The sequence below is a fragment of the Triturus cristatus genome, chromosome 11 (assembly GCF_964204655.1).
Source record: "Triturus cristatus chromosome 11, aTriCri1.1, whole genome shotgun sequence".
NCBI classification, from domain to species: Eukaryota; Metazoa; Chordata; class Amphibia; order Caudata; family Salamandridae; genus Triturus; species Triturus cristatus.
Window position 1 is genome coordinate 89905341 of NC_140594.1, and position 72089 is coordinate 89977429.

The following is a 72089-nucleotide window of genomic DNA, read 5'->3' on the forward strand; positions in this document are numbered from 1 at the left end:
CCAAGTAGTAGCAGTGGTGAGTTCAAAAAGCGCGTCCCGCGCTGCGTGGGGCCTGGGAGTTATTTATACAGCCCGGGCGCTGCCTGATGACATCAGCGGCAGGCGCCCGGAGCTGAGGGTGCTGGGAAGTGTAGTTCTGCTGCCTCCCGGCGATGTCCCAGATCGAGTGGGATTCGTTATGGCCCCGCTGATGAAGCCGTTCCCCTCACGGCGAGCCTGGTTCCAAGTAGTAGCAGTGGTGAGTTCAAAAAGCGCGTCCCGCGCTGCGTGGGGCCTGGGAGTTATTTATACAGCCCGGGCGCTGCCTGATGACATCAGCGGCAGGCGCCCGGAGCTGAGGGTGCTGGGAAGTGTAGTTCTGCTGCCTCCCGGCGATGTCCCAGATCGAGTGGGATTCGTTATGGCCCCGCTGATGAAGCCGTTCCCCTCACGGCGAGCCTGGTTCCAAGTAGTAGCAGTGGTGAGTTCAAAAAGCGCGTCCCGCGCTGCGTGGGGCCTGGGAGTTATTTATACAGCCCGGGCGCTGCCTGATGACATCAGCGGCAGGCGCCCGGAGCTGAGGGTGCTGGGAAGTGTAGTTCTGCTGCCTCCCGGCGATGTCCCAGATCGAGTGGGATTCGTTATGGCCCCGCTGATGAAGCCGTTCCCCTCACGGCGAGCCTGGTTCCAAGTAGTAGCAGTGGTGAGTTCAAAAAGCGCGTCATCGTTTCTCATTCCTCCCAGGTGCTCCGCAGGAGGATTTCATCTGTTTCGAAACAGGCAACATCCCTGGTTGCAACAATACTAGTTACCGAGGCTCTCGTGGGGGCAGGTGAGTCCACGGTGCACAGGATTCTCTACCACACAGCTCGTGCCCAGTCTGCAGCTGGACTTACTAGCAGAATGCTAAAAATGTCTCGTTTACAGAGTGAACACAATTCCACTTCCTACGCTTTTTCTTTTTTTGCAGGGAACTGTGTTGCCTGGAAAAACTGTGTTTAGAGAAAGAGTCTAAATACAAGGTAGTGGAACTGACTAATGTTCGAAAAAAATACAATTTAAAGAGGAGCAGAAAGTGAATGGAAACTAAATTCTTATTCAGAGAATTCGAAGAAAACGTGATCAAATTTGCTGACAGGGGGCACTGTTGAAAAGAGAAAAAAACTATGAGAAAGTTTAAAAAACAAAAACAAACAACAACAAAAAACGAGGGTGTGAGAAAATTTTTTGTATGACGTTACAACGCATGCCATTACAACACATACCGTTACAATGCATACCTTTACCCCGACTTGCTGTCAGGGGTGCGCTGTAAGTTGGAATAGTGGAATAGAACAGTAGGGAAAGAGTTGGAGTTAAATCCAACACCTTCTACCCCCTGCAACAAGCCTTTGACGTTGTAACGACATGCGTTGTATGGCATGCGTTGTAACGCTTCCGTGGTAAAGGCTGTGTCCCAAAAAAAATAGTAAAACATGTGGAGCTCCAGCCCCATCAACCACAAAAACAAAAGTTATAGTAAAACAACTTGTGGAAGAATGGAAACAAGGGTGACATGACAGCAAGAAGAGGCATTATAAGCCCATACTTCTTAGAGGTCTGCCATAGCTATGGGCGTGTTGTATCTTGAAGAAAAAACCCTATTGACCTTCTATGTGCATACCTAAAATAAAAACTGTGAGTCTAAGCTGAACGAACAAAACTTAAAACAATACAACATACAGAGGAGTTGGTAAAGATCTTTCACGAGAAACATAAAAACAAAAACAATTGATAAGCACAGAACACATCTGAAATCAGTACTTATTATCAACTCCAAAATGAAGATCTTTGCCAAACATCTTGAGTGAGCAGAAAAGAGGGTTTCACACACAGGGTATAATAGTCCACTCATGACCTGTAAAACATGCAAGACTTAAATTAAGGAACAAAAGCAATTATGTTAAAGAATGAAAGTACCAAAAAATATGTCAGTTTCATAAATCATGAGGGGGCGAGAACGAAACAAAGAATGTGGATTTTCTTGAAAAGACTATTGAAAGAGAGGTTGAGGGTCATTTAGGGCCTCCTCACGACTGCCCTTTTAAGGTTGAGCCTGGGCAGCGCATGCACTGCTCCGCGAGGCATGTTGTATTCAGTGCATGGAGGTGAAGCCCCGCCCATGTTTTTCATTGGTTTGTGTCATTCTCCATGGTAAATGCTGGCTTCTGATTCGTTAAAAGGCTTGGTAGTAATTCCTTAGTACCGCCTTGTCATCATTTGTAACCTCTCATTGCGACATCCCCTGTTACATGTGTTGTTGCTTGGTAGGCTTTAATTACAGCCTCAGAGCACTCTTTTGTTAAATGCTTTTGTCCTGCCTGCAAACAGGCAGGATGGGCTCTCTTGTAAAGCTTCATTTATTTTTCAATAGCACGGCACGCCATAGTGGCGGCCGCGGCTTTGGTTTATTTGTGGCACCGAACGCGACTGCATGCTTTTTTTTCCTATTATTTAACTTTTGTTTGTAAAAGTGCCCCATGCGGTGCCTTCACTTTAAAGGCGGACGTGCCCCTTTCCTTAGGCGCTGCTCGTCTAAAGAAAGAGGCGTGGCCACCATTAAAGTGAAAGCACTGCATGGGGCGCTTTTGCAAAGAACCATTTGCACTGCTTTAGGCCTTGCATTTTCAAGAGTTTCTAGTAAATGTGAGGCCTATTGTATTGCAAATGCTTGTGTTTTTTTTCTGTTTCCAAGTTCCAATGCCAAAGGAGCGACATCGGCAATGCGTAGGGAGTCCGGCGCTATTGTCCCAAAAATAGTTCAGAGTTTCAAAGGCACTAGTCTCCGGACTTCACAGCGCAAACCGTGGAGAGGAATGCAGGGGAGTTCCAGGTGCAGTGTCTGCGTCCCGCTGGTAACTTGAGACCCTTCTGTAGAAAATCAACAGCCCCCTCTCGAATCACGAATATAACAAGTTCAAATACTCTAGTTAAAACAAGCATTAGCATAACCTAGCCTGTGGGACCTTATGTGTTTAGCCAGAACTTTTGACTATGTTGTAGAGTATTGTGGCTGCTGGGCATTATGTTGAAAAGTTATAATAAAAAGTGTTAAGCATTTTTGTTACCTTTATACAAATGAAGACAACATAATATACAACCGAAAAACCTGATTAAAAAATGATTTTAACATAAAAAATTTCTTCTAGTTTTTTTGTACTTGCACTGCTGGCAACTTCTTCCTGCCTGTTCTCCTGCTTGTTTGTGATAAGTTTTTTTGTTATGGGGGACGGGACATAAATAACGGGGGAGTGGAGATTGGAAAACAGTAATTTAATTAGAACACGAGCAGCAGACGGGCACTAGGGGAGAATCAACAGATGCCAGATTCCAAGGGCAGACTGACGTGATGCTTAGGTGGTGCACTGATGCAAAATGGAGTGGTGAATGATGTTTGGTGCTCAGATGGAGACACTATATGGTGTGGATTGGAGGTACGTTGTGTATTGTGGAGTTCTGGAGTTGAAATATGTTGTTTGGTGTGTAATTATGCAGTGTGTATTGGAAATGTGTGGAGTTGGATTGTGTGGCCTGGAACTGTGGTGTTGAGTGAAATTATGCTTAGTGAAATTGTGTCATGGTGTGCGGTGCATTTATGTTGAAGGTGGTATATGGTATAGAGTGAATGTATGTGGAGTGTATTTATGTTGCATTGAGTAGAGTGCAATTATGTGGCGGGTAATTTTGTGGCACTGAGTGGTATTATGTGGAGTGTATTTATGTTACATTGAGTAGAGTGTAATTATGTGGCGTGTAACTATGTCGCACTGAGTGGTATTTTTTGGGAGTGTATTTATGTCGCATTGAGTAGAGTGTAATTATGTGGCATCTAATAATGTGCCACAGTGGTATTTTGTGGAGTGTATTTATGTTGCATTGAGTATAGTGTAATTATGTGGCATCTAATAATGTGCCACAGTGGTATTATGTGGAGTGTATTTATGTAGCATTGAATAGAGTGCAATTATGTGACGTGTAGTTATGTGGTACTGAGTGGTATTATGTTGTCTATTTATGTTGCATCGCGTAGAGTGTAAATATGTGGCTTGTAATTGTGTGGTACTGAGGGGTATGTGGGGTGTATTTGTAGCATTGAGTAGAGTGTAATTATGTGGCGTGTAACTATTTCACACTGAGTGGTATTATGTGGAGTGTATTTATGTTCCACTGAGGATTATGTTGACCCTAGGAAGACCCCAGGTTGGATGGGGCATAGCCCAGTTTTGATTCTATAGATGTTATACATTTTAAAGTCTGGGGTGTTGGTGGAAGTCGGGTGTTTTGGAATGTTGCAGTGTATCAGCTCGTGTTCGGCAAGGAAATTCACGTTCTTAAAGTGTACTTTAAGGACTCAAGTTATGAAAGTGTTTTGCGAGATGCATGTGCATTTATGAGGAAACCACAGATCATTGTGTGTGACACCAGGGAGCTAAATACCCATCGGCTACTTTCTAAAAGTCTGTTTCAATCTATCTATTCATATTACTTTATACTAAGGATGCCAGGATATGTGGCACACTGTGAATAAAATTGACTGCCATCCTCACTAGCCTTGAAATATGATCCAATCCAAGAACCGGCAGCTATTACTGAACGTATCCAGGGTGGTCCCAGTGAAATATGGTGAATTTGTCCCAGTGAAGTTTTGACTCCAGGACACATTGAGAAGCACCCACCAATCTGCTTTCAGTTCGGAGCAGCAACCGGAAGTAAAAGGGATTTATAATTTTAACTTCCAGCTGGGCCGAATACAAAGGCCTCAGTTTTAGGGATATCAGCCCTCCTTCTGAAGGAGACTCATCCTGGTCGGGAGGTATCTGAAGACTAACAGCTAAATGCCAATGCGATGGAGGAAAACTTTACAAGTATTTAAGAGAAACTATTATTTGGAGGCAGGTTCTTGACTTTGTTGGACTCCTGCATGTAAGAGATGCATGCACGAGAAGATTGTCATTTGTAGCGTCTGTTGGGTTAACACCAATTTAAAAGCTTTTTCTCTCCATTTAATTTCCTTTATATCGCTACTCATCCCAATGTAGGGTGTCGCAGCGTTTTACGCCTCGCAAACGAGAGACAATAAACCACTTCTTTAGTAAGTCAGTGTACAGAGAATGTTACACAAGACAATGGGGTATATCATCAAGGCCATGCAATAATTATCGTTCAGCGCTTTTAGCATTAGGATAATTATTGCCGGCGAACTCTGAATTTTATCGCGGAGATAGCGTGCTATCTGCAACGCTTATCTCCAAAGCGATAAAATTCAGAGCCCAAGCTGCCAAATGTGAGATTATCACTGGAAATCGAGTGATAATCGCACAACTTTTGGTGAAAGCTTGCTGATTGGGCCTCACATACTTAGCCATGATATCCACCTTCCATAGGATATCATGGCTAAGTCAGTTTCAAAGCAGGCGTAAGGAAAGTAGCGATAACAGAGGTTATCGCTACTTTTCCGATCACTATGCTGCTTTGCGTGAGGCTTGATAATAGGAGAAATGTCGCGTAGCGACATTTCTACCATTATTCTGGGCAGGAACGCCCACTTTGCATCTCATTAGAGATGCAAAGCTGGGTGTTCAAAAAACGGGCGCTAATTCAAGGTTTCACGCGCCAGCGTGACCTTACTGATTAGGCATCAAAAATTATCGCAAAAGCGGCGATAATTGTTTATCGCCTCGTTGCTGATATGCCCCAATGAGAGTTACAAGGTTTAGGAGCAACATCATACAGATATGAATGCTTGGGTGTCGATTCCGATCCTGTAAAAACTGGGTACGAACCGTCGGACGGAGCATATTCTCCGTCCGACTCGTAACCGGGAAAAAAAGATTACAAACATGGAAGTACGATTCGCACGGACACACCATTTCCGTACGATTCGTACAAAACACCGACCGGCGAAAATATACATACAAATGTGATCCGGGGAAAGCGCGGACATGACGTTGGGACGCATTCAGGCTGCGTTTCACGAACCAGGAAGTACGAACCGCACCGACGTCTCCCCGCACGGATAAAATTCTCCGACTGCCAAAAAGTGCCGGGAAATCAGGACAACGCGCGCAAGGAGCACCTGTACGCGACGGACAGCCATGGACCCAAACCTACGTGTCATCCCAGCCCTCATAGCAGTCCACCTGCTCTACAGGAACCGACGCAGACGCCGCAGAAGGTCAGAACAACACCCAGGGGCAAGGGGGGGGGCAGGAGCAGGACACAAAACCCCCACCCAAGTCACAAATCATACATGCCCTGGACATACCTGACCTTCAGGGCCTGGTCACTTCGAGGGGGTGGGGGCGTGTCCAGCAACCGAAGTGGATGTACACGCGAACCGGCAACACAACAAGTCCGGTACGTACCGTACCCACACCTTAAGAGCGTGGGTACGAGTCGTACCATGCCCACCCCTACGTCACCACAATAATGGCGGTACGGCCCGTACCCACGTTCCAAAGGCCTGGGTACGGGCTGTACCCCCACCCGTGTATGTACGGACCGTACCCCCACCCGTGTATGCAATGAGCGTACCCAGACCCGCGTATGTTCAGAGCGTACCCCCACCCGTGTATGTACGGACCCTACCCACACCCACGTACGTATGGAGCGTACCTCCACCCCAACAGTGTATGTATGGAGCGTACCCCCACCCCCAACAGTGTATGTACAGACCGTACCCCCACCCCACTAGTGTATGTACGGACCGTACCCCCACCCGTGTATGCATGGAGCGTACCCAGACCCGCGTCTGTTCGGAGCGTACCCCCACCCATGTATGTACAGACCCTACCCACACCTGCGTACGTATGGAGCATACCCCCACCCCAACAGTGTATGTATGGAGCGTACCCCCACCCCAACAGTGTATGTACGGACCGTATCCCCACCCCACCAGTGTATGTACGGACCGTACCCCCACCCGTGTATGCATGGAGCGTACCCAGACCCGCGTATGTTCGGAGCGTACCCCTACCCGTGTATGTACGGACCCTACCCACACCTGCGTACGTATGGAGCATACCCCCACCCCAACAGTGTATGTATGGAGTGTACCCCCACCCCAACAGTGTATGTACGGACCGTACCCCCAGCCCACCAGTGTATGTACGGACCGTACCCCCACCTGTGTTTGCATGGAGCGTACCTAGACAGGCGTATGTTTGGAGCGTAACCCCACCCATGTATGTACGGACCCTACCCACACCCGCGTACGTATGGAGCGTACCCCCACCCCAACAGTGTATGTACGGACCATACCCCCACTCCACCAGTGTATGTACAGACCGTACCCCCACCCGTGTATCCATGGAGCGTACCCAGACACGAGTATGTTCGGAGTGTACCCCCACCCATGTATGTATGGACCCTACCCACACCCGCGTACGTATGGAGCGTTCCCCCACCCCAACAGTGTATGTATGGAGCGTACCCCCACCCCAACAGTGTATGTATGGACCGTACCCCCACCCGTGTATGTATGGAGCGTACATGGCCAGACACAGGAGGGGTGTGTGCAGAGTCCTCCCAGCAGTGCCCAGACACAGGAGGGGTGGGTGCCTATCATTCCCAGCAGTGCCCAGACGCAGGAGGGGTGTGTGCAGAGTCCTCCCAGCAGTGCCAGTCCTCCCAGCAGTGCCCAGACACAGGAGGGGTGGGTGCCTATCATTCCCAGCAGTGCCCAGACGCAGGAGGGGTGTGTGCAGAGTCCTCCCAGCAGTGCCCAGACGCAGGAGGGGTGTGTGCAGAGTCCTCCCAGCAGTGCCCAGACACAGGAGGGGTGGGTGCAGAGTCCTCCCAGCAGTGCCCAGACACTGGAGGGGTGTGTGCAGAGTCCTCCCAGCAGTGCCCAGACACAGGAGGGGTGGGTGCCTATCATTCCCAGCAGTGCCCAGACGCAGGAGGGGATTGTGCAGAGTCCTCACAGCAGTGCTCAGACGCAGGAGGGGTGTGTGCAGAGTCCTCCCAGCAGTGCCCAGACACAGGAGGGGTGGGTGCCTATCATTCCCAGCAGTGCCCAGACGCAGGAGGGGTGTGTGCAGAGTCCACCCAGCAGTGCCAAGACACAGGAGGGGTGGGTGCAGAGTCCTCCCAGCAGTGCCCAGACACAGGAGGGGTGGGTGCCTATCATTCCCAGCAGTGCCCAGACGCAGGAGGGGTGTGTGCAGAGTCCTCCCAGCAGTGCCCAGACACAGGAGGGGTGTGTGCAGAGTCCTCCCAGCAGTGCCCAGACACAGGAGGAGTGGGTGCAGAGTCCTCCCAGCAGTGCCCAGACACAGGAGGGGTGTGTGCAGAGTCCTCCCAGCAGTGCCCAGACGCAGGAGGGGTGTGTGCAGAGTCCTCCCAGCAGTGCCCAGACACAGGAGGGGTGTGTGCCTATCATTCCCAGCAGTGCCCAGACACAGGAGGGGTGTGTGCAGAGTCCTCCCAGCAGTGCCCAGACACAGGAGGGGTGTGTGCAGAGTCCTCCCAGCAGTGCCCAGACACAGGAGGGGTTGGTGCCTATCATTCCCAGCAGTGCCCAGACGCAGGAGGGGTGTGTGCAGAGTCCACCCAGCAGTGCCCAGACACAGGAGGGGTGGGTGCAGAGTCCTCCCAGCAGTGCCCAGACACAGGAGGGCTGGGTGCCTATCATTCCCAGCAGTGCCCAGACGCAGGAGGGGTGTATGCAGAGTCCTCCCAGCAGTGCCCAGACACAGGAGGGGTGTGTGCAGAGTCCTCCCAGCAGTGCCCAGACGCAGGAGGGGTGTGTGCAGAGTCCTCCCAGCAGTGCCCAGACACAGGAGGGGTGGGTGCCTATCATTCCCAGCAGTGCCCAGACGCAGGAGGGGTGTGTGCAGAGTCCTCCCAGCAGTGCCCAGACACAGGAGGGGGGGGCGCAGAGTCCTCCCAGCAGTGTCCAGACACAGGAGGGGTGGGTGCCTATCATTCCCAGCAGTGCCCACACATAGATGGGGTGGGTGCAGAGTCCCCCCAGCAGTGCCTATGGAACGCAAAGGGTGGAGTACCCACAGATCCAATGCCCACAAATGTCAGTCAGGTGCCGAAAGACCCAGCAGTACATGTACCACATGTGTGCGAGGCTGTGAGTACACACATGCATAGCGCCTAAAAGAGAACATGTCCACATGAAGTCATGTCAACTGTCTACATACACAAGTACAGTGACCACCAAGGATGCCATGAATGATACAGGTGGAGACATCGCTCAGCATGCATGTGCAAAGTTGAAGGAGTCCATCACACACCCAGCTAATGTAGACACAGCTCAGCACCACATATTGGAAACACCCTTCAGGGAAGATGGCAGGTTACACAGAGGAGGAACACACCTTGGGACGATGTCACCATGCAGTAACTGCTTACATGAACAAAGTAATTTAGCCACCAGCTTGTGATGGCACACAGATACCAGGGTCCACCCTATGACCAGCACAAGACTACATTTCCCACACACCCAACACATTATCACCACCCCAATTCATGGAGCAGGTCCACCAACAGCAATACCAGAAAAACAGTGGTGTTATATTGAAAAAAGAATATTGCTTTATTCAGCAGGATGTAAGTGATAATCATTATAAATGTCAATATATACAAGGCCCATAGGGAAGTCCATGACTCAAATCCGGATGGGGGACACAGTGGGACATGTGTCCCCTAGCTTGCCTGCACAGTCAGACTCCTTTGTCTTGCACGGGGGGGGGCATCATGTGGGGGGGGGGAAGGACCAGGCACCGCAGGGACAGGAGGGGCAAGGGTAGGCATTGTGGGTGCAGGGACGGAGGACTCCACCACAGGGGGTGGGGCAGCGCCAAAGGTGGTGGTCAGAAAGGCGCTGCACATGTCAGCAAGGTCCTCCAGCATCTCCCCTGCACCCGAAGGAACCACAGGCCCCAAGATAGTGGGGGGGTCAGAGGGATGGGTCGAAGCGCTACAGGGGGAGGGGGTGGACAGGGTGGTGGACTCAACTCCCCTGCCGGTGTCCTGCCTCCACCGTTTGCGGGGTGGTGCCACACTGGGGCTGATGGACAGACTTGGCAGGACTGACCCAGTGTCCGACTCTTGGCCAGGAGAGCTGAGGGGAGTGGATTCGGAGAGAGTGGATTTTGCGGAATGCGGACTCCCACTCTGGCTGCGTGACTTACGTTTGCCCCCCGACCCAGTGGGTGTGCCTACTTCACCCTGTGTGTGCGTGCCAGGAGGTGTGCACTTGCCCTTCCCTGCTGGTGTGGTGCCTGTGTCTGTTGTGGTGCGTGCATGCTGACGTCTGGGTGTACGTGGGACAGGCATGGGAGTGGGAAGTGTGGATGGGGCAGAGGTAGGGTGTTGGACGAAGCGCTGCAGGAGACCCACTGCTGCAGTCAGTGTTGAGTCAATGGACCTCAGCAAGTTGCGATGGTCAGCCTGCAATGCTGAAATGCCCACCATGTATGCCTCCATGTTGTTGAGCACTCGGCTGTGTCCATGGAGGACATTAAGCATCGCAGCCTGACCAACCTGCAACTGCCGCAGGATGTCCACAGACTCGGCATTGGCGGAAGCAGTGGAGACAAGGGCAGGGGGTGCGGTGCCTGGCAGGAAGGAGACACGTGGTGACCTAGCACGCCGGGAAGGGACATGAGCAAGTGGGAGGCGGGTGACTGCAATGGAGGGGGCGGGGAGAGATGTTGTGCTGCTGCCAGCTGTTGGAGCAACCTCCGCCCCCTCGGAGAGCTCAGCTTCGGACCCGTCAGCTTCATATTCTGTGGTGGCACTGGACAGGTCCTCCGGCTCACTCCCCTCCGCCTCAGTTCCACTAGATGTGCCAGCCAAGATGTCACTGCTGGCACTGGTGCTCGGTCCCTCCGCACGGTCCGTGCCCGTGTGTGTCTCCATCCGTGTCCCCCGACGATGCTGTGGGCAAGGTGAAGAGACAGGAATTAATCAGACACCTGTATACATATGTCACATGAGTCAAATCTACATGGGCTACAGTGCATAGCCTGAAAATAAAGATGAGTAACATCTACAATACAAGGTACATATGTAGGCCCTGCAACACACAGTTGGTTGACCCACCATGCCACTGAGAAACTATGGAGAGCATGACACAATTGCAAATTACATGATATGGATTTGGACAGAGGAGCCAGGCCCTGGGGACAATCCAGCACTGCATCTGCACCACACAGCGTTGCGGTAAATAGGGATGCGCAGGGAACATCTCCATGAACTTGAGGCACATGCTGCAAAGGTAATACTGAAAAACATGCCCAACATGAATGGGTCACTGCACCTTGAGTGTATGTCCTGCCAAACATCAAACACTGGCCAGACCTAGCAAGGAGATTTCAGGTTTTAACATGTAGGCCTTGCCCGCACCAACCAACCCCTACATGAGACAATTTGTTGAGACACAGGAAGCACTTACATCTCTTAGTCTTGGAGAAATACACATGGGCTGCAAGAAATCCAAATTGTACACAAAATACCCCAGGTGCGCCTGTACAGAGATATCATTTACAAATGGCCATCATCAGATAATTGTAACCAGACACACAGGCACTGGCCACCGTGAGTATGAACAAGGAAAATTAGGTCAGGCTGTACAGTGGACACTTGTAGAACACTTTACGTAAATATACATGGTGCCAGGGGACAATGGCACAGAGCACAACCTATGCTGTAGACACTGAGAGTGACCACATTTTGTGATGATACACATGATACCTAGGAAAAGATGCCCCAGGGGACAGTAGTGGCCACACTACTCCATGGTAATGAATGGTAATGACTGCAACACAGGCCACCATCCCTGCACTCTGCGTTTCGCACACTCATGCACATCATGTCACAGGCCACAACATAGGACATGCTTGCTGTAAGGCATTACACTTTAGAGACATACTCCTATGTCTGGACTCAGCATCAGTGCCAACTGACAAGGAACCCACAAGGACTGAACTGGACAGGGCACAGGCAAGGTCCCAAAATCTGTTACACACCACGCCCAAACATGATGCTGCAAGCATTAGTCACCGGGATAAACTGGCAGCCTAGATAACCTTGTGAAAGAGTGACTACACACATACCAGGGAACACATGGCAAGGAGGGGAAGGGAGGAAGGACAGCACCGCTATACTGTGGGTAACAGGATCTGCATTGCACATTTAAACCCTGGCAGTGTATCCATGCAACTGCGCACTTACAAATGCTGGTGACACACAACAAACACACATGTACCTACCCCCTTCCTGCTGCTGCTTCTCCTGTAAGCGCCTGTCCATGACAGGAAAGACCACCGCCAGCACACGCTTGTGGATGTGGGTCAGACGGCGGCGCCCATGGTTCTTAAGGGTCTCAGGTGAGTCCCCCAGCAGGACCCGTGCCATCCTCCGTGTCCAGCACCGGATATCCTGCCAGCGTTTTCTCACCTGGGCCAGGCGCCGCTTGCGACCCTCCGTCCTCCTCACGGCACTGACGGCGTCCCTCCAGATCTGCTCCTTGGCAGAGGCGCCTACCTGTGAGGATGAAAAAGTGAGACTACATCAATACACCTGCCACATGTCACAGAGACACACATTAGAACAATTTTGCTGGTTTCAACAAGGCATAGTATGCAGCCAAAGCATTGTACCTTTGTCATAGGGACATTTCCCTCTGTGTAAGGGCAAATGCACTACGTGCCATTGAAAGTACACAGGTGGCATGAGGGGTACGACACAATAAATGATCCAGACTCACACTGTGCATCAGAAGCTACACCAGGATCATGTGCAGCACCTCAAAGCAGTCACATGCCACAGGCCACTGACGCAACCTCAGCAGAGTACACAGACACACACAGGCACAGGACATTCACCTGCCATTGCCAACTGTAGATACAAACCTCACTCTGCACATGTGCCACTAGACTATGTGGGGTAACAGGTGTGGGGATGGCGCATCACCGCAGACACACATCACTGTTCCCTGCTCACATCAGATGGGCAGGGTATACCCATCCCTCATGCAGCTGGGGTGCTGCACTCCACATATGCACCCACCCACATGACAGGGGACTTACACACACACCGATGTCCAGGGTACATCATGTGGACGCTCTCAGCACAGGTACACTAAACAAACACAAATCTGTGGGTACAGTCACCTGTCACACTGGGGTGACCACAGAATCACATGAGGACTGTAGAAACAACATTCCCAGGAGGATTAGACAGGCAGAATGTGGCATGCACCATGCAGGGATTGTCACAGCGAACACAATGCAAGTGAGGACAGCAGACATGCACCACAGCATGCTCTGGATGGGAGACATCAGGCATTCCCCCCCCGGGACCCACTCTACAGTACAATGCATGTGTGTCACACCTGGACACAATGCCAGAACACAGTCACAAAAAAGGGGCACAGTCTGTGCTAGTGGACTCATCACTCACCTGAAACCCTGGTCGCCCATACAGCATGGGGTACTGTGGGAGGATCACATCCAGCAATGCCAGATTCTCCTCCAGGGTTAAAGGCTGGGCCCTCTCCACAGACCTTGACATGGTGCCAGTGAATCACGAGCAGCAGCAGTGTTGTCGAATCCAAAGATGTGCAGGCAAGTGCTCTCTCATGGGACCTGGCTGCCTTATATCTGCCTTGCTGGCCTGTTTCTTGCACAGGAGTACAGAGTGATTGGTCACTCACATTTGCATCCTATGTTTCCTCCAATCCCTTTAAACCTACCCCAGTCAGGGGGATAGCATTTTATTACAATTGAGAATGATGTAACGTCAACAAACACTTAGCAACAAAGTAGATTCATTCAAACCGACTTTTGCAGGCCACCTGATATAAAAAAATCAAACTTTAAACTAGGTCTCCATGGCAACCAGCATGCATCTCTGGCATTATACTTGTCCCTCATGTGTCCCCTATGTAATTTGGATATTCACACACAGGTACGGTGCGTTCCGGTGCCCTAGGCCACCCCAAATGCATAGCAATGGACCGTACACGCGCGTGTATGGGGCGTATCACTATGGGTACGCCTACGCGTGCAAACCCATAGTAATACAGGCCGTACACGCGTGTGTACGGTGTGTATCACTATGGGTACGCCAACGCGTGCAAACCCATAGTGAAACGGCCCGTACAAGCGCGTGTACAGGGCGTATCACTATGGGTACGCCTACGCGTGCAAACCCATAGTGATACGGGCCGTACACGTGTGTGTACGGTGCGTATCACTATGGGTTTGCACGCGTAGGTGTACCCATAGTGATACGCACCGTACACACGCGTGTACGGCCCGTATCACTATGGGTTTGCACGCGTAGGCGTACCCATAGTGATACGGGCCGTACACGTGTGTGTACACTCCCTATCACTATGGGTTTGCTTGCGTATGCGTACCCATAGTGATACGGACCGTACACACGCGTGTACGCTCCCTATCACTATGGGTTTGCTCGCGTATGCGTACCCATAGTGATACGCCCCGTACACGCGCGTGTACGGGCCGTTTCTCTATGGGTAGGCCTACGGCAGCACTCCTATTGTGATGGGGAATGTACACACGCCCTCAGAGCGCATGTACGGTGCATTCCACACCTGACAGTGGTGACAGGCAGCACACAGAAAGGAATAGAGCTGACATACTTTTCCAAGGCTGGACATCAAGGCATTGTCTGTGCAGTACTACATGTGTGGGGCACAGGTGTGTCAGGCTGTAATGTGGCACATTACTCCTGAGTTGTGAAGGCAATAGATGTATGATGAGATGTGTACAGATGTCATGTGTGATGGTGGACTATGTGCCAGACATCCCCTTCACTCCTTTGACATGTGTGCATGTAGTACAGAACACTTGTGAAAAGCGTCACTGCCATGGCACAGTCAACAACACACGCAACTGTCCCCTGATGCCAGCTACAGGGGTTTTCACACCTGACATGTGACTAGCCACGTTGCACGGTGTGACTATGTCATGTATGTGTCGTGTGTTCCCATTAGCTTGCTGTAGGTGTTTGGTCAAATGCATCTGCAGTTGCTGCAACCAACATGTGTCTGTGTGTAGATGGCCATGGCACAGTGTTACGCATACCACGCCACATGTGGAATCCGACGTAAGGTGTGTGTGTATGCATCGACACGGAGTTTCAAAACAAGGACATATCTGCATACTCTCAATGTATGTGGGATCATTATTGAAATGTAATCCTTCATGGCAAGGTGTGTGGTCTGTCCTTTTTCCATTACATGTGACCTGTGCCTCTACTGTTCTGCAACCTGTCTGTACAATAAATATCCTTCCTCTGCACATATTTGGTTGACTGTAACTCCTGTAATGCGTCTGCCTGCTCACTTACACTGGCCCACAGCTAGTTTCATGGCATGGCATTATGAGGTTGAGAATAAACGTTTGGAGCTGTCTCTTAATAGGAGTGTCACATGGCTGCCATACGTGTCCAGGGCATATTGCACAGACATGACTCTGTATGTAGCATATGTGTGTTGCCTGTTGACCATGTGCTCAGTACATTGACATTGGGTGTGTACTGTACTCACTCTTCGTTGTCCCTTCTAATTCACTGCAGGGCTCCGCCTCTCCCTCGAGCAATTCCGGACTTGGCTGACATGCGGGAAAATGACTGTATACGCCGCTACCGCTTCCCCCAACGTTTGATTGTGGAGTTGACGACACAGCTGGCAGCACACCTCCAACCGCTACACAGGTATCCTGGTGCACTGACACCAAAGGTGAAGGTGATGGCAGCCCTACATTTCTTGGCCACGGGTACCTTTCAACATACCATTGCCCATGTGGGTGGGATGTCCCAAACTATGTTAAGCCGTGTTCTGCATGATTTTGTAGAGGTCATGTTGGAGCACCTTGATGAGTTCATAAAATTCCCAACTCCTGAGCAGTTGACAGCTGTCAAGCGTGAGTTCTATGCCCTGGGAGGGATGCCCCATGTTATTGGGTCCATAGATGGAACACATGTGGCTTTGGTACCTCCACAGGCACAGGAGGTAGCCTTCCGTAACCGCAAGCATTACCACTCCATTAATGCCCTTGCGGTGTGTCTTGCCAACATGGTGATTTCACATGTCTGTGCTCGTTTTCCAGGATCTGCACACGATGCGTACATCATGAGGCGTAGCAGGGTGCCTGAAATGATACAGCAGCTGTGCAACGAACGAGCATGCATTGTTGGTGGGTATACTCTGGCAGTCCTGTATTTAACGTGATCTTCCTGTCTTACTGCTTCTCCTGACCCACTCTTGTCCATGATGTTTCCATGTAGGGGACGCTGGCTATCCCAATATGCCATGGCTGAACACGCCTCTCCGCAACCCCAGCACGGCTGCCGATCACCGCTACAACAACGCCCATGGGCGGACCCGGCGAGTGATAGAGAGGACGTTTGGCCTCCTGAAGAGCCGCTTCCGTTGCCTCCACAAGACCGGTGGCGCACTCCCATATGCACCGGTGAAGGTCTGCAAGATATTCCTTGTGTGCTGCATGCTGCACAACATGGCAGTGGAGAAAGCTGTGCCACTCATCCTGTATCCAGATGAGCAGGACCATCCACCCATGGAGGATGAAGGGCTTGGGCACGAGGCGAGTGATGTGGAGGAGGATGCGGCGGTGGAGGACATGCGGAGTCGGCTCATACGCGACTTATTTGCTTAGTGGTGAGTTCCAGTGTCTGAGTGTGCACGCATTGGGCTGTGTGTGGCATGTGTTGTCTTCCAAGTGAGTCTGAGGTGTGTTTGGATGTGTCACTCGAGTGATGGTGCAATAGAAGAAATGTTTTTCCAGAGTCATCATTGTCACCTAGCATGTTGACAACCTAATACGTGTCGAGTACATGCACATGCATGCGGAAGTACTTCTTTTGGCTGACTTCTGGTGTGTCTCCCATCCACAGGTACTTGCGCATGCTGTCTGCTGGTGGCATTGTTGTGCTCCTGCTATTCCTCATGATCACAGCAACATGTGCTGAATCAGCGTTACATGCACGGACAAGTTTGAAAATCTCCTTCGGGTAAGGGATGCAGCACGGCTTTTTGGGAGTGGTATTTGTTATGAATGTGTGTGCACTGCTCCTGTTCATGTTTGGTTACTTTGCATACATGTGGGATCACCATGGGGCACATGACCTGGAGCAGAATTCACCTGAATTGATGGTCAGACTTGGTGACAGTCATCTGTAATGGGATTGTGATGGAGCCATCAATGTGTGTGACACTGGCCTTGGAAACATACGGGTTGCACCGGGTTGACATGGTGTGTGAATTCCCCATTAGGGGCTCAATGGTGTATAGCAGGCTCTCCGTGAGCAGCAGGGGGTGTTTAGCTGTAACCCGTCCCTTGTGTGCCAGTGCCATGGATTTCCGGCATCTGTGGTGCTAAGGGGTGGGCCAGTGTTGGTCCCACGTGTTCATCCACATGACCTGTGTATGTGTTGACAGAGTTGCATTAGCATTCCGACACACATGACTAATAAAGGTGTCCCTCTGCCTCCAAGGTGCCTCATCTCTGCCACTGGTGGTCTGTTGCCACTGTGCATGCGGCATGTCTGGCATTGTTCTCAGAGATGGTGCATATGAGTCTATGTGTAGAGTAGCAAGATGCAAGCTGTTTGTCAGGGATTAGATTCTGTAATGTGCATGATGTCCATGGCTGTGTAGGTTTTGTGGCCTGTCAGTCTCCACGACAGCCACTGTGCCGCATGTCAATCCATTGTGTGTGTGTGTGCCATGTTGAACCAGACATTCCTTCCTTGACATGCACCTTTTGCATGGTTCCTTCCTGAGATCCTTGTCATTGTGTGCTACTTGTGGCATTGTTTCCTTGACATGGCGCATGCTGCTGCAGACCCTGCTGCAAGGGCACCCAGTGTCCACGCAAACGAGCTGGAGTTCATCATGGATTGCTTGCTGACATGTGCTATGCTGATCAGCAGCATCTGTGCCTCATGCGGCAGCACACTCTGCATTATGCACAAGATCCCCAGTGCCATCCACCTCAAGGCAAGAGGGAGACCATCCCCCAGGTCAACTATGACATCCGTGTCTACTCCTACCCTGCACTCTACGGACATGTGCGTTAGAAATCCCATGATACTTGTCCACATCCAGGGTGCATCTGCACAGCTCTGCTACTACATCCGGCGACCAGGCCACATCAACGTCCAACAGAGATGGGGGGAGTGGATCACTGCCAGCTGCAGGATGACCTTCTCAATCCACGCACACCCTCAGGATGCAGCACACACCCACAACACAACCTTGTGGCACTGTGATCCAACACCCAATTGTGCCATCTCCGTGCATCCAACCTTGGCTGGCCCACCATTCGCCACATCCACCTGACTCAAGCATGCAGGACATGTTTCTGCCACGTGTCTACACATACCTGGGACTCCCACCCCAGGACACTCCACATGATCCCTGACCTCTGCGCATGACTGTTGCTCTTCTGAATAGGTCTGTGGGCACAGTTGTGCGGGCACCCCCTCAGCTGGTTGGGCCCATCACGGGTGAGTATAGTGCTCCATGTCTGTCTTGGATGGTACGTTGTGACCCATGTGTGTCCTGTGCCAGACTCAGACCCCAGGGTATGGTGGTTTGGAGTTGATTCAGAATTCAGGCATGGTTTGACTTTACAACACACACATGTAGTGGAATAATGCAAAATGACGGCATCATCTTGTGATTGTGATGAATTTTATTAGTGCTGGGGTACGTGTTTGGGGGGGGTGACAAGAGGTGCTTGGCGGGAGTGTAGAATCCAAAGTTCACAGGGGGAGTTGGTGTCCTTGCCATTGACAGTCATCAGAGTCTGTGCCACAGTCTTTGTCAACATTGATCAGACAGTGACCAGCAAGGCCATGTGGCAGAGAATGTCCTTTGCTGCTGTGCTGCTGTTGGGACATAGGGCCAGGTGCCAGGCCAGGTGACCTGGGAGATGGTGATGTTCTGCTGACTCTCACGGTCTTTTGCGTGGACGTCCCACCTTCCTGCGGGGACCCTCAGACGCCTGGCTTGACGGTGCAAGGGACGCTCCGTCAGATGATTCCTCCTCCTCCTCCCTCCCTGGGGCTGGTGCTGCTCTACGCCTGCAGGCACAGAGAGGGTTTGCCAGGCTTTGGGCGATCTGACGGAGGGATTGGCTCATGTCCCTCTGCACCGCCAAGTGCTCTGCATGTCTTGCCTCCATCCTGGCATGATGTTCAACCTGCAGGGCCATCATCTCATTGAGGGTCTCCACTGCCTGGGCGATGCCTCTGGAGTCACGCCGGTATGCGTCCAGGATGGTTCTGACGTGTGCCATAGCCGGGTCCTGAGCCAACTGGGCAGGTTCGGGCCTCCGCCGCCCTCCACTCCCACCACCCCTGCCCACTTGCGCCTGGCCTGCCGTTGTGGGCACATCGAGTCTCCGGGACCCCTGAGGGATGGCATTTGCGGTGTCGCCTGCCTCCTCCTGGGTGCCCGGAGAACCTTGTCCCTCCTGGACAGACTGGCTGCATTGCTGTGTGCGGTGCGGGCAGGGCTCCTGGGTGTCTCCTGGGATGTGGCAGGAATGGGGGTGGTGGTTGGCACAGTTGTACCTGACGCAGGTGCTGCAGGTGGTTGGACACCAGAGGGGCCAGGTTGGTCTGGGTCATCCACGGAGTGGTGAGAGTCGTCGCTGGCGTTGGGGTCCTCTTCACGCAGAGCCTGGTCCTGTGAGTCTTCCCCCCCAGTGTTGGGGGGAGATCAACGACGTTGACCTGTGTGTGAGAGAGACAGTGTTAATTGTGTTACATGCGACATCCATGTTTCATTGTTTTTTGATTTGGCACAGTTCCTCTGGGTGGTTAGATTTGGCTAGCATTCCTCACACAGTGCACTTGTGCATGGGTATGTCTCTTGGCCACAGCTTTCGACACTTTACCTATGTGTGACACAATCTTAGTTGATGCATATTTTGGGACTGCAGTCAGCAGTGTAGTGAGCGGGCGTAGCAAGCCATGCTGAGCCGCATTACGTGTTGCACTGTACATGGCCAAATGGTGTTTTTTCCATGCTATTTGAGAATGCAGGTAGGTAACTTAACAATTTGTGACAGGGTTCTGACAAACACAGTGGGTAGGTATACTGGGTGTAAGGTTCTATTTGTGCCTGCAGCACGGATGTACTCGTGCACAGATTGACACATGGCCTAGTGTTTATCAAAGGTTGAAGGGGGGGTTAAGGCACTGCCAAACCTTGTCTACATGCACACAGTCCACCTGCTGACGAGCGGACATGGCCACACCACCCAAGGGTGATTTGGTCTCCCTCTGTCTCCCTTACTCCCTCCCTCTGTCAGCCTCCTCCCTCTGTCCCTCTCCCTTTATTCCCTCCCTCTGTCAGCCTCCTCCCTCTGTCCCTCTCCCTTTCTCCCTCCCTCTGTCAGCCTCCTCCCTTTGTCTGTCTCCCTTTACTCCCTCCCTCTGTCAGCCTCCTCCCTCTGTCCGTCTCCCTTCCTCCCTCCCTCTGTCAGCCTCCTCCCTCAGTCCATCTACCTTTCTCCCTCCCTCTGTCAGCCTCCTCCCTCTATCCCTCTCCCTTTCTCCCTCCCTCTGTCACCCTCCTCCCTCCCTCTGTCTGTCTCCCTGTGTCCACCTCTGTCTCTGTCCCTCTCTCTGCCCCTCTTCCTCCCTCTGTGTGTCACCCTCTGTCACCTCAGCCCAGCTTCCTGGGCACACACAGTTTGCAGGTCTTGAAAAGGCCATTGGCTTGTTCATGTGGGTTTGTTTCTTCTCTGCGGGCACCCATTGGGCGGAGTGTGTGAGTCTGTGCTGCTGCTGTGGCGGTGTGTGCTGACACTCTTTCAGTGTGCTGCGTCTTCATTGGCTGCTGTTATGTGCAAATTGTGCCTTCATACCCATGTCGTCCTGCAACGCGGCCACCATTAGCAGGCAAAACAGTACTGTGTGGGGACACACTGTTGGTATGGCTGTGCCCTACGCCATATGGGCTGAGGGCATTGTTGTGTGCTTCAGAGTTGCTCTATGTTAGTTTTGAGGCCCACCCTCCCGGCATCGGGGACATCCTGTCTTGGGTTTGTGTTTTGTGTGGCCTGTGACTTGGCCTGGCCTTGCTTGGGGCATGGGGCATGGAGGCGCTAGTGGCATGTGTGTGTTTTTGGAGTGTGGTTGTGTCCGGTGCTGGCTTTGTGGGGGTTGCGTGCATGATTGTTATTTGGGTTGTATATGGCGTTCCCCCCATGTGAGGTGAGTTGTTTGTGTACTCACCAGGCTCTTGGACTCCTTCTAGTCCGTCTACTGCCAACGGCTCCAGCGTGGTCATCACCTTCTCCTCCCAGGGATGGTAGTGTACCGGTCTGCGGGATGGCCCTCCTCCAGTGAAGTTGGCCTGGTTGTGTTCGTCCGTCATTTTGCAGCGGACCGTCCTACGCAGATCGTACCACCTGGCTTGGCACTCATGCCTGGTCCTTCTGGTGGACCCAACAGCATTCACGGAATTGACTATCCTCTCCCACATGGCAGTTTTTTCTGATATGCTGGTCCGTCTGACCAATGTTCCAAAGAGCTGTGGCTCGACTCTGATGATTTCGTCGACAAGGGACTCCAGCTCGTCCTTTGTGAACTTTGGATTCTTGTTGGTGGGCATGGTGTGGGGTGTGGATGGTTGTGGGGGTGTGGGTGTGGATGGTTGTGGGTGTGCAGGTGTGTGTGTGTGAATGTGATGAGGGTGTGTTTGTGATGGTGGTTGTGTGAAGGAGTGCAAGTGTAAGGTGTATTGATGGTTGAAGTATGGTGCAGTGCGTTGTCTCTGGGGTCTGGCAGCAGTGGATCTGTTGCAAAGGATCATGGTTTGTGGGTGTTGGGCATTTTTAGCGGTCCTTTTGTGGGTGTGGCTGTGTTTGAACTTTGGGTGGGTGTGTTATAAGGAGTGGTAGTGGTTTGGGCCTCTGTTTATCTGTTTGTCAGTTGCAGGTCAGTGTATCGGATGTATTTGGCCTTGTTGGATATGTTTTGTGGTGTTGCGGGCCTCGGACTGACTGTCCTTGTGTTTTTTTGGTTAGTCATGGTTTAGTAGGAGTGTTTTTAGCGTCTGTACGGTGCATACATACACTGGAGGGTGGGGGTATGGTCCGTACATACACGGTGGGGTGGGGGTACGGTCCGTACATACACAGGTGAGGGTGTGGTCCGTACATACACTGGTGGGGTGGGGGTATGGTCCGTACATACACTGGTGGTGTGGGGGTACGGTCCGTACATACACGGGTGGGGGTACGGTCCGTACATACACTGGTGGGGTGGTGGTACGGTCCGTACATACACTGGTGGGGTGGGGGTACGGTCCGTACATACACTGGTGGGGTGGGGGTACGTTCCGTACATACACGAGTGGGGGTACGGTCCGTACATTGAGGTTCCGTGGGAATCGTAATGACACTTTTTGGGTGTGTTCGAATATGGACGAGTTTGGTATCTACGAACCGCAAATGACGGGTTTAGTGGGTGTACGCGTTTTCGCTACGCTACTATGTACGGTTCGTCTCATTCCTGGGTATGTCCATCTAAGCCCTCGGGTTCCATTTTAGATACGGCATCCATTTTGTACCTTGCCCTCAAGTAGCCAGCGAACGGACCTTGCCCGCTTTGTGACCCTGGTATTCCCAAGCTTTCGTGGAGGACACGTGTTCCTTTGAAGGTGTCTTTATGATAAGGGGGATGACACGGCAAAGGCAGATGGCCCCGCTCGAGGCTCAGCTTGCCGTGCCAGTCTATTGTTTCAGTCATGCATGCATTAGGCACGAGGTCTTTGATCCTGCAATCAAGTTTCCGATATTGCCCTTTACACTCTTTTCCAATCTGTTGTGCATCCTTGTTTTTCCTTTACATCTGTTTCTGTCCCTTCTCCTAATTCGTTTACAGTCGGAATGGAATGTGCTTAATGTGGGGATGATGTGCTTTTACAGTTGGGAACCGGCAATGTTGCTGTAATTATGTTCCGGGCTTCTGAAACATGAATGCGACCCTTTTGAAGTTTACTGTGGGAACTGAGTTGTAATCTTTTGTTCGTCATGTTGTGCAATGACCAGAATGTGTATAAAAGGAGCGATCCACTTTCGCAATTCGAAGCAGTCTCTCAGAACCTACACGTTGTGTACTTCTTGCGATTTCTGTATCCCTGCAGTAAATAAACGCTGATCTTTGACGCCGCCGGAAGTGTCCCGTGTCTCTGTGTTTTGTACGCCGGAACAGGTAACTCACGAAGGTTTCAGGTGTTGTTCCCTGGCACCGCTGGGCCTTAGAATAGCCCAGTCCTTCAGTTGGCGCCCAATGTGGGGCGACATCAGCGGTACCGGTCCAAAGCCCGACGATCGTGAGGAACTTCGTGTGAAATCTCCGAGGGAAGGTGCACCCCGCTTCATCGATCCAGTTGTCGAAATAAGTGGCCCGAAGACTTTTCCCGTGAAGATTCCTGCCTCCTGACGGCTGCGACGGACTGATGCCCTGACTGTCGACCTGTTTTGGCGCCTGGCGTAGTCCTTGGTACGGCGAGACGATAGACGGGCCTTCCTGGTGACGCCATTGCTCTTTCAGTTAAGTATTTGTGGGTCGCTAACTCTGGTTGTTTGCATGGTTCCATAGCATTTGTGGTTCTTAGTTGTTGGTTCTTAGTTGTTGGGTTTTATTTGACGATTGCAATTGCCAAAAACCGAGGGTCTTGCATTTTTTTGCGAGGACATCGTAATTCGATAGCCCTTGAAGTTTGTAAACTCGGTTAGTGTGCACGATGCCTGGCCGTAGTACTTTGTTTGGTTTCCTTAAATGTTGCAGCACAGATTCCCGACTGGAGGATTCATGCCCGATACCTCCAGTTGGAACTCCAATTTATGAGCTCTATAGTCGCCACGGCGTAGGTCCTATTGTATATAATGAATATTGGATTTGTTACACTAAAAATGATGGTGTTCTTAGTTGGCCATCACATGGTAGCTTCGAAACTGCAATATTAGATAATCTTGAAGCTAAAATTGTTTAAAAAGAAGGCTCGGCCGGCCATGTTTGATTCCTTTCGATTATGGCGCAAAGAGGCCAAGCAGAAAGAAATCAAACAGATTAAGAAAAATAAGAGAGAAGGTGTCATTACGGTGATGCGAAATGCAGAACAGTATCAGCGAGACAAAGACGAGAAGGAGCAGGAAGTTAGTGCTAGACTTCATCATATGGCGGTGGATAAATGTTATCCGGTTTTACCATCTAGTCCAGATAAGACGGGAGAAGAAGTGGTAGAAGATCCCATATTGTCCTATCTATTGAAATCACCACCTCCCTATGCTCCAGATACCGTGGGTCCTGTGATTCCTCTTGTTCCTCAACCTGCTGTTCTGGCGGCTGCTGGTCAGCCTGTCGTTCCTCCTGTTCTTCCGAATCCCCTTGTGCCGCAAATTGTTCATCCTCCTTTACCCGCTCTTTTTCCTACTGCTCCTTTGCCAGTATCTCATCAGCCTAATCTTACTACTACTCCTGTTATCCCGACTACTGCTACTGTTTCTACGTTTACTCCTACTGTTGTTGCTCCTGTGCCTCCTTCTTCTTCCCCTTCTGTTCGTAGTCGTATATTTAATGCTGTCGCTACTCTCTATTCTCCGTTTTTTGGACCAGTACTCGGGTCAGATCTTTCTGATGGTTTTTTTTAAGTTTTCAAAAACCTTTATTCAGCAGATAGTGTCGATAAACGGCTTAGTGCCTACAACCTCGTCGAGCCGGCAGCGTAGTACGTTAGTCAGAAGAGTGTAGATGTACACAGCGGTACGCCAACAACCCAAAAGGGCCGGCCGCGTCATAGTATAAATGTGTTACATTTCCAAGTTGTGTGCGAGGTCATTATAATGGAACATTATCACAGCGTACATTGTGCAGCAGAGGAGGGAAGAGCAAAGAAAAAACAAATGGGTAGACCGTCACCAACATCGCAAACATTAGGGACCAATCCAAGAAGTGAAGCAACAGTTGCTCAAAAAAAACGAGGCATCAAGGACGTACACGTCGAGTGGGACCACTCCGCTCTCCATCCGTCCGTCCACCCCACTCTCCTTCCCATTCATACAGGAATCGCTTTGCAAGGGGGGGGGGGAAGGGGGGAAAGCCGCTAGGTAGCACCGCAGCGGAGCCCATATGTGCGCGGGACGGGACGCTGTTGGCAACAGTTCAGAATAAGTGCTAATCTGTTCTTGACAGTAGGCAAGGTCACGAATCCAATCCTTGAACTTCGGGGCTCTACCCCTACCCCATCGACAAGCAACCCGCCTTTTAGCAATGAGGAAGGCAAGCGCGACAAACTTGCGGTACCCCGCGCGTATGGGCTCTACATACCCCAGCAGAGCAAGGAGGGGGGAGGGCTCCACTACGGAGTCGACCATTTTGGAAAGTGCTTCACATACTTGACACCAGAAACGGTGTACTGCTGCGCATTCCCATGCAAGGTGCAAAAAATCCGCCCCGGGGGCCTGGCATCTGTCACATCGGTCATTATCCCGAAGCTGAAAGCGGCAAAGTCGTGCCGGGGTACAGTACAGTCTGTGGACATATTTGTAATGTATTATCCTGAACCGACTGCTAGCGGAGATGCGTTCCGTCTGCAACAGACAGAATTCCCACTGTTTGTCCATGAGCGGGGCAGGTAGCTCTCGGTCCCATTTAACACGCGCTGCCAGTGGAGGAGCCGGCATGGAGGAGTGCACCGAACGGTATATTTTAGAAACGAGTTTGGTCGGGACGTCGTCGCGCAGGATGCGGTTCAACGGTTCCATGGGCGAAGGTTCCTGTGGAAAGTCAGGCACAAGCGCCCTCATCCCTTGTCGGAGCCGGAGGTATAGGAAGACGTCGAGTGGAGAGGGCTGTATGCCTGCATACAAATCGTCCATCGATCGAAAGGTGCCATTATGGAACAGCTCCCCCCATGTTGAGACATGAATGTTGTGCAGTAACTTGTGGAAACCCGCTTCCTGCAGTAAAGGCATACTGGGGTGATATGCCAGGGGCAAGAGTGGCGCATATAGAAAATCCAGGCCCACCTTAGCAGTCAAGTGCGTCCACGCGGACACCGTACTGAGCAAAGCTGAGGGTGTTTTATCTCTACCTGTCACCGGGATAAACAATGCGCCCTCTATGGGGACCGGGTGTGCCAGCCAATGTTCAGCCGCAAGTTGGGGCATATATCTGGGCTGTCTTATCCAGAAGAAAGCGAAATGCGCCTGAGCTGCATAATAGTACAGTTCAAAGTCGGGGATGCCAAAACCTCCCTGATTGTACGGCTTTATTAGAGTCTCCCATCTCAGCCGAGGCGCCTTGCCACCCCACACGAGTCTAATAAGCTCAGTGCGCAATTGCCGGAAAAAAAAGGCGCCCGGATGAAAGGGAATATTCAGGAATAGATAGAGCAATTGTGGCAGTATCACCATTTTGACCAAGGACTAGGCCTGGGCGGTAAATTCCGTTCCGCTCGCGGAATTTGCGTAATTTGCGTAATTTCGCGTTCCGCGGAGAACGTGAAATTGCTCAAAAGTCTGCTTTCCGCGATTTCGCGAAATTTTTGCTTGTTCGCGTTCTCAAAATGCGTGTTCGCGAGATATTTCTCCCCGAGCACGCAAACAGCAATTGTGAACAGGAAAAAAGCATCGCGAACAAGCAATTCCGCGTGTTCGCGGAATTTCTGCGTGTTCGCGGAGATTTTTTACCATTTCGCGGAGATTTGCGTAACGCAATTACGCAAATTCCGCCCACCCCTACCAAGGACGATCTGCCCGCCATAGAAAGAGGAAGGGAGTTCCAGCGCGTCACTTGCTCCGCAATGCGCATAATCGCCGTACCGTAATTAGCCCGCATGAGTTCCTCCCTGCTTTTTTCAACGCGTATGCCCAGGTATTTAAAGTCACCCTCACACCAGGTGAGGGGGAAATCCATTTCGAAACGCTCGGTAGAAGGCGTTAAAGGGAACAGACAAGACTTGCCCCAATTGATCTTGACCCCAGAAATCTCACCAAAACGGATAAACTCCCTGAGGATCGTATTGAGATTGGCCACAGGGTCCCGTATATAGAGGGTGATATCGTCCGCATACATAGACACCAATATCTGTCTCTGAAAGCATCGTAACCCCTTGTCTTTATGGTGTTGCCGCAATCTCGCTGCCAGGGGCTCCACAGCAAGAGCAAACAGCAGAGGCGATAGTGGGCACCCCTGCCTGGTGCCTCTGGATATGGAAAAAGGAGCAGACAGCCGACCATTCACCAACACCTTGGCTTTAGGGCCAGTATATAGTAGTTTAATCCAGGAAATGAATATACTGGGGAACCCCATTCGCTCTAGCACTTGGAACGTATAATCCCATTCCAGGGAGTCGAAGTCCTTGGTGGCATCAAGGAAAACCGCGGCCATAGGAAGGTCATCATGCACCGAGTTCAGGATGGAAAAGAACGTGCGCAGGTTATGGGACGTCGCCCGCCCGGGCACGAAACCAGCTTGGTCAGGCAAGATCAAGTTGGGGAGCAAGAGGTTAATGCGAGTTGCTATGAGCTTAGCTAATATTTTCACGTCACAATTTAGCAGAGAGAGAGGCCGGTAAGAATCAACGTCATCAGCCGCTTTACCTGGTTTAAGCAGAGACGTGATGAGGGCCATACGCATGGATGGGGGCAGGGAGCCGACCTCCAGAGCATCTTCATAAACTTCTCTCAGGACAGGCGCCATAAAGTCGATAAAGGTCTTATAAAATTCAATGGGTATCCCGTCAAGCCCTGCAGTCTTACCCGACCGCATGTGCATGATAGCCTCTCGCACCTCGTCCAGTTGGAAAGGGGTGCTAAGAAACTCCTGTTGTGTAGGGCTGAGCCAGCCAAGCGAGACATCCCCTAAGTATTCCTGCAAGTGGAGAGCTCCGGCTCGGGCAGACGAGTAAAGCAGGTGGTAGTGCGCGACGAACCTATTAAGGATCTGTGTGGTGTCTCTGTACAGCACGCCATCCTCCCCCAAGAGCTCTACGATGGTATTAGAAGGGCGCATCAGGCGCACTGTCGCCGCCAAAGCCTTACCCGGCCTCTCACCTTCGCCATAGCGGCGAGCAACCCAGTGCTTGCCTCTGAATTTCACATCTCTAGCGGCTTCATCCGTGTACTCAGTAATCTTTTCGCGGATGCTCGCAAGCGTGGCATCATCAGGATTGGCAGCCAGCGATGTCTCAAGCGTCCTCAAGTCCGCCTCCAAGAGGCGAAGACGCGCCAGCAAGCTCTTCAGTACACCCGACCCTTTGGCTATGCACATGCCCCGTAGCGTTACCTTAAATGCATCCCAGATGGTCGCGACATCTGCCACCGAATCTTTATTGCGACGGAAAAAGTCAAGACATTCTTCGCCCAGTTCTTCCTGAAACAGTTCGTCCAACAGCATCGTGGGCTGTAGGCGCCAGGCCGTCCTCGGAGGGCCAAGGTCAGGAGCCCGCAGAGTGACTCTGACCGGCGCGTGGTCAGAGAAGGTGTGGGGGAGGTGAGCCGCCCGGTCGAGCGCCGCCAGAAAACGCGGGGCCAAGAGGATATAGTCGAGCCGCGCCCACGATTTCGCCTGAGCCGTGGTGTGCGTACCCTCCTGTGCAGTAGCGTGGAGGTGCCGCCATGCATCAATCAAGTGGTGTTCTGCAAGTATCTCCAGCAGCGCTCTGCGGGATTTGGTGAAGTGATGGGGAGCAGGGTGGGATCTATCCATCTGCGGATCAAGAGTGGTGTTGAAATCCCCCCCCCCATATGAGGTGCTGCGGGCCGGCACCTATTATAGACGCCTCAAGGTCTGTGAAAAATTGCGGGTCATCTACATTGGGGCCATAACAGCAGACTAGGGTCACCGCCAGCTGGCCAAGCCTACCCCACATCAGACTGTACCTGCCCTGGGTGTCACTCTTACAGCCAGCCAGAACGAAGGGGGTACCTTTTTTCACTAATATCGCTACGCCTCGTGAGTAGGAGGAGTAGGAGGAAAACGCCACGTACTTAGCCCATCGGCAAGCGAAAGTCCGAGCAGTGTGGGTGCTAAAGTGAGTCTCCTGTAGGAACGCTATGTGGACGGTATGGCGGTCTAGGTAGGAGAGGATCTGTCTACGTTTCCTCGGGTCCCCCAAGCCTCTAACGTTCCAAGTCAGTATGTTCAAGTCAGTGTCCCCCATTGGAAGTTGTGTGAGAAGAAGGAACAAGGCGCAGTGGCCAAGGAGCCAGTGCCCGGACCTCTACCCAATGATCACATGTCAATTTCACACACCTCACAACGCCGCCAGCAGCGTAGTATGCCTCATGCCGCACAAATGTACCTAAATGCAGGCCTCGGAGGTAACAGCACCACCATTCCGTGAATAGCAACATCCTGACATTATCTGCGCACCAAAACGTACCAACATAACAATAAAGAACTACACCCCCAACCCTCCCAACCCGCAGCCCAACCTTGGATCTGTAACCTGTCACAGTTATGGTCTCAGCTATCAAGATGTACGTAGATAGCACATAATATAAGAATCGGGAAGAAGTGAGAAAAAGAGACGAGCCGCTATATATCCAAGCAGGACCCTGTAACCCCCTCCCCCACCCACTGAAGCAGCCCCAACTTGCCAGAAAGTACATCCCACCCCCCTCCCAAAATTGCCACCACACAGCTCAACAGGAGCAACATAGTCAGATTATCCATAGGGGAACACCCTTCGGGGGACATCCAGAGGACACGCGTAGCCACCCTTTGCGCCAAGCTCCCCAGCACGGACAGAGGAACGAGGGAGGGTGGTGCCTGGAATATCTTACCAACTGACAGCCATCAGCCATCCAGTACAGCATAGTGCCGCCTTGAAGGTAACATCCAAGCGGGCATGTGTGAAGGAATTCCAGAAAAGCGTCCTAAAGCCCTTCCCTGGGCCCCGCTGCAAGCCCCAGAAGGCAGAGGGAAAGACAGTCACTGTTCGTCATCTTGCTCAGTACTATCCTCTCCGCGCTGCCCATTACGTGCATGTTTCAAGGATCTCAGAAAATCGTCCACCTGCTGCGGGCTTGTAAAGAAATGTTGCTTCGCCTGATGGGTGATTCTTAGCTTCGCTGGGTACAGCAACGCATAGTCAATTTGAAGGGCCCTAAGTTTCTTCTTCACATCGATGAACTTGCGCCGCTGTTCCTGAACGACAGGAGTGAAGTCCGGATAGAGGGTGAAGTTGACACCATCACAGGTGAGTTGCTGATTTTGGCGCGCAGCCCGCAACGCCGCGTCACGGTCCCTATAATTCAGCAGTCTCGCAATGATGGGCCGAGGTGGAGCCCCAGGTTTGGGACGCGGCCCAAGCGAACGATGCGCTCTCTCGACTATGAATTGCTTGGAGAGTGCCTCAGAACCCACAGAGGCCAGGAGAATTTTCTCCACATAATCTTCCATGCGCCCCGTGTTGGTGGACTCCGGAACCCCCACCACGCGAATGTTATTACATCGGCCGCGAGCCTCCAACTCCTCGTTTTTAGCTGCGATTACTCTCAACACATTATCCATTCTTGAGAGTTGCGAGGTGTGTGAAGCGACGACATCATCATTGTCGGAGATCCGTCTTTCAGCCTCGGTGATACGTTCTTCGTGAACGTCCAGTTTCTGCGCAAAGGCATCCATTCGGGAAGAGATGCGATCTACTTTGTCGACTACAGTGGCGAAGCCCTGTCTCATCTCCTGCATCAGCTGCTGCATGCCCAGCGGCGAGCCCGGCCCAGCGGCAGTCGCAGGGGGGTCGGCCGGGCCCCCAGAGTCAGGCGTGCCCCGCAGTCCCTTCTTGGCCGCCGGGGCCTCGAATGAGAGCTTAGGTTGTTTGCTGTCCTGTTTCCCCATTACTGGTCCTCCGGGCAGGGGCGATGTAGAGCCAAAGGAGGGGGGACGTGGAGCACACCGGTCAGTCACGGTCCGCCAGCAAACACCTCTCGATAGGCAGCCGACTGTTGCAGCTACAGGGCCCAGCCAGATCATCTAAGGCAAGGACCGGCAGGGAGATAGCACCTCAAGTCCACCGAAACGGACAGCAGCTGTCCTCAACGCCCAGAGAGCAGCCACCGCCGCAGTCCGCAGTCACCGCGTCGCTGTACATGCAAGGGACAGACACAGGTATTAGGACGCCCCACACGGTAGGAACCTCACGGTTGTGTCGCCCAGGGCTCGCCAGTCAGCCGCCTCACGTACTTGACTGTATCACAGCCCAGATGAAGGTCCAGGGCGGCAGATGGCCTCAATAGTACTCCACAGGGACCAGAGCCCCACCAACAGCCCCCACGCCGGTACTCACAGGTCAGCAAGCGATCGCCATCCACACCAGGGTGACACCCAGATCCGCCGAAGCCGCCACCTCGCGCCTCATTGTCCCAGGACTCCACGCACGGAAATGTGCAGAGGACCTGGGAGAGGCCCGCAAAGCCGGGATCCGAATCTTCCTCCGGGCCGTCCGAGGCGAGGGGGGGGGAGGCCAGACGGGGTCACCACTGGTCGATGGGGGGGAGTGCTCCAGCCGTCTGCAGCGCTTGGCCGGAGCTCCGGATCCCGCAGGACCCAGGATCAAGGGGGGGGGCCCCGCCACAGGACGCCTACCCCGGCGTCACAGCAATCCCCAGGCAGGAGGGTCGATCCGCTCTCCGAGGGCAGAGGGGGGCGTGCACTTCACCGCGGGGCCCACCTTCCTCGTGGCGCGCCGCGGCCAAGGGTAGACCAGCCGCCCAGCCGCGGCCGCGCTCAGCTAGCGCACGGGTCGCGGTCTCGCTTCAGCTGCCTCTATCTTCGCCGCGATCGGCTCCACGGCCACCAGACTCAGACCGGAGCTGCAGGGGGCTAGCAGGAGTACAGCCCAGCGGTTATTGTCGGTCCATCAGTCGGGAACAACAGGATAAATGTAGGATTCCTGATCCAGGCTGCAGGAGCCTCACAGGAGTGCGGCCATTCTGCTCGCACGCCCTCTAGCGCCCCCCAGATCTTTCTGATGTTGCTCAGAGGCGCAGTCAAATTCCTGATGGTAGGGAACGTGAGTCGTTAGTGAAAATGGCGCGTAAGTGGATTAGGCATCCTGCGAAGTACGCTTCGCGTAAAGTTTTTGAGACATTTTCTCAGTTTAATGAGCCCACGCAAAGATTCGTGTTCGAGGAAATGTGTAAATTCTTGAGAGAAGAATGGGATAATGAGGAGGTAGATAATGTACCGCCCGAGATCACTGAGCTTCAGAATCAATTTTCGACTGGTATGATTGTGGGTGGTAATGTCCGACGTGCTTTAGAGCGTCTGTTATCCTTTCGATCTACAGTGCAACCTCGAGCATTGTTTAAGGACGCCACTGGGGAGTGGATGGCACAACCAGGTCAGTATCCTATGCGGGAAGTTCCCCCAGTATGGATGCCAGGTGATCCTGCTGCTAATCCTATTATTCCACCACACTTTCAGAGAGTTTGGATACACCTCCCGTGGAAGCGATCGGAAGTTTTGCAGGTAAAGCAAACCTTGCCTGACCCCCTGTGGAAATGTGGATTTTCCTGATCAGTTATGTCCCCTATCTTGGACCCCAACGGTTCTATATGCATGTTACAAGTACATGTATGTTCCCTCCAGTTCCAGTTTCGAAGACGCAAACATATGTGTGTCTACCGTCGACATGTTCTCTGTCAGATCCGCCATCAATGGGCTGGATATTCGATTCCTAAGCATGAAAGGCCACCGACTTTATATGGCTAAGTTACTCCATTTTTACAGTTCAGGCAAGTAGGCCCGATTCTGTCCTCAAAGCCTTTCCCTGCTCTCTGTCTCTGACAGCTTCAGCTTGAGCTCGCATCTGTATCCATGAACTTTGTCCTACTCCCTGTGCAGCTAACGGTGCCTGCCTCGGCCAGTTTTCGCCTGCCTGCCAAGAAGCTGTATTTCACCTTCGAATTATCTATTTTGCTCTTCAGCCGATGCATTCCTGTCTAGTGATTTAGGTAAACATTTCCTTTAGCTCACAAGCAAAGGACTCAGCCTTTCCGTCCTCCTGCAAGTGATTCATAGCCCTGCTGCCATGGAAAGCTTTCTGCCTCTCGCTTCTCATATAGACACTTAGGCGTTTGTGCACGCACACAGTCAGTATAGACTAGATTCTGTCCGAGAGTCCTTCCTTGTGGATAACATAGTTCTTTAAACATAGGATGTTAGATATGATTTGGGATTAGGTTGACTTGACCCCTCAGACTTCTCGTCTCCACATGTAGAGCTAAATGTCAAGTCCCTTCACCCCCTAGTTGCACGTCAATTACACGTCATGCTGCTGCGCGCGCATCTATGCCAAGTATTATCTTATAGATCCACCTATGTCTGATAATCCTAACCAATCATGTTTCTTTTATTCCTTATTACGCCTAGTTTCGATTACGTACCTGTCATGTCACTTTTCTTATCAAATGTTACGCCTTCTACATTCGTTTCATTGTAATGTACTTATTATAAAAATGCATGTCTGTCAATAAAGTATTGTACTTCACTTCCTGAACCCTCGCGGTGACGGAACCTGAAGGCCGCGACTCGAGTCGGCCATTTTGAATGGAATAAAGCCCATTTAGAAACTCTTATACCACGGATTCTGCCTCTTGTTATTTTGAGCTATTTTACTTTATTTTAAGATCCCGTATGAAATTCAGTCCGGTAAAGAAGATTTTATTTACCACATAATGGCGCCCGAACAGGGACACTTTCTCATCTCACGCGCCGGCGGTGCGTTGCAGGCCCGGTCTCCTGCCACAGCTGGACGGACCATAAACGCGTACCAGCAGGATTTCCTGTAAGCTCCCTCCGGTCAAGCGGGGGCGACTGAGGCTGCGATCAACCCAGACGAGGCGGTGAGAAGTGCGAAGTGTCCCGACCAGAGCCTAGCTGAGAGAGCAAGATCCGAGGTATACAGAGGCCCACCAGGTTTCTCGAAATCCCGATGTCCAGAGGGTCCGCTGTCCGCAGTCATCGAGTCCTGTCCATTCTCTGAGGCCTTTCGTTTCAAGGAGCTACTCGGTGAGTACCATCGCCGGGGAGGCGTGTTGACGCGCACATAGGTTGTGCCGGTCAAGACGGATTTGGGTACACAAATCCGGTCTGCACTGTTTAGCAGTGTATATGTACTGTTTAGCAGTATATCAAGTATTCCGAAGTATTCAGTTATTGTCAAGAATTCAGCGTGGTGATTAGTTAGGCAGACTGTCATCATTGTCGGTCGTTGTTAAAATGTTTAATGTTTAATGTTTAAAGTGTTCAAATATTGTGGTATGAATGAGTGTTCATTGTTCACTGTTCATTATTGTGTTTTTCGTATTAAGTGAGTTCAAGAGTAAGTATCAGATCAGTTGTCAATATGCCGCTCTTCTCGAAGTTAAGACAGATTACTACCAGAAAAGGGGTGCTTGAAGAAGCAGTTCCTATTCCTCCTAGGGACACTCCAGGGCATTTTATGTACCATAAGCATGGCTTAGATGCCATATTGTTTCTTGATCTATGGGTAGATTATACCAAGGGATTGCCGGAAAGTCAAAGGTGGCCCGTAGCGGGAACCTGGGATGCAGAATGCATCATGAAAGTGGAGGAAGAGTTATGGAAAAGAAAGGTCAGACAATCACAGAAAGACGCTGTTGAGTTATGGCGTAAGGAATCTCATAGACGAACAGAAAAAGCACGTAGGCAAGAAGAGAGGAGTAAAGAAAGTTCAAATAAAGTTCAAGAAAATCTATTAATTAAGGAAGGTATCCGAGTGAAATCAGAACAAGTAAATAGACAAAGAAATGCTCTTATGAATGGTATGTATCCCCTTCTAGCCGAAGGACTACCTAAGGCTGCTCCAGAGATGCCAAAAGACTTGCCACCCCATTATTTCCAATTAAGGTACATCCAAAAGGGCATCCCAGAACCGCAGAAGATGTTTTTCTTTCCTCATATCTAGACGACGCAGCTCCCGAGTATGCTAACGCCACACCACATAGACCGTCTGGCGGAGGGGTTCAACGTCAGGATCAGGTATCTGTCCCCGTGCAACAGCAAGTCCCGATACAAGCTTCGGCAAGCACATCTGTTTCCGCATCTGTCTCCGCAGTCGATCCTACAGGGGTATCGACACCCATAGTTGCTGTGTCACGTTCAACGAATCCATTCACACCCGACGCCCCAGATGGGGCCACGGGAGGTGCTAGCAGTACCTTTACACCACCCAGAATAAATAAACTTGTTTTTCAAGAGTCAGCGCATTCACGTACACCTAAATTCGTAAGTGAACGTACGCTTAAGGAACTCCTTGTAAATTGTAGATATGACCCAGTGGTTGGTAAAGAGGACGAAATGGTCCTGGCATCATTACGTATCAGGCGAGCCGCAGAGTATTTAGCAAGGTTACCAGGAATGACTACGCATCTAGATAACATATATCATTTTGTTCAAACAGGACGAGATCCAGGATGTATTAACAGAGCTATGGAATTCCAGAAAGTAGAGATACAGGGGGAACTGTTACGTTTCCTCATAAACTGTGTGATCAGAAATCAAGACCGCCCGGGGGTAGACCCGAATGCAATGCTTATTCTTACAAGATGGAGTCAGAATATATCAGAAGGGAGACACGATAAGCAAAATTGTATAATAGCCATGTGCCGAAAAATCCGTAAAGAAATAGAGCGTATTCATGAAGAAAGATTGGGAACAGACGAGTTTGAGCAAGATGAAGTGTCCGAATCAGGGAATTCCGCAAGACAGTCAGAGACCATAGCCTATGTAGGCAGAGGAGGATCCTGTGATAATGCTAGATGTTTTTCTGATCCCATACACTCAGTATGCCCAAATAATAGCAGAACGTATCCGACGCCTGTAATGAATCTGAAGTCTCCAGAACATTTGTTTCAAGCCGCAGATAAAATACTACGAGAACGAAGAGGTTACCACCTCCTCGATTCCATGGATGAGCAAGAATTAGCCAGATCAGCCGTTCACTGGATTGACAGTCCTGAAAAATACGGTGATGAGACCGTAGCACACACGTTTTTTTAATCTCAGTACAGATGAACAACGTTTAGCTGGAATATATATGATTCAGCAACTCCTCATATTATATAAGAGCCAACATGCTGACCCTGGTCCTTTACCTGATATATTAACGGAACTACTCACGAACAGATGGAGAGGTTCTAGTAACAAGCTAATTAAAGAGATATTAGTGTCACGTAAGCAGTATGTCCTTTTTGTAAGTCCGGATCCTCTCTCGCTGCCCCGCAGAGAAAGAGCGCCGTACTATATGGATAGACAAAATCCCCTACGAGAAGTGCACCCAATAAAAGGCGAAGACAATGAGTTTCACCGTGTATTTGTTTACACACCCATATCAAAAATGGAATTATTAGAAATGAAAAAAGTAGTACCTAGTCATGACAAAGACCCAGCGGGTTTCCACCGAGAAATTAAAGACATGTTACTGATGGGAGAGTACACCTTTCCTGATATTATGACGATATTAAAGGTGCTTTTGCCTGCTGGCATTTATGAAAAACTGAAAGAAAAAGAGTGGGAAGTGGGTGACCAAAAGATAGACTGGACAGCATTAGCAGAGGAAGAAAGGGGCCGAACTGCAGGTTCAGGGCTCGGGGATAAAGTTAAACTATTACCAGGTTTACTAGTACAGGTACTGCCACGTTTATTAACTACAAAAAAGGAAGATTGGGGTGCAATCACAGCCTGCAAACAAAAGCAAGATGAAGACACAAGCGATTATTATGCTCGATTTGAAAAATGTTTTGGTATAAATAGTGGTATAAAAGCAAGTAGTGACTCATATCCACATTTATTTGTGACAAAATTAGTGGAAAATGCATTGCCTCCAGTAAAGAATAGAATATTGAAATTCGAGAGTACCTGGCAAAGTAACACTCCGTCGCAAATGCTACAAATGTTACAGTATCATCACAATAGAATTAGGGATGAACAAGAACACGAGCATAGACGCATGAAGGATACAAAAATGAAAATGCTAGTTTCTCAGACAGTACCAGCAGATGGTCACAAAAAGGGTGTGACACATTCTGGTGATTCTGCAGTTCCTGTAAAAGGAACCTGCAATTACTGTAAACAACTGGGCCATTATGTACACGATTGTCCAGTCCTGAAACGTAATATAGCTACAGGTATTGCAAAGGAGAGACCACGATTAGTTAGACAAGATCAGAATGAACAAGGAACTATGCAGCATGGACAGTCCATGCCAGTTCAGCAACAGTCCATGCCAGCCTCACAGCAACCCATACAGTTTGTGCCAGCTGCACCACCGTTGCCTGCTACTGCCACACAAACCACGACACGACAAATGTATCAGACTGCACAGTATGAATACCCTGAGTATCAGCGTTACGCATGAACCAGCCTAGAGAGGGAAGTTGACTTACCGCTTATCGAGATTCCTGTAGATCAAGAAGGACCTTATGTACATAGTGAATTATTAGGTCAGGATAGAAAATTCTTACTCGATACAGGGGCAAGTCGAACAACTATAAAACGTAGTGAAGTTCCAGGGGCACCCCTCTCAGGCTCTCAAAATGTTTCCCTTGGTTTTTCAGGAAAACCTATTGTTAATGAAGTATCACAGCCTCTACCACTTACGATAGGACCTTTGACACGAACTACAGATTTATTGCTTACTAAATCATGCCCAGAAAATCTGTTAGGAATTAAAACTCTGAAAGCACTAGGAGCCATAATATGTTGTTCTCCGGAAGGAGTAAGGTTGTTTTTACGTGATTTTAAAGGTCACTATGTGTCTAGAGACATGGATCCCCGACTACAGACTTTACCAGTACATCTATGGGCACAAGGCCCTGCGGATGTTGGCTGCATGAACATTACACCCTATCGAGTCACACTGAAAGCAGGAGTGGTACTACCACGAATGCGACAATACAAGTTACCGCATGATGCTGTAGTGGCTTTGCTGAAAATCATTGATGAGCTGATTGCCCAGGGAGTAGTTGTAGAAACAGACTCCAATGTATGTAATTCACCGATAATTCCGATTCTTAAACGAACTGATCCTACTGCCCCACCAGTGTACCGATTGGTTATTGATTTGCGTGAACTAAACAAGTGCATTGTACCACAATTCCCTGTGGTCCCTGATATATCATCATTGTTGACAGCAATTGATTCCGAAGCAACATTCTTTACTGTAATTGATCTCAAGAATGCCTTTTTCAGCGTCCCAATAGATCCGGAAAGCCAATATTTGTTCGGATTCAGTTTAAATGGGCGCAGCTTTAAATTCTCACGCGCTCCCCAAGGATTCACAGAAAGCCCCAGCATCTACAGCCAAGCACTGAAACGAGAACTTGACAGTATCCACATGCCAGTCAATACAGCACTGCTTCAATATGTCGATGATCTGCTGATCACCGCGAGAAGCGAGCCAGAATGTGAAAAAGCTTCTCTGACAGTTTTACATTTTCTAGCCGACAAGGGGCACAAGGTGTCTCCTTCTAAGCTGCAATTCTGTGTCCAGCGAGTTATTTATCTTGGTCACTCGCTGTCCAAGGAGGGAAGGCAGCTTACACCAGATCGCATCCAGTTAATTGCTAACATGTCAATACCCCAGACACAAAAGGAGGTGCGGGCTTTCATAGGCCTCACTTCATATTGTAGGCAGTGGATCCCTCAGTACGCATTTCTAGCAAAACCACTCATTCAGTTAACCACACAGGAGGCAGCCACATCGACTGTTCTCCCTTGGACTCAGGAGCATACACAAGCTTTTGAAAACCTAAAGGAAGCTTTATGTCAAGCACCTGTTTTAGCAACACCATGTTATAGCAAACATTTTACACTCTTTGTTACAGAACGCGAAGGTACTGCCTTGTCAGTACTCACTCAGGATCAAGCAGGATCACGCAAGCCATGTGCTTATTTTTCCAGTACATTAGATCCCGTAGCTCAGGCTTTGCCTGCATGCCTGAAATCAGTGGCAGCGACAGCTTTAGCAATCAGACAAAGCGATGCCATAGTATTAGGACACCCATTGACAGTACAAGTACCACATGCAGTAGAGGTTCTTGTGAACCGAACACAAACACAACACTTGACCATAGCAAGACTTACCGGTTATGAACTGACATTGTTTCAACCACACATAGAGATCCGACGGTGTAATACATTGAATCCTGCTACACTATTACCTGTAATTGGAACAGACCCACTAGCTCATGATTGTGTTGAAATCATTGAAATAAAGACGAAACCTAGACAAGACTTGACAGACGTTCCATTGTTAGATCCAGACCTGACGTTGTATGTAGACGGATCGTGCATGAGAACAAGTACAGGAGATTTAGTGGCCGCGTATGCAGTCACAACAGACACTGAAGTTATTGAGACAAATTGTATAGATACTTTGTCAGCCCAAGCAGCAGAACTTATTGCTCTAACACAAGCCTGTATTCAAGCCACAAATAAGAAAGTTAATATATACACTGACTCACGTTATGCATTCGGAGTTGTACACGACTTCGGCGTGCTGTGGCGAGAGAGAGGTTATTTAACTTCCCATGGTGCCCACATTCAGCACGGACCCCTCATTCATGCTTTGTTAGATGCAATACATCTACCCACTGCTATATCGATTATGAAATGTAAAGCACACACGAAGGTTACTGATACCATTTCTCAAGGCAATGATTTAGCTGACAGAACAGCTAAACAGACTGCTCAGAATCGCACATTAGACATGACAAAGCCAATAGTTCAGACACCAACACAGTGTATGACAATTAAGGATCCCGCACTTGACGTAATTGACATACAGACACATGCCACAGCAGAAGAAATAAAGAAGTGGACTGAACTAGGAGGGATCCAGACAGATCAAGGATGGATGACGAAGGAGAAATCTGTATGGTTTCTCCCTGATTCCATGGTTCAAGCCATTATAGCTACAGTTCACAGTCCAGCACATTTAGGAGAGAAGGCTATGCTAGACAGCATTCAGCACATTTGGTTCAACAAACATTTACGAGCAGCAGCTAAACAAAAAGTTCGTACCTGTATGATATGTTGTCAGTTTAATCCAGGAAAGAGTGTTCCCGTAGAGCAGGGTGGATTTCAGCCTCCTGACCATCCTTTTGAAGTCCTCCAGATGGATTATATTCAGATGGAACGTTGTCGAGGATTCAAATATGTTCTCGTAGTTGTCTGCGCTCTCTCCCGTTGGACAGAGGCGTATCCCGTATCAGATTACACTGCCCCGACTACTGCCAAGCAGCTAGTTCGAGAATTCTTCCCACGGTACGGTTTACCACGTGTTGTATATTCAGATAACGGCCAGCCTTTCGCATCCGAATTAATGAAACATGTCTCACTTTTGTTGGGATATCAGTGGAAATTCCACTGTGTCCGACACCCCGAGGCAGCAGGTCTCGTGGAACGACATAATCAACTTTTAAAAATCAGACTGTCTAAAATATGTCAGGAAAAAGGTGTGGACTGGATAGTAGCCTTACCAGTTGCGCTATTTTACATGAGGATGGTAGCACACTCTCGAACAGGGCTATCCCCTTATGAGGTGATCTTTGGTAGACCACCGAATATGTGGGGGACGCCTATACCCCGTAAAATAACTGATGTTGACTGTAATATGCTGACAGATTACCTGGCTTCCTTGATGTCTGCACTACAATCTTGTCGTTCACAGGTAGTCGCAGCTTTTCCCGACAACACCGAGGTGAAACCTCATGACGTAATTCCCGGCGATTATGTTCTCGTCAGGAATTTCGATCGGAAAACCCAACTGGAGCCAAGGTGGAGGCTTCCTAAGTTGGTCCTGCTGACGACCAGAACAGCTGTGAAGATCGAAGGGAGAAAGGGCTGGGTGCATTCCAGCCATATAAAGAAATTTCATGGACTTCCTCCTGACACAAACAGTACTCCCCGTGTGTCTTCCCCCATTGACTCAAAGCTACCTTTGGCTGAAGCCAGTAGCACCGAACTCTATAAGCAGAAACTCAGGTCCAGATCCAAACTGTCGGACGATTTGATTGTTTAAGTCCTCTCCAAGGTGAAGCGGTTGAATCTGTCCCGACATGTATCCCTTAGGTCTGAATGATGTAGAGTCCAGAATCATAATGAAACGACATGCTTATTGTAAATTACTGCGTAGCCACTGTATTGTGACTTTATTAATTTTGTTTTTCTTGAGTTTTTTAATAGTTACTGCAAGTATATTGTTGCATATGTATTATCCTGTTTCTAAACGTGCTTTCAATATAACTGATGAACATTCTTTTAGTGAATTACCCCCACATGAGTTGTCCTATAGACTTGCGCTGCGCACCAACACCTTCATTAGTATGTTACATCATTCCCATCAGACTAGTAATGCCACCAATTGTTGGGTGTGTGGCCGACTCCCTCCCTATCAGAATAACAAAGGAGTTCTGCCTTTCTTTCCACATCCGTTCACACACAATGGCTCCTGTGGAGCATGGTTTAGTTTATTAAATTCCATAGACCCAGACACAGCAGTTTATCAACAACATTGGATATGGGGAAATCTGAATCTAGTTTTATTCAAAGTCTGTCACCCTAATAAGGAGGGTCACCCCAGTAGAACAGGAACTGATTTAGAAAATGAAGTGTATAAATTAGGTAATTTTACGCCTAATCTTATGATTTTGAATGTCAAATCCGAAGTTGAACTAATTCTGCCCACTATGTCAGTATTTCCAGCTAAGGGTGAATTATGTGTAAGAAAAGTTGGTTCCATACACATGGGCCATAGCCAATGCGTTACTACAGTAGAATATAGTGATCAAGGTAAATCTTCATTTAGAGCTTCTCGCCATTCTTACTTTATATGTGGTCAGACTGCATATATGCGTCTGCCTCTAGATTGGGATGGTACCTGTTACATAGCATTCCTTTTGCCACCTGTTTTCCTAGCTCCCCCTGATTATTATCGAAATGTTCATTTAGTACACAATAGAGAGCGAAGAGATCTCCCAGTTGTCGATTATACTGAGACGGCATGGGACAAGTATGTAGATTTCAATAAAGGTATCTTTCCCTATATAGGTACAATATCAAATAGTAAGCTGATACGCAGACTCACCAAGACTCTTGAAGCTGTAGTAAACGAGACTATAGCCGCCCTAGGCAATCTGACAGAGGAACAATCAGTGATGAGAATTGTTGTTCTCCAGAATCGTCTTGTCCTTGACGTCATCCTGGCCGATAGGGGCGGAGCTTGCAGGGTCATCGGATCCAGCTGCTGCATATTCATACCAGAAAATTCGCCATCTGTATATAAAGCTATAACACGCCTTCATAAGATTGTAAGCCAGATACACGAGAATCCAGGCACTTGGACGTGGTCCGGGTGGTTTTGGAGTGTGATATCGGCCTGGGGATGGAGAGTTCTATCCTTCCTAGGTATTGGCCTTCTTATGCTCTTCAGTTGTTGTTTATGCCTGCAATGTGGACCAGCGATTTGTGGTCTGTGTGCCACATCATGCATTCCATATCACAGTTCTCGTTCAAAACACCGGAAGAAGAAGGAAGAAGAAATGATGCTCCATGAGCAAATCGATGGAATGATGAAGATTGATATCTCTTAAAGGGCAAGTAGGGGACAAGGAGGGAATGTGGAAATGTGGATTTTCCTGATCAGTTATGTCCCCTATCTTGGACCCCAACGGTTCTATATGCATGTTACAAGTACATGTATGTTCCCTCCAGTTCCAGTTTCGAAGACGCAAACATATGTGTGTCTACCGTCGACATGTTCTCTGTCAGATCCGCCATCAATGGGCTGGATATTCGATTCCTAAGCATGAAAGGCCACCGACTTTATATGGCTAAGTTACTCCATTTTTACAGTTCAGGCAAGTAGGCCCGATTCTGTCCTCAAAGCCTTTCCCTGCTCTCTGTCTCTGACAGCTTCAGCTTGAGCTCGCATCTGTATCCATGAACTTTGTCCTACTCCCTGTGCAGCTAACGGTGCCTGCCTCGGCCAGTTTTCGCCTGCCTGCCAAGAAGCTGTATTTCACCTTCGAATTATCTATTTTGCTCTTCAGCCGATGCATTCCTGTCTAGTGATTTAGGTAAACATTTCCTTTAGCTCACAAGCAAAGGACTCAGCCTTTCCGTCCTCCTGCAAGTGATTCATAGCCCTGCTGCCATGGAAAGCTTTCTGCCTCTCGCTTCTCATATAGACACTTAGGCGTTTGTGCACGCACACAGTCAGTATAGACTAGATTCTGTCCGAGAGTCCTTCCTTGTGGATAACATAGTTCTTTAAACATAGGATGTTAGATATGATTTGGGATTAGGTTGACTTGACCCCTCAGACTTCTCGTCTCCACATGTAGAGCTAAATGTCAAGTCCCTTCACCCCCTAGTTGCACGTCAATTACACGTCATGCTGCTGCGCGCGCATCTATGCCAAGTATTATCTTATAGATCCACCTATGTCTGATAATCCTAACCAATCATGTTTCTTTTATTCCTTATTACGCCTAGTTTCGATTACGTACCTGTCATGTCACTTTTCTTATCAAATGTTACGCCTTCTACATTCGTTTCATTGTAATGTACTTATTATAAAAATGCATGTCTGTCAATAAAGTATTGTACTTCACTTCCTGAACCCTCGCGGTGACGGAACCTGAAGGCCGCGACTCGAGTCGGCCATTTTGAATGGAATAAAGCCCATTTAGAAACTCTTATACCACGGATTCTGCCTCTTGTTATTTTGAGCTATTTTACTTTATTTTAAGATCCCGTATGAAATTCAGTCCGGTAAAGAAGATTTTATTTACCACACCCCGCAAAAATCCTGCAGGTTATTATAAGGAGTTGTCCCAATTAGTGGATGCTACTGTCATGAACCTTGCCGATATCGATATGTTGTTTGGTAATGTAGTACCTCAACCGATTTGGGCGAAAATCCGTCAAGAGAATCGCGCAGCTGAGTTAGGCGGTGATTGGGCTGCTCTTGCGGCGGCTGACGGACGGCAAGTTGGTGAGGCTAAACCCGAACAGCTCATTGAGAATCTGCCCCAGAGGATAATTACACTTATGAAGACACTTATGCCAGCCATACGCGTTAATTGGGACAAATTGTCTGCGTGCAAACAAAAGAAGGACGAGAGTGTCTCCGATTTCTTTACGAGATTTGAGGAGGCATTTATTGATCATAGTGGTCAGGATATGAGCTCTGAGGGAGGTCAGCGGTTGTTTGTTGATAAATTTGTATCAAATTTGTTGCCTGAACTAAGCAACAAGTTGAAGAATTCTGAAAGTTCGTGGGCCGTTTCTACCACTGCTCAGATATTAGCCACGGCCCAATACTACGAAAATAGAGAGAAAGAAGAAAGCGAACGCGCAGATAAGAAAACGAAGGATCTTAAAACAAAGGTCTTATTGCAGCAAGCGTATCCTCCGCGCTCGAATCAAAATGACTCGCAACAGCCAAATCGATTACAATCGCAGTTTTCTAGATCGCAGTCGCGTACTGACTCCTCTACACCTCGCTTTGTGTTGGGGTATATTCAATGCGCTCATTGTAGGGGTGAGGGCCATTTGAAGTTTAATTGTCCAGTTTTGCGTGACCGGAACAATGGTGTTTCGGCTCGAGGAGGTCGTAGTGGTCCTCAACAAGCGTCACGTGGTAGAGGTCGCGGTGTTACTCAGAATCAGAACGAGCGTCTTGCCACCCCATCAGATTCGCAAAATTGCTTTGATCAGCGCGATCCATCGTCTGGTAGATCTGCACAGTATCATGTGGATGACAATTATGTCGAGCATGATGTTGATGCGGACGGTACTTACTAGGACAGCCATAGACAAAGAAAGGGAGTAGTATCAGTTCCGGTTGATCAGAGAGGGCCTTATGTCGCAGTTGCTACATTGGGCGTAGTTGAGCCTTTTCTGTTGGACACTGGTGCAGCGAAAAGTTCCATCATGCATTCGAAACTCCCTGGCGCGCCTTTGTCTGGCTTAACGAATGTTTCCGTTGGATTCTCTGGCGCCCCCGTTAGCAATCCAGTTTCTAGCCCTTTGCCCCTTACAATTGGGTCTCATGAGTTAAAAGCTCCTTTTATTTTGACTACTGGTTGTGGTGAGAATCTTTTGGGCTTGGATCTGTTGAAGCGGTTATATGCGACTTTGTACTGCTCTCCTGCGGGAGTGGAGCTTACATTGGGTCAGAGAGTGATCTCTCCTATGTATTTGTCGACTGATAAGCTCCCACCGGAATTGAGTTCTCTTCCTGATTCTTTGTGGGCGACAGGTCCCAATGACGTGGGCCTGCTGGATATACCACCTTATGTTGTTCAATTGAAATCAAACGTGCGACTGCCATGCATTCCCCAGTATCGTATCTCTCTTGATGGAGAACGAGCGCTATTAGCGATCATTTACGATTTGATCGATAAAGATGTCATCGAGGAAACACGGGGTAACGTGTGTAATAGTCCTGTGTTATCTATTTTGAAACGAACTGATCTATCCAAGCCTCCTGTGTATCGTTTTGTTATTGATTTAAGGGAGGTGAATAAAATTGTTGTTCCACAGTTTCCCGTGGTGCCTGACATTACAGCTTTGCTGACTCTGATTGCAGCTTCTGCCTCATGGTTCTCGGTAATCGATCTGAAGAATGCGTTCTTTAGCATTCCGATTGCTGAGGAAAGTAGAGATTTATTCGGTTTCTCATTAGGTGGTCGTAGCTTCAGGTTCAAACGCGCACCTCAGGGCTACTGTGAGAGTCCATCGATCTACAGCCAAGCTCTTAAGAGTCAACTTGATGCGTTTGTGTTGCCGGCTGGTGCGGCTTTGATTCAGTACGTTGATGATCTGTTGGTAGCTGCTAACACTGAACAGATTTGCAAAACTGCTACAGTATCACTGTTACAGCATCTATGTGACTTACATCACAAAGTGTCATCTTCTAAACTACAATATTGTTGTCAAGAAGTAACCTATCTAGGTCACTTATTGTCAAAGGCGGGAAGAAGGTTGACCCCTGAAAGAATTGCAGCAATTGCTCGAATGACTGTGCCAACAACTCAGAGAGATGTGCGTGCCTTTCTAGGTATCACGTCATACTGCAGGCAGTGGATTCCGAACTTTTCACTGTTAGCGAAGCCATTGATAGCTCTCACGTGCAAAGATGTTTCGACTCCTTTGCCATGGACGGAAGAATGTCAGAAAAGTTTTTCTGAACTACGTGATGCGTTGTGTTCGGCTCCTGTGTTAGGTACTCCTGATTACAGTAAGCCATTTACACTATACGTTCACGAGAGAGAAGGTTGTGCGTTGAGTGTTTTGACGCAACAATTCGGTGGTAAGCAGCGTCCATGTGCGTATTTTTCCTCGACTTTAGACCCGGTAGCTAGAGCGTTGCCAAGTTGCTTGAGGGCGACAGCGGCAGCTGCGGTGTCTATTCGACAATCCGCAGGTCTGGTCATGGATAATATGCTCATAGTGATGGTTCCCCATGCAGTTGACACTCTCCTGAATCGGACAAAAACTCAACATCTGACGAGTGCAAGGTTGTCCGGGTATGAGTTGACACTTTTGGCAAGTCATATACAGATTAAGCGTTGTAATGTACTGAATCCGGCGACATTGTTGCCGACTAATATGGAATCAGATGATGTACCACCACATGATTGTTATTTACGAATTGAGGAAGAAACGAAGAGTCGTGTGGACCTGAAAAACACTCCATTGACAGACCCCGATGGCACTTTGTATGTTGATGGTTCATGTTTTAAGTTGCCGAATGGTGATGTGACGACTGCGTATGCTGTGGTCACGTTGAGCACGGTTGTGGAAACTGCGAGATTGAGTCAGAATTCAGCGCAAGCGGCAGAATTGATTGCGTTAACAAGAGGGTGTGTTTTGTCTAAGGGAAAGCGAGTGAATGTGTTCACCGATAGTCAGTATGCATTCGGTGTTGCACATAGTTTTGGTCGATTGTGGAGAGAAAGAGGATTTATGACATCGCATGGTACGAAGATCCAACACGGGCAGCTTGTGAATGATCTTTTGGATGCACTTACATTGCCTAAACAGGTAGCGATCGTTAAATGTAGTGCGCATCGAAAGGTTACGGATGACGTTGGTCGTGGTAATGCATTTGCGGACGAGATTGCCAAGGAAACGGCTAAGAATCTTGCAACCCGAATGTATGTTACGAGTTCAGTGATGTGGCCGACGGAGACTGGTATGTGTGAAGACACTGTTGAGAGTGTGAAAGCAATTCAGAATGAGGCCACTGAGACTGAAAGGACCAAGTGGAAAGAAAGTACGGGAAAGTTGGACATGCATGGATGTTGGGTTGACTTGTCGGAACGTCAGAGGTGGATGTTACCGGATGTGTATGTATTAGCCGTCGTGACTATGGCTCATGGGTTGTCACACATTAGTGCGAAAGGTATATGCAAGTTATTGTCCCCTGTATGGAAGAACGATGGTATTGCTAAATGTGCTGAGAGGGTGGTTAAGAATTGTATGGTGTGTTTGATGCATAATCCTGGCAAGGGCACCCCCACTCCACCTGGTCATTTTGCTCCTCCTGCCTGTCTCTTTGAGGTTATCCAGCTGGACTTCATTCATATGGAGAGATGCAATAATCTGAAGTATGTTTTAGTTGTGGTTTGTGCGTTCTCCAGATGGATCGAGGCCTATCCTCTTAAGGATAATACTGCCCTGTCCACAGCGAAAGTCCTACTGAAGGAATACTTTTCTCGGTATGGAATGCCACGGATTGTGTGGTCAGATAACGGAAGCGAGTTTGTGGGAAGTATGATGCAGAGTGTGTGTAAGGGCCTTGGAATTCGACAAAAATTCCATAGTGCCAATCATCCTCTGGCAGCGGGTCTGGTTGAAGGGTACAATGGTACTCTGAAGCTGAAACTTGCGAAGATACAAGCTACGACTGGTTTGTCATGGCTTGATGCCTTGCCTCTGGCTCTCCTATCAACCAGAGCGACTGTACACTCTCGAGTAGGGCTCAGCGCATATGAGATTGTGTTCGGCCGCCCTGCGAACATTTGGGGAGTCCCGAGGCCTAAGGCCTTTGATAGTCTTGAGTATCCAATGCTAATTGATTATCTTCATGATCTGACTGCTAAATTGAGGTTAATTCATCAACAGGTCTTTGAAGCTTTGCCGGCACAGACAGAGGGTCCTGGACATCGGCTCCAACCGGGTGACTGGGTTGTTGCCCGCAATTTTGGCAGAAAACGCAACATGGAGCCGAGATTTGTGGGACCCTTCCAAGTACTATTGGCTACAAGGACTGCAGTTCGGTTGGAAGGCAGAAAGAACTGGGTACACGCCACCCATACCAAGAAGGTTTCGATCCCTTCACCAGCAGACAGTTGGGTGAGAACTGGTATTGCGGCAGCGGAAACCGAGACCCCTCTATGCTTTGTGCCGTTTAGTGATGCTCAACCTGTAGGAGACAATTCATTGCAGCCAGACACATCTGTTGAGTCGTCAGTTTTGGAGAACTCAAGGTCTGAATTGACATCTGATCGACTGAACACTGTTCCACCAGCTGAACAATTATTTGAAGAACAGACTCGACCTGGAAGAAATCGATATTCTCATCGTCCACGTAACAGAGACTAATAAAAAAAATTCTTATATCCTCCTTTACTGTTGCCACGAACATTAAGAATAATTACATCCTTTTCTGATTTTTTGAGTTTCTTTTTATGTGTGCTTTTCACAGCTAAAGAGATTTGTATTAAGCTGAGTGTTTAGGAAAACCTATCATCCGGGTTAACCGTAGGGCCGTGCGGGTACTCCCTTCTGTTTAGCAGGTTTCTGACACTAGGTCGGTTACCTTTTGTCGACTCCTGGGAACTCCTGGGAATTGATAATCGCTACTCAGAACGAAGTGCGTCAAGTACGTCACGGACGGTTTTTAGAGGATGGCATTCTCTAAGCTGTTGGAAGTAGAAAGGATGTCGGCGCAAAGATCAAAATTGCATAAGGTTGTACGAACAAAATGTTTTTTGTTTCAGGTATTTCTGCTGTTTTTGACTGTTTCTATGCTATTGGTGGGTGGAGTGTATTTTGGAATACAATCGTTAGTGCCTTCCATTTCACCTACTCTTTCTCCTAAACTAAGCTCTATTACCACTGCTTCTCCGCATTCCTTTCATCTTCTGCCCCAACATGAACAGGTTAGACGTGCGGAATTCATGAATAACTCCTTTTTTCAACTCCTACATCAGCATCAGTTGGTGATGAATACTACCAATTGTTGGGTGTGTGGGTTAATGCCACATACCATGGATAGGGGTATTCCGTATCTGGTTCTTCCTTATAGCTCCCAAGGGTCAGCTCGAGCATTCCAAACTATGTTCCGTAGTGCACTAGATTCCTACCCCAGTCGAGAGCCACGCTCTGCAAACTTCGGTCCTGGTCCGTACCACAAGCCTTTGGCGATAGCGATTGCTGATTTAGATAGGGATATTTTTGATGCATCGCGTATTCCAGATGAAGCGGTGCAAGCCTATAAGGACCTGAGTGAGGCTGAGTATAGTATGTCAGTGGGTGATAGACAGCTTAAGAGCTCGTCTCCAATATGGATCGTACCCCACCTCGGTAATTTCTGCTTGAAAGGTCTTTGTCGAAATCCGAGAGCACAACTTGGGAACAGTGCTTGTACTGATACGTATGTTCTTGTTCTACCGACGCTCTCTTCCCCTGTTTTTCTGACTGCTAAGGGTACCTACTTTGTATGTTATGAACGTGCATATACATGGTTGCCCCGTGACTTCTCGGGTACCTGTTATATTGCGAATCTTTTGCCACCGACTTTTAGAGTTGCCTCAGACTATCACAAAACTAGAATTGTGAGAGGCGTTATTAGCGAAGAGGATACTGCCGGTCAAGAAGCAGGAGACTTCTTTAAGGGTTTCTTGCCGTTTTGGGGACCTATGGTTAATAGTAGGAACCTAAGACAGTTGACCCGTGTGGTAGAGTCGACTGCTAACATAACTGCAAGTGCTCTTGGTAATTTAACAGCAGAACTTCAGGCGGATAGACTTATGACGTTGCAGAACCGTATGGTTCTAGACGTTGTTCTTGCAGATAGAGGTGGTGTGTGCAAAGTTATCCATTCGAGCTGTTGCATTTTCATCCCTGACAACGCTCCAACTGTTTACGAAGCCATCTCGAAGTTGCATAAGATCTCCGAGTCCATGCACGTGGACGAAGGTGGTTGGACACTTCTAGGATGGTTTTGGGGTCTGATATCAACTTGGGGTTGGAAGATTCTGATGATCGTAGGGGTTGTTGTAACGTTTCTGTTCACGTGTTGTCTTTGTGTGCAGTGTGGTCCTGCCTTATGTGGCCTCTGTGCTACAACGTGTATAAGACGGCCATCTGTTACCAAGGAGACATTGATGGATAGAATTATGTTCCAGCAACAGCTGAACGATTTGATGAATATCAAAATCGATTCTGATCTCGACTAGTGCTTGCCTACATGAGGGCAAAAGGAGCGTCTGAGGTTCCGTGGGAATCGTAATGACACTTTTTGGGTGTGTTCGAATATGGACGAGTTTGGTATCTACGAACCGCAAATGATGAGTTTAGTGGGTGTACGCGTTTTCTCTACGCTACTATGTACGGTTCGTCTCATTCCTGGGCATGTCCATCTAAGCCCTCGGGTTCCATTTTAGATACGGCATCCATTTTGTTTCTTGCCCTCAAGTAGCCAGCGAACGGACCTTGCCCGCTTTGTGACCCTGGTATTCCCAAGCTTTCGTGGAGGACACGTGTTCCTTTGAAGGTGTCTTTATGATAAGGGGGATGACACAGCAAAGGCAGATGGCCCCGCTCGAGGCTCATCTTGCCATGCCAGTCTATTGTTTCAGTCATGCATGCATTAGGCACGAGGTCTTTGATCCTGCAATCAAGTTTCCGATATTGCCCTTTACACTCTTTTCCAATCTGTTGTGCATCCTTGTTTTTCCTTTACATCTGTTTCTGTCCCTTCTCCTAATTCGTTTACAGTCGGAATGGAATGTGCTTAATGTGGGGATGATGTGCTTTTACAGTTGGGAACCGGCAATGTTGCTGTAATTATGTTCCGGGCTTCTGAAACATGAATGCGATTCTTTTGAAGTTTACTGTGGGAACTGAGTTGTAACCTTTTGTTCGTCATGTTGTGCAATGACCAGAATGTGTATAAAAGGAGCGATCCACTTTCGCAATTCGAAGCAGTCTCTCAGAACCTACACGTTGTGTACTTCTTGCGATTTCTGTATCCCTGCAGTAAATAAACACTGATCTTTGACGCCGCCGGAAGTGTCCCGTGTCTCTGTGTTTTGTACGCCGGAACAGGTAATTCACGAAGGTTTCAGGTGTTGTCCGCTGGCACCGCTGGGCCTTAGAAGAGCCCAGTCCTTCAACATACACTGGTGGGGTGGGGGTACGGTCCGTACATACACTGGTGGGGTGGGGGTACGGTCCGTACATACACGGTGGGGTGGGGGTACGGTCCGTACATACACTGGTGGGGTGGGGGTACGGTCCGTACATACACGGGTGGGGGTGCGGTCCGCTCATACACGGGTGGGGTGGGGGTACGGTCCGTACACACACAGGTGGGGTGGGTTTACGGTCCGTACATACACTGGTGGGGGTACGGTCCGTGCATAAACGGGTGGGGGTATGGTCCGTACATACACTGGTGGGGTGGAGGTACGGTCCGTACATACACAGTGGGGTGGGGGTACGGTCCGTACATACACTGGTGGGGTGGGGGTACGGTCCGTACATACACAGGTGGGGGTGCGGTCCATACATACACGGGTGGGGTGGGGGTACGGTCCATACATACACGGGTGGGGTGGGGGTACGGTCCGTACATACACTGGTGGGGGTACGGTCCGTGCATACACTGGTGGGGGTACGGTCCGTACATACACTGCTGGGGTGGGGGTACGGTCCGTACATACATGGGTGGGGTGGGGGTGCGGTCCGTACATACACAGGTGGGGTGGGGGTACGGTCCGTACATACACGGGTGGGGTGGGGGTACGGTCCATACATACACTGGTGGGGGTACGGTCTGTACATACACTGGTGGGGGTACGGTCCGTACATACACTGCTGGGGTGGGGGTACGGTCCGTACTTACACGGGTGGGGGTACGGTCCGTACATACACTGGTGGGGTGGGGGTACGGTCTGTACATACACGGGTGGGGTGGGGGTTCGGCGCATTCATCCACGGCCGGGGGGCATTTTGCGCGTACATGCGGGGTCTGTGGTGGGGTGTTCGGCGCGTATGCGGACACGTGTCTCCATGCTTGCTGTGGGAGCTCAGTTCGTACGGTGTTTTTTGCATACAGTTGTAAAATCGAAAGGACGAGAGTGATCGTACTAGCGCGGTCGGACTTCATTTTTCCCGATCGTACGGTAAATCGTCCGGGGATGTGTCGGACACAATTTCCGACCCGAGGACGTGTGGGGAAATGTTCCGGATGTGATTCGTATGGAGTTTTTCCCATGCGAATCGTACTTGGCAGTTTGTACGCTACTTGTACGATTCGTACGGTGAATAATCCAGATTCAATTCGGCCGGGGAAAAATTTTCCAGGAGCGGAATTGGCACCATGGTCTGGGAAAACAAAGTGGGGATCTAAAGCAGTGGCTAAGGGGGAGGTGTCTAAACTAATAAAACTTTAAAACTACCCACGGGAACAATTTTTTTAACTCTTATAATAACGAAAGTGGAGGGGAACATTAGAAGCTCTGCATCGCAGTTTGATGCTGGCTCACAGCTCACTGTGCTATATTAGGTTTGATGCTGGCTCACAGCTCACTGTGCTATAGTAGAAGGATTTTAACTTATGTGCTGCAAATAGAAGGATCTGACAAAAGCAGTAACACTCCGCTATCTAGATACCATCCAAACCGGATCTGCATGTTGTGCTTCAATTTTCTAAGATGCTTTATGAGCAGCCAAAACTGACTGGTCATAGCACAGATCTCTCCAGCAAGTTGATTTATCACAAGAGTTATTTACTGTTATTATCCCCTGAAAATTGCTGGACACAAACATCTCTGCAGCAGGTGAATACAATTCAGTCCGTTTGTGACCAATTTAGTAATGTGCATTTGGCAGAACAATGGCTGTGAGAGGGTTTTTGTTCATGGAATCCTGAAAACAGTTGCTCTGCCTGCATTCAAATTAGAAACAGTGCAAAATTCACATCAACTTTCTGAAAAGAAATAAAAATGTATATAAATGCATCGATATTCTGCAAAAATTCAAATATACCCCCTGAAGGACTTATTCTGAAGGTACACTGACACGCTTCACACCATAGTGATGGGAGACACTAGGGGGCTTATTTACAAGCCTCTTGCACCACTTTTGCGTCATTTTTAATATTGGAAAAGTGAAGTACGGGTGGCGCTAGGGGCTTGTGAATCTGCCCCTAGATATCTTTTCTCTTTGGAGCCTCTGTCTCCAGCCTAAAGTGTGACATCCAGCACCACACATTACTGACCTGGAGATATGCATAAGCACACAGTGTAGTAGTGTGAACAGTCAGAATTGTTGACTCCTAACTCTGCAAGAGCTTTTAGGGACACATCAGACCATTTCATCTATATCAGCAAACAGGCAAAGGAAAAGGAAGAAGTGGGATTCAGGGGGAAAGGGAGGCGGCTCAACCCAGTGCAGTGCACCAGCGCACACTCATTCACCCTGCTGCTCAGGCCTCGCACTCACTTTTGAGGGCCTCAAAAGACTCAAGAAGGAGCCACCTTGAACCTCGGAAACTGTACTTTTAATGCAGGAAAATAAAGGAAGAGATGAAGCATCTAAAGGCAATTCAGTTTGTAGAGGACATTGCAGTGTAGATTTAAATAGCACTTACTCCACCTGCCGAGGTGTTGAGGTGCTTTGCAGATGTGTACGCTAGTTTGTAGGGTTAGTGTTAACTCATGTAGTCAATTGGGTAAACAGACATAATATCGATTAAAAAATATCGACAGGACAGAATATCGAGTTTTTAATATAGAATGAACAGAATATTGAATTGCCAAAATATAGTGGTGAAGAATATCGAAAACCAGGTAAGAAATATCAATGTAAATAATATAGAAGTAAGTAATATCGACAGTCATAATATAGTTGTTTTTATAGTGTTTTAAGTGTTAGTATATGTGTGTTAAAAGTATGTATTAATTTTGGAATGTATGTTTGAATATTTTTAAAGTAATGAATTTTATGTTATTTAATTTTTGCGTGGGTTTATAAGGGATTAGGGTGGGAAGTAATTTATTTGTTATTAGGTAATTATTAATTGGTATTGAAAATTAATTGGTTGTTGATTAATTATTAATTAGTAAATAATTTGTATTAATTGGTAATTAATTTGTATTAATTGTTTAATTGATAATTATGTTAATTGTATTAATTTATTATTTGTAGCGGGTTGTGGGTTTATAGGGGAATATGGTGGGAATTAATTTAATTGTAAATAATTAATTATTGAAATAATTCCTGTATATTGCTAATTAATTTATTATTAATCAATTATTAATTGGTATTAATTTTATTTGGGAAGAGGTCATCTAGGGGTTTAAGCACCCCAAAGATAGGTAAAGCCCAGTGGCTACCATCCCCTAAACGCCACTAGATTCAGGTTTTAGGGGTCTCAATGAGACCAGAGCTTAAGATTCATCTACCTAGGAAAAGAAAAAGTACAAACGAGAACAGTCACCGCGAAAACTGAGCAAAGACCCAACTGAGGATGAGGGACTTCAGGATCAACAAAATTCCACACCAGAGTGGAACTACTGACCTGTTTTCTTCCCCTCACCAGGTCCCCCAAAAACTGAGAGCCTATAACGCCAGCAACCCGCCATAAAAACAATCTCTGCACCCAAGCTCCCCAGCCCTGGTCCATGGAAACTGACTGTGTCCCCTGGCTACAGAGACCCTCACAAGCTAAGCCCCTCCTTGGGTTGTGCAGTACTAGTCCCAAATTACCCACTTCCAGCCTTTTTGTTACAGGTACCCCTTCTATTAACTTTAACGTGTAACGCTTGAGGCAACCAACCTGACCAGCACCTCTGCACCTAGACACACATGGGCAGGTAAACCTGAACTGCTGGTGGTTCTTTAGACCTTGGCCCCTAAGTAGCTTAAGTTCTGATTGGCACCCTTAACAACCGTTAGCAAGTATAAATATGGAGTGGGTGTTTGTCCCACAGGATAACACTACCCCATTCAAGGCTTATACCTCAAAACAGTTATTTGAGCATGTTACTGTTTACGATGATCTTTGTGTCTAAAATTATGTTATTTTTCTAAATTGGGCTCAGATTTCCTTTTTGAGTGTGTGTCTCATTTAAAGAGTAAGTGTGTAAAAAAATTCTTAACTTTGCCCTCGGATAAACCTAAGCTTCTCAACCATACTACCAAAATAGAGCACTTTGGATTATTAATGTAAACCCTGTAAACCAATAAGCGCAGTCTGGACATGTTTCATGGTGTGCCCTTACATTGGCACTACCACATAATAATCCATCTTCCTACAATAACATGACATGACATTGTGGATTGGGGATTTCTGGAGATGAAGCAGCAGGCCCGTAGCAGCAGCATTACAGATGGTAATTACTGAGTACTTTACTGGATCTTGACGACCCCCAAAGCACCATTTTTGACAAGTGGCACAGAGGATCGAGAAGACCATCAACCTTCACACAGTACATGTGGCAGCTCATTATCAGGGATTCATTAGTGCAAACATTCACCTTCAGGTAGATAGTCCATTGTGCTTTGCAAATGCGTGGGTGAGGCAGTGTGGGCCTGTAAGAGGGGGCGATTGTATGGCTGGTGATTGGCTAGTTTCGATACCGTTTAGCCTTGTTGTCATCCAGTTGGTCGATTTGGAGTCAGGAGGGTTCTTATGATGGGACCTAAGTAAGGCACCTTTCTGGCTGTTTCTAACCACCCCCTGAAGTGTCTGAGCCACTGCGTCATGGGAGAATGTGAAGTTGAGTAGGTTGCATGCTGACATGGTTGTTTAGAGGTTGAAACTACCATATTGTAGCACCCTACAAAAATACTGGGATGCTACATGCAAATTGAACTAGTGCTAAGACTCCTTTTATAGAAACATCTGATGTGAGCACACATGAGCAGCCAGCACCCTATGGGGTTTCGGGTGTCAATCCACAATGGGTCTGGACACCAACTGCATGGTTGGAATCAAGGTGAAAATCAGTTAGTAGATCACCTGCACTGCTGCTCTTACACTCTACTTGTGTCATACCAGATGTGAGTTGCCCAAGGTTGTTCCCGAAGAAGCTAGTGGCCCATAGAAAGGACACTGCTCCCCGGGTGTATGACTGATGACCCAGTGACCTGTTTTCTTTAAAGCATGTGCCCCCTAAGTGTCAGCTGACAAGTGCTGATTTCCTCTGGTGTAAATGTAAAATATTCTCTCTACCATTCATATTCTTTCTCCTACAGAAGCAATCTGGACATTGAACCGGCTTAAGGCATTTAACGTCCCACCTCTGAAGTGTACATTGAGTTCCTGTTGGAGGGATCCTCCATGCCTTAACGTGTAGCTAAAGAAGCTGCTGACCAAGATGCCTGGAGAATTGAGCCTGAAAGAACATTTAATGAAGGGCATATTGTCTGTAGCAGTAGCAAAGCAGAATACGCAAAGAACTGCAATCAGAAGTCCATATGCCGCCCCTCGCTGATTGCTCTCTTCTATGGGTAATGGAGCTCTCGTGGAAAGATACAGGCAGGGCTTTCCTAAAGACATCCAAGCTAGAATGTACTCTAATCATGCAGAGCCAAAGCTTTTTTTTGCATGAAATAAAAGGAAAAAGGAAACAACTTGTGGAGCTCCGGGGAAAAAAAAAAGGGTAACCCCAATACAAATAGCAATCTTGCCCACCTGATTTCCTGACACAAGTGTGTGTTCAGGAGAAAGAGGACAATTTGGAGTTTGCCATACCTCAAAGGCAGATTTAATATAAAGCATGTGGGTCTCATTTTTCAAGACCTCTTGGTCACAACATTAAGCAGAGGTAGGGAATATAAACCTAGAGGAGACTTCCTTCCTTATGCACTTTCTCACCTCTGTTGCAAAATAAATGGGGTGATGGTTGTTTTGCGCAAGGACTTTAAATGGGTGTTGCCTAGGACAATAGTAGATGTCCAACCCTGTCCCTCAAATTCAGTGCAGGACATGCCTTTTATTCTACTGGCTATTTCCATTGCTGACTTAAGTCCTTGGAGGCCAGCTTTGAAAGTTCAGTGCCTCTGTCACTTTCCTCAGTGCTCTAAGGTTAATGGCAGCAAGCAAGGGGAGGCTCCAGAGAGAAAGAGAACGTGGGGAGGTAGAGAAAATGTGACCAGAAAGTTTGGGAAAGTGAAAAGGAAGGCGGTAAGATATTCCAAAGAGAAATATTCAAGGAGGACATTAAAAAAGTAAATTGAAAATTAATAAAGAATGGACAAAAAAATGCATCCAAAAGAAAAATTGATTCATTAATTTGAGTACCATTAATAGTATCCAAATATTTTGTACATGTGCACTTTTCATTATACAAAACATATGGTATATTATGAAGCAAATAATTAAGGAATAAATAAGACTCAATTGTCTCAAATATAACCAATTAGTCATTAAGGTCTAAAATCAAAACATGAAGGGCCCGATTCACAAACGTAATCTGAGACAAAATCCTAACTTTATGACTTTCTGTATTCCCAAAAGGCATTTAGTAGTAGTAAAGTTAGGATTCCTAACTTTATTACTCCTAAACTGAGACAGAATCCTGACTTTATTGACTTTCGGTATTCACAAAAGGCATTTAGGAGTAGTAAAGTAAGGATTTTGTCTCAGATTACTTTTCTGAATCAGGCCTGAAAAGTCCAAGAGCTGCATCAGGATGAAGAGGCCAAATTGTTTTCGAAATCAAAATAGATTGTTGGGTTTTTATAATAAACAAACAAGAGACAATACAAAAAATATTGCCATAAAAATACCTAATTACAATAATAAAATAATGGAACAGTAAATAAATTACCATAGGCAAAAACAGTCAGTATAATAATCCTAGAAAAACAAAAGGGAAGGAGAGGAAGCATATATAAATATATTAGTATTAATGATTAAATAGAGCTACTATAAAGTGAAGAATGAACAATTAAAATAACTATAAATGACTAGAAACAAATATGGATTTAAGAAGATAAATAGATATCAACAGGTTTCCAAAATTAATGATAATAATTAGAATTATGTATAATACCATTCAAAGATAGCTGAGCACCTCTTCTGGTAAAAAAAACAATGACCATCAACTATGAACAGATAATAAAGAAACGTCTTTCCAACAAGTTATAATGGATTTTCAAGCTGCTGATACTAAAAAATTTAAAAGTTTACCTTCTAAGTCATCTACTTTTTGAGAAAGAACAACAGATTTGAAAAATTTACAATTTGAAGTAAACATCATCATGAATATTAAGTATCTACATCTTTATAAAACTTTAAAAGAAATTGAGTAGTAATCATGGCAAGGGTATTAAAAAGGTTTGGGGCAATAGTCATTTTTATAGAATACATTCTACCCCACCACGAAAGGTGAAGTGAGGACCATTTGGATATATCATCTTTAATATAATTTAAGATGGAGTCACAGTTTAGCGATATTGTTGTTTTCAGGGATGAAGAATACAAAATACCAAGGTATTTAAAATTATCTTTTTGCCAAATCATTCATGGGTAACGTGTCAGGTGTACAATAAATATTTAAAGAAAAAAAAATCAATTTTATTAGTATTTAACTTGTATCTAGAAACTGTGGAAAAAACAAAATAATTTCTAATAAAGAAGGGAGTGAGGATAAAGGATTGCTAATAAATAACAGTACATCATCAGCATATGCTAAAGTTTTAATAGTAACTTCCTTGATATTGATTGCAATAATTTTATCACATTTTCTTATAGAAACAAGTAAGGTTTCAATACCAAGAAGAAACAAAAGCGGGTAGAGGGGATAACCTTGTCTTGTACCTATGAAAAAAGAAAACTGGTTTGAAATTTGGCCATTAATAAATAGACGAGCAGTAAGAGTAGAATATAGAGCAGAAATCATTTGAATATACATATCTCCAAAATTAACAAAGTAAGGAATATAAACTGCCAGTGAATTTTATCAAAAGCTTTTTCAGCATCTAAAGCAAAAACTCCTGAAGGTAGGGATAGAGTGGAACTTTGTTGTGTCACATGTAGTAAAGTTCTTGTATTATTGGCAGAATATCTATTCTTCATAAAACCAGATTGATCTGGACGAATAATAGAGTCTAGCACAGAAGTTAATCTAGTAGCAAGTATTTTGGCATACAGTTTACAATCTTGATTTATTAAAGAGATAGGACGATAATTTGAGACAAGTGTAGGGTCATTGTTAGGTTTGGGCAATACAATAAGCCTCAGTAAAAGAACCCATTTTTTTACTGTTTGCAGGAGAAGAAACAATAATATCAACCTATTGTTTTCATGTAATCTAAGATTTTGTCCTCAATATGTGTTTCCTGTAAAAAACAAATATCTGCTTTACAACTACCTACATAATCTAAATGCTTTGTACGCTTAACAGGATGACGTAACCCCTTGATATTTAAAGAAACTATCTTAATATTATGAACATTAGCCATGATAGGAATTAAAGAAAAAGAAGATTTAGAAGAGGAGAAAAAAGTAAAGAAAGAATGTGCAAAAAATAGTAGCTCCAGAACACGGGAAAAGGGGAGAGTAGGTAAAAGAGAAAACAAACAAAACACGAAAAAACGACAAACATTAACCATTAATAACAGGAATGAAACGCACACACGCTTTACAAGCATGATCGAAAACCGTTGGAGCCCCGTGAGGAAAAAAACCTTAAATTAGTCAGAAATATACGTAAAAGTAATATTCAAGTAGCAGAATCATGAGTATCCATTGAATGCTGAGAATGTTGTTCCAGGAACAATCTTAAATCTTCAGGTCGATGGAAAGCCTTAGAGAAGTTATCTTTCCAAATGTGAACAGACCATATTTAAAACCAAGACTTCTAAGCTGAGGATGAAAAAAAGTAATTCCTTGCGAATTGAAACAGTATCTTAGCAAAGTCTTGGTGGATAAAAATGTTATTTCTATTGGCCATCAAGGAAGGAATTTCTCACGCTGCTTTTCTTATCAGGACCAAATGATGGTGGCAAAGAACTTTAAAAATCATTTGATGAGGTTTTGTGTGATGAGGATTACGATGGGATGGAATCCTATGTGCTTTATCAATTTCAAAATTTTACGGAACTTTGATGTTTAGAAGTCCAGGAATCAGATTCTCTAAATATAATCTGCAAATGGAACCTTCAACATCCTCTGGTAAGTTGAAAATGCATAAATTGTATTGTCTGTTGCGATTTTCCATGTCCAGAAGAAGGGCAGATATCGGAGAACTTTTCGCCACAAGTGGACTAAAAGCATACTTTTTAACTCTATTGTCTATTTTCATTGACATACTAGCCGTGTCTTTGCACAAATGTTTAATCTCTGATGCAATTGTATCCGTAGCAACACAAAAAGAGGGTAGAGGCTGTTTAATTCCGCACCCAACAAATGATCCGTGTCTGTGATCTATGAAATAGCGCAACGAACCAAGGAGTACTCCCCTCTATACTCCTTATTTAGGAACAAGTCCTACATAGACATATGATGCACAATGGTTCAGCGCTATATAGAATACATATATGAATTCAGAAATCACAATGGTTTTGCAAATGAATAAAACATCCAAGATATGTTGTTCTTGAGGTAATTCTTCTTTATTTTCCTTTAAAACGTTTTCTTTATTTTCCAGAGATCAAGAGATCCTAGCCATAGCCCACGCGTTTCGTCTCTATTGGAGAGACTTCTTCAGGGCTATTAAAAATATAATACAACATTTTTTTTAAAAAGAATTCAGACATATTATTTGTACATCAACATACAATAGCAAGTACAATACATTTAAACAGAAAAGCACACATATATATTGTTTAACACGAGGGTCTATTTCATATGAAAAAATACATTTTTTTACTATCATAGATCAAGAATTATAATAAAGCAACCTTCAATTATTAGCAAGAAGCTAGGAAGTATAAGTATTATTTGCTTATTACCTTCACAGTACGACAAAACGTGTTTTCGTATATTGAATTTATAGTTCTGGTTTTCAAGAATTTTCAAAGTTCCAAAAGCTTCTATGCAGTGTACAGTCTCTAAAATAACAGATATTTGCAGTATAAAAGAAATGTTTATCAGGTTATTATGCATACATTAAAAACATGCTTCATTCTCATCTATAACCTTTGTTGTATAATTTCAGCAAATGTTATTCGTGATTAAAATTCATGTCAAATTCTTAGAATCAGCACAGATCAAGGAAATCGTTCTTTCTCAGTTATTATCATATATTCTCGTTTAAAAGCACGATCTCTTGTGGGAAAAAGCAGATAACCCAAGAAACCGTTTCTAAAATTGCTAGTTCCATATTTTATACTAGTATCCCCTAATGTCAACGGGTAACTAATAGAATAGAGAAAAGCACAACTCTTCTTTTGAAGACACGACATTCTCTTTTTCTCAGGGACATTCAAGAAAATACAAACAGCAGAATACCTTATTGCAAAAATGCATGTTCATATCTCAAGCGGTTATATATAAAAACCACTATCAATGCATCACAATATAGCATGAGCACTGTCCATGATGGAAGAATCCACAATTTAAGCAGTCTAGTGATGATTGTATTATGTACATACAACGTTACTTTTGTAAATAAAGGGACCCCCTCACGAGTAATTAAGGTCTAGGAGCTGGAGGGGAAAGTAAACAGTAATATGCAAAAAAATCCTCTCTGACCTATATTCCTTTTATTCAAAATATAATTAATACATGGGCTGACCAATAATTATAAGCCTAAATGCTTTGCATGTTAAATCATATTTACAAAGACTTTTTGTTTTTTTAATAAAAATATATTCTTTTTATTCATTTCACAATGTCATTTTTGTTATACATCAATCTTCATTATTTTCTTAGCATGTGATAAATCATTTTCTATTCAAATAAACATATACAACAATTTTTTGGGAATGTGTACAAAATCTGTAAGACCTCAAAACCCTACTCAGCAATTGACCAATAAAACCACACTCATAACTCAGATACACTCTCATTCATACTACACACTTATACTTTATTGGTATAGGGAGTATCAGAATAACAAGACATCTCCAATAATAGGTTATGATGGAAATAACCTAGATAGGTCAGGGCGCACGTGGTCTACGCGCGTTTCGGTGGGATTACAGGAAATGAACCACCTTCATCAGGACCTCGCCCAACTAAGGTACAGTGTCGTTGGATTTATACCGAGTAGGGAAACCTAAAAACATGACAAACAAATATGTATTATTTTATAATCAGCCCATGTTTGATGCAATAATAATTTTCAAAAACCAATGATGAGTGGTGTATTAAGCCCAAAAAGGTTGTCACACCCTAAGATAAAAGGAAAGACAACACCAATATGTGCACTATAATTCCTGATACAAGTGATCAGCGTTTATGTAGAGCAAGACATAGTACAGGCCCAAATGTACCCAGTGACCACCATCCATATACCAAAGAAAGGATGGCTGTGAATATAATATATACAGTGCAAGTAGGAAAGTTAAAAGTTGTACGATCTTTGATCTATACCAAGATGTTCTAAGTTTCTATCCCTTACTATTAGAGAACAGGTAGAAAATTCGTTCTTCAGGTTTCAACTGGAGCAATAGGGCACGTGGCTTCTATTATGATGAAGGCAGACGCAATTTCTGAGAAAAAACGAACAATGGAATCAGTCGATATACTGCCTACTTATTTCAAAGGTCGGTTTAATATGTGACCATTCTGAAAAAAGAAAGCCATGTAGTAATGGTAGTAATACCTAATGGGTACGTTGGACTAGATTTCACTAATCTGACGTGGTGTCTAGAAGAGAGACGACAGTATACTATGCATCATGGCATTCTAGAGATATAAGATAGATGAAAAAAAAGCTATTTAAGACAAGTGCATAATATATTGCGCTTTAAAATTTGTTACACTAGGCACTGCTCTATTGTACACTGATATTGGTACAACTATTCAAGTTGTCACATACTCACTGAATATGGACTAAGTCCTAGAGTGTTTCGACCGGAAAAGTATTCCGTGTTCAGATTTTGATGGCTGTGCAGCAATTACTAGTATTTCTTGGAAGTGCGCAGGAAAAAACCTCCTAGGGAAGGAACATATGGTGGAAAGATTGGCAGGCGTGTTTTGAAACACTAAAGGGATGAATACCTACATTAGTCCATCATTATGATTACACTGGTAGCTACAAAAAACTGTTTATTATTCATTTGCATCTGAACCCTCGTCCAGTATTTATGTGGAAAAGACCGGCGCAATCCGGTTAAAGCAGAACTGCCTAGTCATCCAAGCAATAATAATACATACTGTGATGCGTATTCTAGCTTAAATGCTACATGGGCAAAGAATGTCCTATTGATTGGTGAACTAAGAAATGATAAACATATTCTATCAATGCCTTTTAAAGCTGTCAAAAATGTCTGCTTATGAGCTCCACTGACATGTAGGTGCAATGTGTACATAACCGCCTATGCTACACATATGTATCAGTATATCCATAGTTAATTGCTGTTTCACAAAATAGGTTCATGACCTGCGATGGTAATGTATACCAGCATCTCAAAAGATAACAAAAGATAACAAAAGTTTTTCAAAAGGGGCTTCATATATACGAGGCATTATATGCCCAATGCTATGATCAATTGTGCGTAACAAAATCTACTACAGATAAGACAACGTTCTAAAGATTTTATGTGTCGGAAAGACAAGGAAAGTACTCTGCCTAGTGTGATGACTATAGAGATATCTACAGAGTTGATTTAACGTTAACCCCTTCAGTGCCACGCCCTTTCCCCCTCCTGTGCCGGGCGTTGCACTAGTGGGTGGGGTTCATGACGAGATAGCCTCTTCATCGGCACAGCGCAACCGTGCTCCATGACGAGACTATCTCGTCATGGGCACTGAAGAGGTTAAAGGTTTGCTAGACATGGAAAAATCGCTACTCCGAAGTCTAATGCTATATTACTCACCCCTTTCTTCGGTCGATTCTTCTGTTGTGGATCAACAAACGTCTCGCCTGGGTCAGCAAACGTCTATCGCCGCGTCTCAAAGAGTCCGTAATTGAGTTGTTAGGATCCGCGCCTTTAAAAGGGAACGCCGCGCATGCGTGTAGAGTATGCAACCTCATACGTAGGGTCAGAACGTGCTAATGGGCATAGAAGGTGGACTGCGGAAGTGGAAAAAGGCAGTCTCCTAAGTTGTGATTCTTACACGCGATCCAATACGTATAGAAAAAAGACTGTATGGTGGTTCAGTGTTACACAAGTCATAGAGGTGTAATAATAGCAATAAAGGACAAACCTGCACGTTGGTGATAACATTGGAACAAAACGCATTAATAAAAAGGTGGAACTATGTATTTAACATATGGAATAGCCATATGAATACCTCTATAGACATGAGGCTGAGATGTAGTTTAAATATAGACCCGACATGTCACCCCATCACTGATGGATTGCGAGGGTAAGGTAGAAGATCTATATTCGAGGAATGCCGATCAAATAGGGCATTTAATTCTACACCATCCCTAGGGGCAAATGCGTAGTCATATTGTGGTATGTAAGGCAAGATGGCCATAGCTATACAAGATGGCCTGTGATCCTCATATGTTATGGCAAATAATTACTCATGATAACCTGGGATTACATGATGGATTGTGCAGGACAGTGGGATCACTGTGGTTATGCAGGATGTATAAAGTAAACACAATTCCAGGATGCTGAGAGGCTGGTGTAAACCAGCGCGAGAATGTAATAGAAGAAAAACAAAGAGGAATATGATGGAAAGATGTGTGTATAAAGACAGATCTAACGATTCGTAACGTTCCATATAATTTCTTCGTTTAACCCGCTCTTAACGCTGTCTAGTGAAAAAATCCAATAAGTTTCTCTGCGTTTGCGCACCGTTTTATTTAATTGTCGAGGTTTGGTTTTAATTTTTTCCAGAATACACCAGCGAAGATCTTGTTCGTCATGGTGTTTTTCCAAGCAATGAGTGACCAGGGGGGCAGATATTTTTTAGTTCGTATAGCTGACTTGTGTTCTCTGTATCTCGTTCTGAATTCTCTACTGGTTTCCCCTATGTAGGCCAGCTTACAAGGGCAAAATATGATGTAGATAATGTTGCTACTTCTGCAATTACTCAGGTCTTTCAATTTATATGATTTTCCCTTATAGTCAATGGTGTCAGTGACTAGGACAGTATTGCAGGCATGACATGATCCGCATCTGTGGTTCCCCAAAATCGGGGGTAATCCAGTAAGAGTGGTCTGTGAACATGTTTTACGGGCCTCTTGTCTAGTGTGTACTAACATGTCACGTAGGATTCTATTCCTCCTATATGCTATAATAGGTGGTGAAAGTACCTCGCCGTCATGCACATTAAGAATTTTCCAATTTTTGGTAATGATGTTTTTAATTTTGTAGTTCAATTGGGAATGATTGATGACACATACTGTCTGGTCTTTGGGAGGGCGAGTCTGGCCATTCAAGAGTGCCTCTCGATTATAATATTTGGCTCTTTTAAATGCTGTTCTGATTAGTCGGTGAGGATAACCTCGGGCCAGCAGGCGTGTTTTTAAAGCATCCCCATGAATATGGAAATCTTGTATTGAAGTGCAGTTGCGTCTTATCCTGAGAAATTCTCCAAAGGGTATGGAGTCTTTCTGACAAGTGGGGTGAAAATTTTGATGTTGTAGAATTGTATTTTTGGCTGTAGGTTTGCGGTAAAAATTCACTGTTAGTTTTTCTTCTGTGCCTTGGATTACTATGTCCAGAAACTCAACTTGCACATTACTAGAATGTGAGGTGAATTTGAGATTCTGGTCACTGGCATTGAGCCAACCAATAAACTCTTCAAGTGTCTCATTGTCGCCCTTCCAAACAAAGAAAATATCGTCAATAAAACGCTTCCAGAGACCAACATTTTCAAAGAAGGGAGCTACTTCATTGAATATATGAGTGCGTTCCCATTCTCCCATGTATATGTTGGCTATGCTGGGAGCACATGATGCTCCCATGCTCGTGCCTTTCATTTGATGATATGTGAGATGGTTGAACTCAATGAAATTGTTCGTGAGAACTATTTCCAAGCATTGTAATATGAAGGCATCTGGTCTATTTCCCGGTGTTCTATTGAGAAGCGATTCTACTGTTTGTAGAGCTTGACGTTGGGGGATGTTAGTGTACAATTGTTCAATGTCAAGTGTCACCAAAATTTCCTTGTTTGGACCAAACGGTGTACCTTCAATTTTTTCTATGATGTCGCCCGTGTCTCGTATATAGGAGTCATAATTTTTCGTGAGGGGGCATAAGAAGGTATCAACGTATTTAGATAGGGGTTCTGTACTAGATCCAATCGTAGAAATAATCGGTCTTAGGGGAGGATCTAAGACATTTTTGTGAGTTTTGGGAACTCCATATAGTGCTGGTATAGTAGGGCAGGATTTGTTCAAGAACTGGTATTCCTGCTGACAGATAGAGCCTTGTTCATAGGCTCTTGTGGTGACATTCCGAATGGCTTGTTCGAGTTTACCCAACTCTCTAGGATGTGACTTGCTGTAGTGTTCTTTAACTGCCAACATGGCTAGAATTTTCTCATTGTAGTTCTCCTGATCCATGATTACGATACCTCCTCCCTTGTCACAAGGCTTAATAATGATATTCTTATTATTTTTGATGTTATTGAGAGCCTTATGGTCTGAGAGTGTTAAGTTGTGTTGTTTGTATGGAGGGACTTTAGTAATGCGTGATATTTTGAAGGACTGGGCTATTCTAAGGCCCAGCGGTGCCAGGGGACAACACCTGAAACCTTCGTGGGTTACCTGTTCCGGCGTACAAAACACAGAGACACGGGACACTTCCTGCGGCGTCAAAGATCTGCGTTTATTTACTGCAGGGATACAGAAATCGCAAGAAGTACACAACGTGTAGGTTCTGAGAGACTGCTTCAAATTGCCAAAGTGGATTGCTCCTTTTATACACATTTTCGTCATTGCACAACATAGCAAACAAAAGGTTACAACTCAGTTCCCACAGTAAACTTCAAAAGGGTCGCATTCATGTTTTCAGAAGCCCGGAACATAATTACAGCAGCATTGCCGGTTCCCAACTGTAAAAGCACATTATCCCCACATTAAGCACATTCCATTCTGACTGTAAACAAATTAGGAGAAGGGACAGAAACAGATGCAAAGGAAAAACAAGGATGCACAACAGATTGGAAAAGAGTGTAGAGAGCAATTTCGGAAACTTGATTGCAGGAGCAAAGGACTCGTGCCTAATGCATGCATGACTGAAACAATAGACTAGCATGGCAAGATGAGCCCCGAGCGGAGCCATCTGCCTTTGCAGTGTCAACCCCCTCATCATAAAGACACCTTCAAAGGAACACGTGTCCTCCGCGAAAACTTGGGAATCCCAGGGTCACGAAGCGGACAGTGTCCATTCGCTGGCTACTTGAGGGCAAGAGACAAAATGGATGCCACATCTAAAATGGAACCCAAGGGTTCAGATGGACATACCCAGAAATGAGACGAACCGTACATAGTAGCGTAGCGAAAACGCGTACACCCACTAAACTCGTCATTTGCGGTTCGTAGATACCAAACTCGTCCATATTCGAACAAACCCAAAAAGTGTCATTACGATTCTCACGGAACCTCAATTTCCTTTAATACTGTTTTTTCAAAAATATCCACCTCTGCCCCCACCATGTCAAGGGTGGGTGTAAAAGTGGAAGGTGGTTTGCAGGACGAGAGGTTTTCTTCTGCATCTTCTACTGGTCTCTGCATGAAAATTTTTCGAAGTCTAATCTTTCTGAAGAAAGCAAAGATATCTTCATGTAGTTTAATAGAATTAGGACCAGTACTAGGTACAAAGGACAGACCTCTTCCTAAGAGATTTATCTCATCTGAGGTGAGGTGTTCTGATGAAAAATTGAAAATGGGTAACGTGTCTGTATTGGTCATATTTGATCTACTTACGTCCTCCAATATTGCTGGTTGCGAGTTTTTAGGTATGGTTGTGGATGTTGAGGGGCCATGGATGTTTGTTGGTTCCCCCGATCCTGTCCCCAGCGTCTTGTTCTCCCATACTGTTGGCCTCGATGTAAAAAAGGAGACTGTCCTCTGTAGGCTTGCTGATTTGTTTGCCTCCCTCTGTATTGCCTATAGTTGTATTGGGGTTCCTCAGATCCTTGGAAGTTATCATTGTCTGAGTAGGATGAGTAAGTATCTGAGAAATTGATGACCGTTCTTCTATTGTTTCCGCCATGATTTTGGTAAGTAGCACCTTGATTCCAATCTTGATAATAAGATTTTTCTAAATATGGATAGGCCTTCTCTTGGGTGTACCACCTCACATCTTTCCTTAATTTCTCAGATTTTCTTTTGATTAGATAGTCTTCAAAATCTTTCATATCCGCATTCATTTTCTCTAATCTTGCTTTTGCTTCTTCCAAGGCTGTGGCTGTTTTTAGTTTTTCTTCCAGTTCCTTGATCTCTTGGCTTAGAGCAGACATAACTTCCCTAGCAGTTCCAATTATTAAAATCATCCAGTCCCTGGAGCAGCGGTTCGCAATAAGTGACCACCGCTGCAGGAACTTACGGATTTCAACAAAGAGTGCCGGAGCATTTCGAACCCTCAGGCCCGAGGGAATGACACCAGCTCGTAAATATTCCAGCATAAAATGGGCATGGGATTCCATTCTTTTCATTTTCTTTCTTAGATTTAATAAGTTATTCCATTCAGAATTATCACCCATAAATGGTGTAGTCGGGTCTCCTGAGCACATGACTTGGCCTATAAGTGTGGAAAAGTCCTCGTCAGAGAACCCAAAAGTTTTGAGTCCTTCCATATTGTCGGAAGGTAGGTGAGGAAGGGTGTAGAAGGGTGTATAAAACAACCCACAAAGATCATGGATAAGGGAAGACCAGTTAGTGAAACAAAGTTCAACAGAAGTGGTTATTGCTGGTACGATGCTAAGTGGAAATCTCAGAATGTGCCTCGTTAGTGTCTAAGTAATAAATCAAATGTTACTAATAAATAAATACACCCACAATGTGTCCACATATGCTAATACACCAACTCAAATGATGTGAAAAGTTCACAATCCCACAGTTAAAAAACTGTGAATACACTTGTAAATAAAGGTACCCCCTCACGAGTAATTAAGGTCTAGGAGCTGGAGGGGAAAGTAAACAGTAATATGCAAAAAACTCCTCTCTGACCTATATTCCTTTTATTCAAAATATAATTAATACATGGGCTGACCAATAATTATAAGCCTAAATGCTTTGCATGTTAAATCATATTTACAAAGACTTTTTGTTTTTTTTAATAAAAATATATTCTTTTTATTCATTTCACAATGTCATTTTTGTTATACATCAATCTTCATTATTTTCTAAGCATGTGATAAATCATTTTCTATTCAAATAAACATATACAACAATTTTTTGGGAATTTGTACAAAATCTGTAAGACCTCAAAACCCTACTCAGCAATTGACCAATCAATGTTTAGGACCACACTCATAAGTCAGATACACTCTCATTCATACTACACACTTATACTTTATTGGTATAGGGAGTATCAGAATAACAAGACATCTCCAATAATAGGTTATGATGGAAATAACCTAGATAGGTCAGGGCGCACGTGGTCTACGCGTGTTTCGGTGGGATTACAGGAAATGAACCACCTTCATCAGGACCTCGCCCAACTAAGGTACAGTGTCGTTGGATTTATATGGAGTAGGGAAACCTAAAAACATGACAAACAAATATGTATTATTTTATAATCAGCCCATGTTTGATGCAATAATAATTCTCAAAAACCAATGATGAGTGGTGTATTAAGCCCAAAAAGGTTGTCACACCCTAAGATAAAAGGAAAGACAACACCAATATGTGCACTATAATTCCTGATACAAGTGATCAGCGTTTATGTAGAGCAAGACATAGTACAGGCCCAAATGTACCCAGTGACCACCATCCATATACCAAAGAAAGGATGGCTGTGAATATAATATATAGAGTGCAAGTAGGAAAGTTAAAAGTTGTACGATCTTTGATCTATACCAAGATGTTCTAAGTTTCTATCCCTTACTATTAGAGAACAGGTAGAAAATTCGTTCTTCAGGTTTCAACTGGAGCAATAGGGCACGTGGCTTCTATTATGATAAAGGCAGACGCAATTTCTGAGAAAAAACGAACAATGGAATCAGTCGATATACTGCCTACTTATTTCAAAGGTCAGTATAATATGTGACCATTCTGAAAAAAGAAAGCCATGTAGTAATGGTAGTAATACCTAATGGGTACGTTGGACTAGATTTCACTAATCTGACGTGGTGTCGAGAAGAGAGACGACAGTATACTATGCATCATGGCATTCTAGAGATATAAGATAGATGAAAAAAAAGCTATTTAAGACAAGTGCATAATATATTGCGCTTTAAAATTTGTTACACTAGGCACTGCTCTATTGTACACTGATATTGGTACAACTATTCAAGTTGTCACATACTCACTGAATATGGACTAAGTCCTAGAGTGTTTCGACCGGAAAAGTATTCCTTGTTCAGATTTTGATGGCTGTGCAGCAATTACTAGTATTTCTTGGAAGTGCGCAGGAAAAAACCTCCTAGGGAAGGAACATATGGTGGAAAGATTGGCAGGCGTGTTTTGAAACACTAAAGGGATGAATACCAACATTAGTCCATCATTATGATTACACTGGTAGCTACAAAAAACTGTTTATTATTCATTTGCATCTGAACCCTCGTCCAGTATTTATGTGGAAAAGACCGGCGCAATCCGGTTAAAGCAGAACTGCCTACTCATCCAAGCAATAATAATACATACTGTGATGCGTATTCTAGCTTAAATGCTACATGGGCAAAGAATGTCCTATTGATTGGTGAACTAAGAAATGATAAACATATTCTATCAATGCCTTTTAAAGCTGTCAAAAATGTCTGCTTATGAGCTCCACTGACATGTGGGTGCAATGTGTACATAACCGCCTATGCTACACATATGTATCAGTATATCCATAGTTAATTGCTGTTTAACAAAATAGGTTCATGACCTGCGATGGTAATGTATACCAGCATCTCAAAAGATAACAAAAGATAACAAACGTTTTTCAAAAGGGGCTTCATATATACGAGGCATTATATGCCCAATGCTATGATCAATTGTGCGTAACAAAATCTACTACAGATAAGACAACGTTCTAAACATTTTATGTGTCGGAAAGACAAGGAAAGTACTCTGCCTAGTGTGATGACTATAGAGATATCTACAGAGTTGATTTAACGTTAACCCCTTCAGTGCCACGCCCTTTCCCCCTCCTGTGCCGGGCGTTGCACTAGTGGGTGGGGTTCATGACAAGATAGTCTCGTCATGGGCACGGCGCAACCGTGCTCCATGACGAGACTATCTCGTCATGGGCACTGAAGAGGTTAAAGGTTTGCTAGACATGGAAAAATCACTACTCCGAAGTCTAATGCTATATTACTCACCCCTTTCTTCGGTCGATTCTTCTGTTGTGGATCAACAAACGTCTCGCCTGGGTCAGCAAACGTCTCTCGCCGCGTCTCAAAGAGTCCGTAATTGAGTTGTTAGGATCCGCGCCTTTAAAAGGGAACGCCGCGCATGCGTGTAGAGTATGCGACCTCATACGTAGGGTCAGAACGTGCTAATGAGCATAGAAGGTGGACTGCG